This window comes from Grus americana, chromosome 6, assembly GCF_028858705.1.
Source record: "Grus americana isolate bGruAme1 chromosome 6, bGruAme1.mat, whole genome shotgun sequence".
Classification (NCBI taxonomy): Eukaryota; Metazoa; Chordata; class Aves; order Gruiformes; family Gruidae; genus Grus; species Grus americana.
The window spans coordinates 34760306-34813285 of record NC_072857.1 but is presented as its reverse complement, the minus strand read 5'-3'; the positions used below and the strand labels follow the sequence as shown (position 1 = coordinate 34813285).

Below are 52980 nucleotides of genomic sequence, written 5' to 3'. Positions count from 1 at the left end.
GGCATGAATACAGAGATGGCACATAAGACTAGACAAGCAAATTGAGCAACTCCAGAAATAAGGCCCGTGCGAACCAGGCCACATTTGCGACGAAGCCAAGTGAAAGCTACTGTTCCCATGATTCCAGTGACTGCCGAGGCACCCATCAGGAGGCTTAGCACAGATCCACTCAAACCCTGAGTGTATGCATAGCCTGTAGTAATACAATCAAAGCCCAGAACAGTCATGTACAGAAACGCAAGACCCATGCCTGCAAGAAACACTGGCTGGTTGTAGTACGCAACCCATCCATCACGAAATGTGATGAAAGGTTCAGCAATCCGGGCAGCACAGCTGACTTCCTTCTCCTGTTGGGGCTCAAAGCCAGTTACATCTTTCTCAACAATTAACTGCACTCCTTCAGCGGGTTTCGTGTCACTCTCTGTAAACAGAAATACAACTGTTAGATACACTCCTGCCTGGAAAGTCCAGAGTGTAAACTGCAAGACAATTGTCTGCAGCTAGTAAGTCCACTGCTACAGAGTGTATCAGTTAAACTCTGCAGTCAACCTTTCTCTGATTACTTAAATGTTTTAAAGTGTCCTTAAATCCCACCTGTATAGTAAGATCAAGTAAAGTTTATCCCTATCAATTTAAGCTCCTGCTTATTTAATGAAACTGTGGTAGGAGAAAGCATAGTCTGCTTCTTTTCAATGGACTTGTGACCGAATGCTCTGTTTCCATAAAGAAATTATTTGCTTAATGAGTACCAACGCTAGTTGGCATTTTAACATAGTTTTACATGTCTAAATGCACTAACCACAGGAAGTAGGGAATACTTAAACATCTGTCAATACCTCATGTCATGCTAGAACAACACAGGCAGAAATGCTTGCTGAAGCCTAACAAAGCCAAAAGCTTTCAAAACTTGACTTAAAAAAAAATCTCAGACCATGCTTTTCTACAATTCCATTTTCACTCTAATATAGGAGAAAGGCACTTCCACCGGTCACAAACAAAAATCCAAACCCCCCAGAGCAGTATTTAGATTAGTAATGTGGACAGAAACTATACAAATATTTGGATGCCTGAGCATTGTTTTTACATTGCAAAGTTTGAAACAAACTCCATATACAGCAAGTAAGACAAATGAGGTATTTCTGAAAGTTTTAAAAAGGCAAGTCTTCTACTGAAATCAGAATACTGCGATAGCAAAGACTAAGAGATATTTCCTACATATTGACATTTGCTAAATGCTTCATTCTTCAGGAGCATTCAAGAGGCAGTTGCAGAGCTATAAAGCCTTCTACGCTCTGTATCTTGCTCCCCTATCCTAGGCTGCCATCAGCCTAGTCCAATAGCTTACTGGACCAGTTATTACCACAATGGATTTGCTGGCTGGGAAGAAGATATGTCTCTTCAGCACTTTTAATAGCAACCTCCTATCTCACCATATACTGAGCAAAGAACAGATTGCTAGCTAGCTTTTAAAGTTAAACCAGGAATTCTTTATAATCTTTCTTTAAAAAAACCCACAATGTATTGTGGCTGGGAGGCAATAGCTTGAGCTTTCAGTAGTACTCGTGTACTGTTATCTTAAAAATGGGAAAATGCTTAAGTTTTGTATTCTCGTATCTGGCATTTCAAATATGTTATAACAAAAATGTCTGCTTCTGAAACAATTTTAATTTCTGATATTAAGACTATCTAAAGTAATGTTAGTATCAATTTTAAGGTTGCTTATAGTCATAGCCATCTACACTGCAAATCCCAATTGTTCAGCTTGCCCAAGGGAACAGAGTTGAAGGTCAAAGATTTTTCTCCACCAGTGAGTTCCACATGCTGCAGAAAACGAAGCAAGACTAGAAATACTACTACTTACTCTACAGCCTCCTTGAAAGCCTGTCAGTACTATGAGTAAGTAGAGATGAGTTAGCAAGAAAGTCCCACACAGCCTGTTTTGTTTGTAGACACTACAGAATAAAAGGCTTTGTCAGCTTATTAGCCATGGTATAGATGGATAAGAGCATTCCTCTCAATTAGCCCCAAATAACAGGGCAGACTTACTCTAAAGGATTAACTAAGAGAAGAGAATTAATTCTTTAGCTGCATTTTATGGGATTCCTCAAATAGCTACAAAGTGTTGTTACTTAGAGTCTCTAGTATCTACATCCAAAACCTGAAACCTTCAAGCTCTGAGTAGAAGGCTATATAGCCTCAAAGCAGTGTCTGCAAAAGACCAAAGTCAACACTTCAGTTTGACTGATATATCAATGAACATACTGTGGATTTGAACAGTTACTTTGGTGTTTTCAATACCTTTCTTTACATTCAGCTGTTTCAGTTCCGATTCTTCAACTTTTGCAGATTTGAAAGCCAGAGTAGGGGTTTTCTGATAAACCTTCCAGAGCAGCAGATATTCCACACACATCGACATCAGGTTCCAGCCAGAAATGAATCCACAGCCAATCATTGGGGAGCCAAATGTCATTATCTGACCAACTGCCATTGGGGCCAAGATATTGGTCAACTGATCAATTCTTCTTATTGTGGCATTCATATCTGTCAGAAATCATTTGATAATATCAAGTAATCGAAACACTTGCAATAAAACAGTCACTAACATAACTGAGGACTGCACATGCATACACATCAAGCTAAGAAGTCTTGCCCCAACTGTATATGGTTCCAGCAGGAGTTAAGAATGCTAACCAGAGGCACCTTTAGAGTGTTCTAATGTTTAAGTTATCCAGGATCAACAACTGTGTTCACAAGCCAAACCCCTACTCCTGCCAGTTTTGTCTGCACGAAGTCTTTTCAGGTTTAGCATGCTGGGTTTACAGCAGAAGCGTACTCCTGCAGTTAAAACTGTTAGTCATGAGATCAGATTACCCTTACATCCTAGAGACCTTATGCCTCCTAAGCCTATCTCTGTAACGTTCAAAGCCAGCGTGCGCAACTTCAGACATTAAGAGGAGTCTCATATGGTGGAATTTTTCCCTGTAAAGATAATTTTAGCAACCTCTGTCTCCCAATACTGGACGATGTATTTCTTAATCTCCTCCATTTACTTCTAATAACTGGTGACCACAGTACCCACCGTGATAGCAGCAGACCTTTGAAATGGCTTTAAATTTCCTTATCGAGTCACATTGCCTACAACTGCCATCAACCATTCTCAGAACTTACAGAGCAAAGTCCTCACTCCTTTCTGTTCCACACTTTGATGTCTATGGTCAAAACAAGCAGCCCATTCTTAGCATGAATGCATCTTCCATTTGCTGGTAGGGTATGTCTCACACTCCCCTATCTTGTTAGCTTTACTGTCATTACACCCTCCAGGCTCCTGTAATTTCCAATGAACAGTGCCATTGTTCCACCCCTAAAAGTTGCTAACTCAATGGTTTTGCACGTCAGGGCTTCAGGCTGCTTAGAAGCACATCTCAAACCCATTTAGAGTCCTAGGATGAAATCAGAGCTTTTGAAGGGCAAGTGAAACTGTATACCAGTATGAAGCTGCTTTTCTGAATCTGGAGAGAATCAGTTCTTGCCATTCAAATAAATGTTTAGGTTATTCTATTTAGAATTCAAAGTTAATTCAATGTTAACTTTTTGACTGATGGTTAACTAAGATGAATAAGTTAAATATTTGCATAATATTTGGCTTTAGAAATTCCAAGAACTCTGCTTTGTTTTTTGAGTTCGAGGAAGGCTAATGCTTCCACTCAAAAAAAGGTACAAAGTAAAAGTGAATGGAAAAATTAGTCAAGGATAATGAAGAAGGGGAAGCCAAGGCAATTTTTTATTTCCCTATTCCATTAACTTACTTAACTAAGGCTCCTCTGAGGAAAGGTAACAACGCAGAGATGGCCAACAGTATTTGCTGCAAAGTCAATGCTGGCATTTAATTTTTTAAGTTATGGAATTTCAACAGTCTCCAAGTTACATTATGATTACACACATAACAACCCTATTCAGCCTGGAAGAGATCCTTTAGATAGATCTGCTGAACTAACATGCTTAGTTCAATGGCGTTTTTTGTTTAAATTAAGTTGCATGACAATTTAGAGTAACCTCTTGCCTTATTTTTTCAGTACAGAATGTAACTGGTCATATAATTCTGCCTGAGATCATGAAGCAGTACAGAAGCAGAACTGCATCCATGCAGCAGCTCTCTGCAGGTGTGGTCTGTACCTTATCTCATGTGTAGTAAGTAGTACAAGGACTGGGGAGATGATCTGCTGAATAAGATCTGACACAAGAAGAAAGGCTAATGAGAACCATTAGAACTGTAAGGCTTTTACACATAAATGATATTTTTCTACTTGTGATTCACACACTTGAAAAAAGTTCACTTGTACTGCTGCTCTTACAAAAGGCATGACCTAGAAAGGCACTGCCAGGTCAAAATAAAAAAATTGTATACTGGGAAATGAAAGCAAGACACTTTTAATGTGTCTAAGAACTAGCCTCTCCTGGATGAGAGGGGGAAATAAGATTCCTTCATTGGAGATAAACATCAAGAATAAATCTGCAATATAGTAGTAGAATCCCTAAAAGGACTCTGGCCTGTAAACTGCACTTTATGGGCAATTTAGGCAGCTTCATACGAAATTAAAGTCCGTAAGCTGAAATGCTCTCTGGGCCTGGAGGTATCTAAACTCCACAAGTGTCTGACTTAAAACTTTAGTCCCAGAGTTACTTTAGTGAGCTATAAATGGCTTGGCAATATTAAGCTGCTCTGTGCTTTGTTTGCACTTCAGTATCACTTCCTCTATCTGGGAAGGCTTAAGTCCCCTTACAGGGCTGATTCAGAGCCCACATAGCCTGCCCAAGTTCATCGCAAAAAAGTGCTGCTTCCCACACTGTCTGTTACAATCAGAGCAGCAGCATAGCCAAAGATCTATCACACATCCTTTGGTGTGAAAGGCCTTGCAGCTAGGAGTAACCCCCAGCAAAGGAGAGAGGAGAGTTAGGTTCAATACATCCTTGGGGAGGATCCCAAACAATGTCTCACATCCAAGTAGCATCATGACCACCAAGCTGCAGCAGAATTTGAATGGGAACTCATTCTCTCTCCTAATAATGCCATGCCACTGTGCAAGAAAGGGGAAAAAAGAAGGAAAAATATTTACTAGGTGAAAACAAAGATTAAATCTGTAGTCTAATACCAAAGGTATCAGATGTCAAAGGAACGCACAGCTTTCGGTTCCAACTGAAGTGTTCACAGCTCTGCATTACACATCTAATGCGAGATAAGTGCAAGATTTCAAATATATCTGCACGCACAGCATTTCCTATTGGCAATTTCCTGATCCACCTACTTTACTGTTCTGGACTTCATTCTCATGTACCTCTTTCTTTGATCCCTATGCGAGGAGCCCAGTTACGCAACAGTTTTCTGTTTCATTCCAGGGACCTAAAAATAAAGTATTGCAACACTTGGCTTTAAGTACCTGGAAGTTAAATAGCTTTCCTATTAAACACTAGTTATTTGATTTAAGAGTGTGGTGTATGTTTATTTGTTCAGCAAGAATAAAGTTTTCCTGAAAAGGCTGCAGTAGGACTAAAAGGAGGACAAAACAAGTTTAGGGATGGCTAACTGAATTGTAATCACAGCAGTAATTTCTAATCTCAGTAAGTGTAGTCCAGAGCAGGGAAAAGGAAAATAAGGTTTGCCCTTTTTACCTGCTATTTTCTCATAATATCTGGAACTCAAAGATGTGCTGTTCTCTGTAAAACTCTAGTCTAAAAATCAAGCTTGGAGGGTAAGACATTTAAGGTATTAAAAAGGCAACATATTTCACCTGCCAGTTTGCTTCTGTCTTCCCCTGCAACCACAACGATCCAGTCCCTCTGAATTGTGATTGCTGTGGCAGTGCTGGCCAAATTGGCAATATTTGCTATTGTGATAACCAGGATATAGCACATCGTCTAGAGAAATGGGGGGGAAAAGTTACAAGGTGAGAAAATCGATGAAGAGACATCTCCACTCCTGCCCCATACAACCAGAAAAGACACTTTTACATTTGAATCCATATATTTTAGTGTTATTCTTCAGACAAGAAGACCAAGTCTACTTTACATTTCCTGACAGAAAACAATCACCTCTGTTGACCCAACTAGCTCAGAGTTTCATTTGCTAGTTTTGGCTCACAGGAATGTCTAAATAGACTAGAGAGAAAAATAAAAATCATCTCTCCCATGTTCCCCCAAGTTTCTTTGTAAATTAATTCCTTATTAACAAGTTCAAGCACTCACAAGAAGCCATCCATGGTATAAGGTCAAAAGCTGTGTCTTAAACAAGAAGACAATCATCAGGATAATACCACACAGGATGACAGATGCATTCTGTACAATCAAGGATGTCTGGGCCACTGTTTTAAATCAAAACAGAGAGCAACAGTTATGAATGTAAGAATGAGCTAACTATAATTTAAGGAAATTATAATTAAGGAACATGCACAGATTCTTCAAATATTTTTATTTTCCTATTCTCCACCCAAAATATAAGTGGTAAAACTATACTTCATATTATGTTTTGAAACTTCTATTGTCTTAGAGAAACAAATTAATATCTGATGTAACTTTGTAGCTCTTAACAATTCACAGCTCTTAATTTACAGCTCAAGTAAGTCTTTCCTCAATCAAAAACAAAACTGTACACATTTGAATTCTGACACTGTTTTGAAAGGGGTAAAAACAAGACTTAGCTTCAGTCTCTAAAATTCATCTTCAGCATACCATGGAAGCGATGCTATTTTGTCAACTCTTGGAAAGTAAAAAAGTATATGAAGAACTTGATGCCATGTTATTTATAAAACAGGCTAGAGCATGCATATTTAAAATATGTATAATGCAAATACAGTGCATGTTTACACTGAAATAGAAGATGTTTGAGTTCAGACAGAAGACAACAAGTAACGTGAGTGTATGTTAGCATTAGACTGAAGAACTTGGTCTGTAGTCCTTAGAGTTATGTGCTTTCTACCTTGGGCGTTTCTGTGCATCTCTACGCATTGTAGAGGTTTAGCCTGAGCAGTGGACATACCACGACGTAAAACTGTTTTACCCCTGTCTTTGACACTATCTTTGTATAATCATTACCACTCTGAAACACTGCTCTTCTTCAAAAAAAAAGAGAAGAGCAAGTCCCATTCTTATATTTGACTTGAGGAATTAACTCTAACAGCTTTATCTTTTACATTAATTTGATCCATGCTTAAGTAAATAACCTGCTCTAGGCATCTAACCTTTGAGCCTGGAGTTCTTGTCCACCCAGTCTCCAATAATGGCTCCCAGGAGAAGAACCGATCCTGCCACAACCAGTCCATAGACCGCAGTCAGGAGTAAGCTGTTTCCATACAGTTCAACCAGGAATACAGACACAGCAAAATGCCACATACGATCTCCCTTCAAGAGTAACAGAGAGTACATACACAACATGACTATTTGCATTTTGCAAGCACTCAAGTTGACTATTGTATTAATGCCCTGACAGAAGTCTATATTAAAATAAAGGTTTGTTACACATGTAGGGTGGGGGTTTTGTTTGTGATTTTGCTAGGTTGGGGGTTTTTTTTGGGGGGGTGGTGGTGGCGTGTGTTTTGGTTGGGGTTTTTTGTTTAGGTTTTTTTATTATTATTTTTGGCCTCAGCTTTTTTTGATGACTGTATCCTGTCAGCATTGATTTTATCCCAGTATCACTAAGATTATTTGTCCTAATCAAGTGCAACATTACAGCATATACCGCATCAAAAATCCCAGATATTTTCTGTTATGATGTTACAGGACAAAGTCTGTTACCAGCCACATCCAACAAGCCTCAGAAAGCTTACATAAATTCTCCAGCACAGATCAAATGTTAGCAACAGATTTATTACTGACACTATTTAAATAGCTTTGCAAGATAGCAGTTTGCTCTTAGATGATCAAAGCTTAAATGCTGCTTTAAAACATAAGAGCCAGTGACGCCAGTCATAATATAATTCAGGATAGATATGGGTAAATCAAGGAAGGTGTTGTCCTAAATGTTAACCGAAGTTTCTGAAGTCAGTGGACTTAAGCTCTTTTCAATCATGTTAAGCATTAGCATATTACTAAGAGGTAGAATATCAGAGCTCATTTAACCTATTGCAAACTCATTGCTAGTTCAATCGATTTAACTATTGCTAGTTCAACCTAGTGCTTAGTATACAAAACTTTCATGTTCTAACAGCATTTACCACACGTAAAAAAAAAAATAAGCCTAAAATGCTAAACAATGCTAAACTTCAAGTGAAGTCATTTTCATACTATTCAAAACATTTTTAGGTTGGTACCAAACAGACCTGTGGCTTACTAATGAATACGTTGAGATTTTTATGTTGTCTCATGATGGGAGTCACATCTCACTTTATTTTTAAACAAATTGCAAGAAAGGCACTACAGAAAATGCTTTATGGAATCAATGACAAAGCAGATGAACAGAAATAATTTGTAGTATTGTAGGACACACAGTTTGTTTAATAAGAGTCCGTAATGTTATTTGTTTTATAAACCAAACATGAAACTGTTTTCTTCTGCTGCCTTATCTTAAATAAGCAACTGCTGCGTGATACAGCAAACAGTTCACATTTCTAAGGACCTCGAATATTCTAAAGGGCTGAGGGAGGTGTAACACCACTTTTAAAAAGCAAAGTCTGCCAAATCTAACAACATATAACATGGCAATCAAGAGCTACATAAAATGCATGCTACTTGGTCAAAATAATTGCAAAGTTTGACTAAAGTCTTCAATGTAGCACAGACACACAAAAAGAATTTGCCTTTTAACGTTATGGAAGTTGTCTGAAGTAGGTTTCTTCAAACATTGCAATGTGTAAGCATTCATATTTGTTTCCTTAACCACAGGCAGAAAAATAATTACATCCCAATCATGTGGGAAAAAGTTTGCCTGTTCAAGGAAAAACTCTCAGTATTTTGTATGTTTTCTAAGTAAAACCAATGAAAAAGTGCAAATATAAGCATGATCAGCTTAGATGTGGCCTCTCATATATAAACCAATTTTTACTCTCCAGAGACACCTAAAGTCCTCTGTAAAATATGTTTGTCTACTTTTATTCCATGGTTAGTAAAGTATATGGAAAGTATTCCAGCAATGAAAACACAGGGATATAATTTCCCATGCCTTGCATTCACTTAAACTTAGTATGAACTGAGGTACCTCTTTACTGAATTTCACTTAAATGCATGCAGGTGGATTAACTAAGTTTTGATTAGTCTGGGTAACTTTATTAAGCTAGAAAAATAAGCCAAAAGAGTACTTTCACATTAAAATTTCATAACAGAAGTTTGTTGGGTTTTTTTCTTTATGCAGAGATGTTTCAGTTATTGAATTCTGACAAGATGAAAAAGGCACTTAAAAAAAAAAATATGAGAAAGTCAGTGGCAGCCACTACTGTCAGAAAAACCTGATCTCACTTGAAACTCACAGGAAGATCCCTTTGACTCCAGTGAGATCATCACTTTGCTATACAATTCGTTTAATGAGCCTGTGAACTCTGTTCAACCTCATCCAACACATGTACCCAGAGTATTTTGATCAGGCCAATCCACACAGATAATTTTGGGGGTAACTAAAGCTGTTCCGACCTGGAAGCATGAGTTTCTTTCAATAATTAAAAAGCATAAAGAGCAAGCAAAGAAAAATTAGTGTCACAGAAGAACAATATTAGCGAATTACAGAGGTTTGAAGCAGGTATGTAATTTCAAGCTAAAAACTACTTAAACAGTAAATATTGCCTTTGGAAATTAGCAGTCTTGGTTATATATACTTAATCTCACTTTAAAATGTCTCAAAATGTGTATATATTTCAACTTTTAAATAACTAACTACAGCTGTTTAGCCTCACCATCCCTTCAAAGATGATTCTTGCTCTTCTGTCTTTATAATTATCTCAGACTGCATGTATACAATCCCATCTCAGAACTGAGGCCAACAAGTTAAGCAGTAGCCAGGCTACTACCTACTGACAGGCATCCTGAGGCCTGAGTGGCACAGATAAGGCTAGGAAGTTACAACTGACCTCCTGGCAAGCGTTAGGCCTGGCACCAACAAGGTGAACTCAGTTTCCTTCTGTTCTTCACTACCAAGCGATAGACGGCAATGAATAAAGGCAATAGCATGAGGTCTGAGACTCCAGTTCAGCAGTGCAGTCCAGCCTATTAAGATCCTGAGGCCAAAAACACATTCAAATGCTTTACTGAACCAGAGCCTAAGACATAGTCTAGACTTTGTTCAAATCTGAATATCTGTGGAGATGTGACACATTTAATCATTTACAGCTTCTCTGTATTTGGGAATGGCTTAGTAACACAGAAACCAAATTAGTTCTCTCAGTAACAGCAAAACCACATTTTTATCAGGTTTTGTATTGTGGACATAGCCATTTTAGAACAAAGATAATCTATTACTTTGAGTTCTGAAGATTAAGGTGCTTGTTTATTGATCCTGTTCGCAAAAACATTCAGACTACAGGAACACTAAGGCTTAGGAAATACAAAAGGTGCAGTCCTGTGCCCAGCTCTGTCAAAATAAGCTGCGTTTCTGTTGTTTCAGCAGGTTTCGTTTGGGGTTTTTTGAGTCAAGATTTTCAGCACAAAAGAAAACACACTGGAACGAGGAGTACACTATTAATATTGCTAAACAGCTGAATCAACATCTTGCAGTCTAACATTTGTTACGGTGTGCGACATTGTTTTCAAACTCTGCTTTGTCACCTTTACTCATGCACTCAGACCAGTCCTGCCGAGCTTTGAAGCACTCCTCAGAGAGGAGTAAGCATGGTTGGCCAAATTGCCAGTTGGGCACTTTGTGGGCATTACTGTCAAAATATGTTGCAGGTGACAACCCTGGCCTCTGAAAAGCAGTGAGCCAAACAGAAACATGACCACCCAGCTCCTTCAATGATATTAATAATTGCTAAAATATTGCACTTGTTTAAGCAAGCATTTGATACCACTCCGAGCCTTCTTCCATTAGCAGAAACACCAGTATGACCTTTCAGGTTAGTGAAAGCAAGGAGCTGCCAGAGTTAGGCATGCAATATTGTAACTGTATATCAGCCATTTGTTCAATGCTATACAAAGCACACATTAAACCAGTCCAAATCCAGGATTAAAGACAAAACAGGGACTATCAGGGAGGAAACCTGCCACTTCTTTTTGAATCAAGCCATTGGATGGAGCCTTAAAATTGTATTATAACATACATATACTCTTAATTTTATTACATGGAATAGAACCACGTTATCTGTTTTGGGGCATATTTTAAGATTTATTTTTTTTAGTATCTTTCAAGTGAGTAAAAATTGGTGTAGTAAGTTTCTTTAGTAGAGAACAACAGCATTTCAGAAGGCAAACATTTTGACAGAGAGAGAGACACTCTTAACAGGTTTGCTAATGAGTAGCAGAACTGGGTCCATTGTAAACATTAAGTTTTCCCATTATTACGTGTAGTAAGTATACAAGACCTTCCAATACATGTCACAATGGACTTTAATTCTGCTACAGACCATGGTTCATTTTTTTCACTTAGAATTTACTCTATAAGGAGTTTCACTGGTTCTGTATTTACTTAAAAGCATAAAAAGGTACAGAACTAGGCTCTCAGGAAATTGAGCACTGCACTAATGAAGACTGAACCTACTGCAACATATCATGTAAAGATCATGAAGACTTTTAACAGCAAGGTGTTTTAACCAGACCTCTGTCTCTGTCGCGGTGTGTTATTTTCTGAAGATTTGTTGGAAAGTACCAATAGCATTCAGCTTTGTCATGGCTAGATTAATAAACTCCCACTTCTACAAGGCCAGTATTTTAACTTACCCACGTGGACAGCGCATGTCCGAGATAAAGAAGAAATTTTGCAGATGTAAAATAGGCAACCACAGATCCTAAACGAGAAATAACAAACAAATGCTAAAGTAGATTCGGGCACATCCACCACATTTCGGTACGCACCGGGTACTATTCGCTGCCGTGGAGGAACCCAACACCGTTCTCAGAGCGAAGCCGCCACCAGGACACGCCAGAGCCCACCGCCCGCGGGCAGCGGCAGCCTCGGTGGGGCCTCTCGCCTCTCGCCCCCCGCCCCGCTCACCCGCGCCCACTCCGCGCCCGGCAACCGAGCGAGAGGTAGCCCGGCCGCCACCGCCGCCACCGCGCACTGACCGCAACGCCGCCGCTCTCCCGCCGGCTCCGCTCCCCGCGCCATGCTGGCCCGCTCAGCCGCTGCCAGAGCCCAATGCTCAAAGGAGGCGAGGGGACGCGCGGCTTAGCTCCGTGTTGCCTTCCCCGACTTAGCTAGCACTGTAGCTGAAGTCGGAAAGCCTTAGCCTTATGCGCCGCGGGCGGCTGGGGACGTTCCGCCACGGAAGGGCCGAGCGCCGTGCGACGCCCGGCTACGTGTGCGGGGCCGCAGCTGCCGAACGCACCAAGGCTTCGGGCTGGCAGCTGCCCCACGCACCGCCCTTTGTAGGCGGCTGCGGGCACCGGCCCCGCCCGGCCCGCCCCGGGGGCGGCCCCCGGCCCGGCAGCGCCCGCGCCCGGGACAGCCGAGAGCAGTGCCCCGCGCGGCACTGGTGCTGCTCAGTCCCCGGGGACGTGGGGACGCGACGGGCCGGGCTGGGCTGTGCGGGGGCCTTTTCAGCAGCCTCGGCTCCCTGCAGTCAGGTGTTGGGACCCGCTTCAAAACCGTCAGAACGCGCTTTTCGTATTGTCGGCCGTGTGCGTCCTTCGTTTGGTCTGACTCTTTTTTTGTTGCCCTTTTATTTTATGACCTTTTAAAAACATGAAATTCTGGAATATTCAAATACATCTAGAACCTGGGTTTGTAACATAAAACACCAAATATCACAAGACTATGGCTGAAACACCTGCAAATGGCAGTGCTCCCAATTCATAGCTTTAAAAAAACCCAAACAAAACAAGGCACTAAAATTTAAGCTCTTTAACTGAAATAACCTTCTGTTCCAATGAAGATGGTACAGAAGTCACTCATTTGATGCTGGCTCAGGCTGTCTGCTTCAGATCAAGTATCCCAGATCCTACCGTAAATATATTTTTTTTGCACCCTATGAGACCTATTTTTGGTATTGACCACCAGCAAACCCTGCATTTTTATAGAACTTAAAAAACAGTTAAAATGTACAGCAGGCTATTTTTTTCAGGATGCTATGAAAATAATTAAGAAATATCTGTCCTTTTGCTTCAGAAAATATACTGATAGTTCTTGGTTGCCAGGGCTGGAATAATTTCTTCAATGTGTAATACTGCAAAGTTCCCTCCTATATGTGTAAAATTGCTTTTGGTTCAGGCTTCCCCCCCCAAGTATATAGGCCATTCCAGAAGCAAATGCCTGACGTAATAGACCAATAATCTGTTCTGGTTTTGCCACTCCTGTGATCTTATTCAAAGTATTTCTTGTATTAATTAGATGACTTTCTATGCATGAATCATGGTTTACCCTTTGCATAAAGGGAACTATACCTTGGGAAAAAGTAATACAGAAATAAAAATTCATGTAAACATAGGAAGCCTAAAATTACTATTTTAATGGGATTGGTTATCCTAGGTGAGTTAAGTGTTTCTTCTTATGGTATGTTCCTTAGAAAATGCACAAAATCTTTTCTCAGATTGACAACAAAAGTAGAGGAAATTTTCTTGATGGCTCGTTTTATAAAGTCTTATTGCCTAAACTGTAGTCATCTTTACTAACAGATAAAAGAGAATTATTTTTCCTAAAACTTAATGTTTTTAATATTATTAGTCCATATTAAATAACCTACAGTATATCAAATTCAACTGATAGTTTTAAGTCTATTAATTGTCCATGCTTGCACCTTTACTAGCAATTTCAGTGTATTCCACAAGTAGATGCAGTGAATTAACTCGGGTTTCTTCTGAAGTAAGGCTCTGATTAGTGTCTAAGTTACTCATACCTTAGGCAATAAGGTGACGCGCAATTTCTAGCAACCCTACCAGATGCTAGTAGTGGTCCATACAGGTCAACACATTTGACTTGCGTCTTGTCCAGCCCTGTCCCTGGTGGCACTTCTGGCCACTGTTACCATTTGGTAAACAGACTAGATGGATCTTGGGTCTGATCTAGTCTGTCATGTACCATACCTAATGCAGCAGCAGCAGAACTGGATCCTAGAGAGATTTTTCTCTCCATACAGTAACACTAGGAACACTTACCAGAAAAGCACTGCTGGTGAGATCTTTTTTTGTTACTGGAGAACAGCTTGGATGAATTATAGTTTAAATAACCATTTCTGATGGAATGCTTGCAGTACTTCTGTAGCTGAAGTCATCCTCATTATTTTTTGTGATCTTTAAGGCATGAGAAAAGGGCAAGAAAACATATCTACCATCCTTTGAAATTTAAAAAGTAGTTCCCGTAGCTCTCTAAGATTTCTCAGACAGAAGTATGTATAGTCTGTCCAGTATATACACAGTAAATTCAATGTGTCCATGAAATACTGAATTTATTGGATGTCAGTGAAAGATTGTATTGTATGCAATGTAGAGTTGATCTGCACACAATCAAGCCAGCCTGTCCAGAGTGCACAATGTACAACACAATTCGCACAGTGCAAATAAACCATGCAGTTGATATAGCGTAGGTCATGTATCTCCCAGACATACCAGTCGCTGCACATGTGATGTAAAGTCAACCTGTACCAACAGGTACAGTAGGTACCATCCAGAATGTGTTCTATCTGAAGGCAGTAACAGCACCTTTTCTAACAATTGGCCTGCCAAATGTCCAGAGGTCCTAGAACTATAGCTAAAATGCCAGAGCTGATTTATGAAGCATTTGTCTACTTCCAAAAGCAGTGGAGTCGGCAGGTAGGGGAAATCCATAGTAGTTTCCCTGAATTTGCCACCACTTTACTGCATGATCTTTCCCCAGATGCCTATTAAAATAAGTCCATGGTTGGGTTTCTTTCCCTGTCAAACAGGGAATAACAAAACATTCCTTACAAGACTGATGTTAAACCTAATACAGTAGCTTGAGCACTTTGATTTTTACATCTAAGATGCTGCTAAAAAAGTCCCAAATATTCTTATTAATACTCCAGTAAATCCAAATTTTATTAGATTGCTTTGTGAAGCCCTTGTGAGTATTTTTAGAGAGGCAGCTCTTGTTTCAGGTTGGCTGGCTTACCAGAGTCTTTTCACCACAATATTTACAGATTTCAGATGTATTTAGGGAGGTGTTTAATAGCTGGAAGCTGTAGGAGAGGAGTTACCAGTTTAACTTGGTACAGACCCGACTCAGCAGTCTTACAGCAGTAATTTACATAATGGCACAGCATACCAGCTGTGGATTTGAGCCCAGGTCTGACTAATTGTCACTGGCAGAGTGGGAGTGGAGACAAAAAAAAGGGGGATTTTGGACACAAGTGTTGACCAAAACAGTAAGACAACTTTGCTATGCAGATAACCCTGGGTTTACACCACTCCTTGGAATATACATGTTTCTTGGCAGCCCTACAGCCTCTTCTATCACAAGGCTAGCTCTAGCCTCCTACTTAATAACTTGATGCTGTTCTTACCTACATCTCTGCTTTTCCTATGGGAAGGCTTAAACATTTCTTTTATTGGTACTTTCCCAGATTAGATAGCACAATTTATCTTTGTTTTGTTTCTTTTTTCATGTGAGGAAAACCCTTTCAGAATATATATTTACTGCTATTGAAGCTGTGAAAGGCATTTTATTCTCAATAGAAATCTCCTAATTCTTTACAACCCATTGCTGGAGATGCACAGGAATCAACAAGACACATATTTATGTTCTAGTCTTCCTAGCCAAAGTTTTTCAGTGGATAACTCCTTATGCTGTACTAAAAATATATGACTAATGTCATCTCTCTAGTTACTATTTGAGTGAAGAAATGTAACTACTGGATTCATTTTTAGACTTTTAAAGTTTCAGATTAAAATATACAAATAATTTCATTTAAAAGAAACATTCTTCAGAATGTTTCTAATGAGACAGCTGTCTAGAACTGAAAAAAGTTATAGTATATTTAAATTGTCTGGCAACAAGGGCAACAATTCAACTACAAGATGTAAACAACTGAAAATGTTTTAATTATTGGTAAGCGCATAACTATGATGCCAACAATATTCAAAGATACACTTCCAGGAAAGACGTCTTGAAAAATAAGAGAGGATATATTTTGGCTTTAAACAACTGCCCACATCAGTGGCAGCTTCTTTAAGCACTATGCTTGTAATAGAGCTGCTGAATCTAGCGCAATAGCAATTTTACAAAATAATACCCACAAATGTCATCATGGTTTAATCAGAGAGGCATGAATAGTAGTGAGAAACCTCAGGTAAGCTCAGATCTTACACTCAGCTAAGAGGTTTCATGTAGTTTAATTATCATGATGTTACCATACTTCATTAAGACGCCCCTCTTGGGGAGCAAAGTGGTTCTTTACTCAGTTAACTTACACAAGGCCCAGCAAAACTGGAAAGAATATATATAATCTGCCATCTTTTGAAGGATGAAGCACAGAAGCCTTTGTTGAACTGACCCCTGCTATGACTTAGGCATGGAAAGCTGTTGCTCATAAGCCCACACATTCAACTGTCAGAACTACTGTCTCCGTATCAGCAAACTCCAAATTCAGAGTTTGCAATGCACTTGCACAGGGAAACGGGCAAAGACAGGGTGGGGAAAAAAGTCTCCCAGGTTTCTTAGGATTCCTGCTTCCTTTCAAAACAGATGCTTTTTACTGCAAAACTGTTTATTTCAATTACATGTAAGTAATCTGAATATCTATACATACTAATCCTCATTAAGTCAATGTCTACTCCATCCCACTTTCTCCAAGATTCATAGTGTTCTGCTTCTATTGGATTTGTTTCTGTCAGGTTTCAGAGTGACAGCTCCTGTCTCTCAGGGCTAGATGAGAGACTGCAGTCACTTCAACCTGAAACAGTCGTACCAGAGCTAGACTCCTGTGACGAACTCTTGTAGGAAGACCATCCAGAAGCTCTAGCAAATTGAGACTCCAGAGGTTTATTTGGAGAGGCTAGAATTATCTAGCTTATACAAAACTTCAGCTCAGGAGGCTGAACCAGCTCTGTGCTCACATGCTCAAACTAAACTGTTTGTAATTGAAAAGCGATGGCCTAAGTAGTGAGCAAAACAACTTGCTTAAAATCCTATAATATGTGTGACAACTTGTTTCAGTAAGACTCCTTTTGTCTCATCTTTGTCTGTCATAAGAAAACACTATACCCAAAACACAACTGCAGAAAGCATCTTGTACCAAATGAGAAAAAAGTAATTAAAAGAAAGGAAAAGATCACATCTACTAGGAACAAGTGGATGTTTTAACACCCAAATGTCAACAGCAGCATTTCTGCAAACTCCCTATAGCATACTTCACATTTGTGCTCAAGAGCTGGAATTATTGACTTGAATTGGAACACTGTGTGTTGAGGAAGAGACTGAAATGAGTCTGGAGGGTAAGATAACAGTCTATCTGCAATTTAAGCTCATTTTGTTCAGTTTTCTTCATTAGAACTTACTGCAGTTTGTCTCCTACAGGATGTCATTGTTCTGTTACTAAAAAATACAACAATGCTTAATAAACAGTATTTTGTTTCCTGTCTGTGTTTTAGTGTGCAATATGAAAACATTGAGATTTGTTATTTTCCCTACAGCCTTCTTCTACCTATGAATTTTGCCTTTATTTCTTAATTCAATGTTCAGGAGTTTTGACAGATACAATAAAATCAAATGTGAAAGCAAGTCAGACAGTATTTGCATCGCTTAAGAAAGAAACCCTGTTGTAAGTAGAAGGCACTCTTCTTGAACTCCTGTTGAATATTATTGTTGACTTCTTTAAAAGTCAGATTTTGACATCCCTGTTCACCTTTCTGCAACATTCTATTCTATGCCAAGAAAATACTTAAAAGCACATTTTTAACTTCAGGTACATGTTTAGATTCCACTGATTTAAATTAAATAATAATAAAAAAATAAATATGCTAGATTTAAGACAGTGTTGAAAGACTTTTTGGAATGGAAGTGAACTAGGGAATAAAAGCTTCTTTTGACCTGCTGTTAGTGTGACCTGAACAATCTGTAGTATCAGTGATCCCACAGCAGGAAAAGGGAAATCCCTTAGAAGAGCTTCAGTTGCACTATCAATTTCTGTTTCTGGCTGCCTCCCAGAACAGTCTCTATAAAAACATGGTTGTCTTTGGAGACCAATATTCACTTATGTTCAAGTTAACCACAACTTTAATGTAATTTTTTGGAAGGTCAAGCATAAAGTACAAGAAGTACTTAGAATTACATGAGGAAATAAGTATCTATCAGGAAATAAAATCATTACTTTGAACTGTTCTGCACTTATACAAATAACATTCACCTCAACAGCCATCAGTTTTGTAGGCCTTGATTTTGCAGGTGAATGAATATGGGTGGAGCCCTTTGCCCAAATACAGCACCCTGTCTGAACAGGGCTCTGCACCGGGGCATGAGACTTAGCCAAATAAATCTTTAGCAAAACCTGCACAGATGATTCTGGCATGCATTTATAGGTATGAGAAACATCTCGTACTACCATCTGAATGTACTTGATGTCAGACATTGATTAACTAAGTTGCCGTATCTTATTAAGAATTAATAAACCAGTCTTTTCCCCTTTTGAAATGTCATTAATATAATCCTTTGGTGTTAGCATTGTATTGATTATTCATAATAACCCATCTAGTAATTAGCCATTATTCTACAATTACTTAGCTTTCAATTCTCAAATTCTAGCATTAGCTTTCAAAGGGTAGTTTACTCTTTTAAGTACCTGATACCTTCTTGTCACTGATGGTATAGGACTTCACTAACAATAGCAAACATCAACAAACTATTGTTTCAGTCAGGTAAAGCTGTTCCTATAGAAAGCTTTGTCCATCTTCAAGCTTTTTTCTTAAAACATTTCACATTACTAAGAAATTGAAAAATTAAAAAGAAAACTTGAAAAATGTAAGTTTGTTCTAAAATTTCTTTCATAGTGGCTCTAACAAGAACATTCATATTAATATTATGTTCATTTTCTAATTTAACTGAAGGGAAAGTTAAAGTAATACCAAAGGAGGCACTCTCTCTGTTCCACTAATGACACCCAGGGCCTGAATCATATTACAGAGGTACTGCCAGGCTGACACACCGCCACTGCCACCACCACCCCCACCACCCCCCCCCCTACCCCCCCCCCACCCCCCCCCCATCCAAAATAGTATGTGGAATCTGTTGGCACCAGCATATTTCTGTAGCTGTGCTCAGTGAGAAGATACAAACCCCTCTGCCTCAGGATGTTTTTCAAAGAGATAGTCTTTGGCCACAATGGTGGTCTGAGCCCTCAGGTTCAGCTTTGTGCAAGCACTGCTCTATCAAGGCTGAAAACATAGCTTGCAGTATTTGCAGAACTTTTTTTTTTCCCCCCCCAGTATCTTAAGCACAAATCTAGTCATTAGCTTAAATCAAGCTAACAAGAAACACAAATATGACCGATAGCTTGCTGTTAATCTTCCTGTAATACTTCTCCACCCTGTTATTATGGCTAGCACTCCCAAATGGATGGAATGACCTGTTATCCTAACCCAGATAGCTGGCTAAAGTACGATTTTTCATGGAACAATTATATACAATGGCTCAAATTGTGATACATTTAAATAATTAGGGAAATCAAGTCTCAATATAAGCATCCATCAAAAATCTGAAAAACAAGTGTGGTCAGCATTTCAACAAAAAGTTCAGAAGCAAACACAAAGTCTTTTCTCTGGGATGGAGCAACTCCATTCAACAGTACAGGCCAGGGGACAGCTGTATGAAAAGCAGCTTTGAAGAAATGGATCAGGGAGGCCTGGTGAACAAGTTGAACGTGAAGCAGTATGTCCTTGTAGCAAAGGTGGCCAAACTGCATCCTGAGCTGTTTTAACAAGGGTGTAGTCGGCAGGCCCAGGGAATTGATCCTTTCCCCCATTTGTCACCTGTGAGGCTAGCATCTGGAGTACTATGACCAGTTTTGAATCCTCTGGACAACAATGACATTGAGATATTGGAGTGAGTTCAGCAAAAGGCCATCAAGATGGTCAGGAGCTGGAGCACACCACGTAAGAGGAGAGGCTGAGGAAGAAGAGCCTGCTCACACTAGAGAAGGCAAGGCTCAGGACACATCTTAATACTATCAGAGGGTAGAGAGAAGATGGAACCAGACACTTCTCAGAGGTGCACAGTAATAGGATGAGAGGCAACAGTCACAAGTTGGTATATGAGAAATTCCAATAGCTCCAAGGATTTTTTTTTTTTTTTTTAACCACAAAGGTAGTCAAATACTGAAATAGATTACCCAGAAAGGCTGAGGAATTCCCATGCTGGTGGGGTGCAAAACACAACTGGACAAGACCTTGAGTAACATCCTCTGGGACCTGCTTTGAACAGGGCATTGGACTAGATGACCTCCAGAGGTGCCTTCCAACCTAAATTATTCTATGATCATGGAAACTTTATCACCTTCAGCAATCAGTTTCTCAAACTGCAGGCTGTGGACCTCTCTTTTGGGGCAACTGTAAATAAATTCCATGACAGACCCACCAAGCAGAGTCAGTGTATGTGAAGAAATGGTCAAAAACTGATCCTGTTTGAAAAGGCAATGTTGATTTGAATTTGGGGAAGCACTGTGAATAACTAGATATTACAGAAGAACTGGTCATGAAAAATAAGTCTGTATTCAGTGTTCATGAGTCAATTCAATATAAATCAAGGTTAAATTAATACAATAAACACAATCAGATCTTTAAGATTTTACGCATCAGGAGATCAAACATTAATGTATTAAGGGAACTGATATGTAAAGTTAGCAACATCATGGAGGTCCTGATCATATGAAGCCTGGCATGTGAGTCAAACATGAGTTAGCAAAAATCTTTTCCTGCCATATTAGTGTCAGGACAAAGAGCAAATATTTTCAAACTATGAGAAGAAAAATATCTAACAAAATCTGTATATTACTGGTACCACAAAGAACAGCTGTATATTTGCTATATTCTTAAACTACACTGCATGGGTTCACACATGGAAGAAGTAAAACAATGGCAAGATCAATAAATTTTGAAGTGTCTCTTAATACAGTATATTGATATTTTTTCTGACCTCAGTTGGGGCTCAGGTTTCACTGCAAAAGAGATTGACTTAAGTTGCTTTTCAAGGTGAAATTTCAAGTAAGTAGTCTTTTAAATCTATGGGCTGCTCACTAATTATGTCTTCAGTCCTATAAAAACACATAATTGTCCATTACTATATTCAGTAGAAATTATTACATATTTATTATGCACGTGCTTCCAAGTGTTTTCAGGATGAGAATCCATGCCAAAGTCAATTAAGTATAGGGCTCCAAAGTGGTTGGGAAATTGTATAGGATAAACAGGCAGAGGATGTTTCTTAAGTGAAGGTGCAATTCTGGATGTCAGACATGGTCAGAAGCATTGTTGTGATGCATCTAACCTTGCGAACAAACAGAAGAGTTGTTATAACATATAATTATTAAAAAAACATTGACACAATTAAACCTCTAACTAATGTCTATTTACACAATATTCACATCCATCCTGTGGAGCACAGGTTTTTCATTTGTGAATTCCTTTCTTCTGTAGTCTTTTTGTTTTGACCACATTCTTATTGCTAGCAATCAATTTCATACCTCCTGTTGCAAAACAAGTATTTTGTTTATGCTGTTGTGCGTAACAAGTTTCAAAATGGTGATTAATTTAGCTAAAAAAACTGCATGGTGACTACATGCTATGTAGGGCCAAAATAAGCTGCCTAAACATAGGCATCTAGTTTGAGAGACCTATGTGTATCTGAAACACCCAAACAGCAAATACAACATAGGTCCTGTAAGAGACCTGTGTTCTTCTGGTGTAGTAACTCGGTGGCAGCCAGGATACCCTCTGTCATCTCAGATGATAACAGTTGTCTAAATTTAGAAAAACAGATCAAACTCTTCATCTCTAAAAACCTTACTGAGGCTGTTGGAGACACGCTAAATCTTTAGGACAGCATGTGTTTATTAATACGAGTTTTTGGTTTGTATGTTAACCTCAGAGTACTTTGCCAATATTTCTACGGTGAGACCCAGCAGCACTTCTACTCCAGGTATTGCAGCTCCCCTGTGGCAGGACTGAGGTTCAGAGAGATTGACAGCCACACTCAGTTTTCCCAAATTCATTTTCCACTGGAAAAGCCTACAGCCAACCAATCAAAACACTATCACTTAGTTGCAAGTTGGATGGTGTGAGTTTGGCCTACGTAACTTCCTCCAGGATGATTGCTCATAGCCATCAGAACCCTTGGAGGGAATCTTAATGGGGAATTTGTCCCCACTTTTTCAGAAGGCAGTATGAAAGGATAAAGTGAGGGCTCTACAATACACAGGCTTGTGCTGTTGTAGTGAATAGCAGGTGGTAGTAGTAACTGAAGGACCTACTCACTAGGAAGATGAGAATCATTCCAAATTGTCCGGGGGAACATGCTTGTCTTCACAATTATTATTCCTTAAATAATTAAATACATGGAAATTGGCTGTGGGAATCACTGTTTAGAATAAAATGGTTCAGTTCCTTAACATTTTGTATAGATGCCTAGACCTAGATATTTAAAGGAAGCCATCAAAAAAAGTATTCCATGAACTAATTCAAGACATGAGATTCATTCCTGTGATTCAGCTTTGTTAGATACAGCCATATAATTAATAAAATTATGTAATTATGCTCTGATATATCAAATTAATAAATGCAAGATACATTCAATTCAAGGTTTATTACTTTCTCTAAAATGCATAGGCCAAGGAGAGGACCTAAGAGAACAAGAAGGCTGGATGTTTACTGAAGTAGGAAAGGATGGAAGAGAGAAAATTCAAGTCTGTACCTGCCAACGTGGACACGATCTGATCTCTAGTGGGGCCTGCGGGAAGAAGGCAAATGGGAAGAAAGGAAGGGAAAAAGAGGCTTTGGCACACAGGAAGACAGGACTGAGAAAGAGCCTAAATCCAGCAACTGACCGCAGGCTGGGTGCTGGGCACTTCTGGATTCTGACCTTAAATTCATGGCTGACTCACCATGTGGCCGCAAACAAATGACTCCACCTTTATGTTTCAGTTTCTCATAAGCAGGGTGATATTTATCTACTGGTCTCACAGAATGTTGTAAAGATAATTAATAAATGTTTGGAAAGTACTTTGAAGATGAAAGGCCAAATTCACAGTAGTGGCTAGGAGGGCATCAAACTGACTTGCTCACTTCTTTTCAGCAAAACCAGTTTATACTTACAGAAAGCATGCAAAAAAAAAGCCAACATAGATTTGTTACTGCTGTCTACTCTCTCTATCTATTTTCACCTATGACTGCACTCTATTTAGCTAATGCTTGATTCAAGCAAATCATATGTGTACAACTATTTATCAGCTAATCATGTGCTCAACTGATTGTCAGATTGGATTCCAAGACTAAATGGTGTGCAGAGGGCTGTTGTATCTACAGAAAGATCTGATAAACACTTTTTTAAATACAAATAATAGCTGGTAGGTTATAAAAAAGTGACAAATACATTTAGCATTGCTCATCAGCTCTCTGAAGTTGGGACCATTTTTAAGGTCTATTTTTGTGCCTTAGCATCAAAGTACATTGTTGATGGGGTTGTTCATTAGAATTTTATATTATTAAAATATTTTAAAAATCAACACAAACTACAGGCTACATTTACTATAGGATACATTTGTCCCTGCTCATTGCAGGGGGCTTGGAATAGATGACCTTTAAAGGTCCCTTCCAACCCAAACCATTCTACAATTCCATGATTATTTCATCTAATGTCAAAAGCCTACTGCATCTTAGGCAGCTTTCTGTTTCTGTGGTCACAATCCAATCACAACAACTTGACCTAATTTGGTAATGTTGAATGACTGAAGAAAGCTTTTTCTCAGTTGAGAAAGTTCATTAGCCATTCCTAAAGTTTGTTTGTAAACTGTTCAAACAAATGATTTAATAAATATTTTTCAACTATATATTTAGTTTGTTGCCAATTAAGATTTGCTGTGTTTGGGTCAGGTACTGCCACTGACTTAAGTAAATTATCATGATATAATGCAGCAATAGAAAAGACAACTGCTATTCAGTGTGAATTAGTACATGAAATACCAGACATGTCATACTAATCAAGTGATTAGTCCACTTCTGCTTCTCCTGTACCTAATTGGTAAGCAATTTTTTCAATCTAAAGAGAACAAGAAAAACTGCTGAAAGACTAAGATATTATTAAATGCTGAGACAAAAATTTGCTTTTATTGCCTAATACATTTTTTAGTTTTGGGCAACCCAGTGAAAAATAACTTATCATCTCTGCAAGGTAAAGAGATAAGAAAAAATAAAACTAGGTTGTCCAGCCCATTTTCAAATGGGAACACAACCAAGCACACACACAGGTTTTGTAAAATAAACCAGCAATAATAATAGCAGCAACTGTAATAATTTAGTAAACAAAACAGCTAGTTTAAAAACAAACACAGGCTGTAACTCCAAACTATAGCACACAATTGCTAGTTTTCAAGAATACCACATATAACATCACTTTAGAAGTTGCAAAAAGTGACACTACAACTAAATATTCACATCTGAATATGAAAGAAAAGCAACGATATTTTTGTGGCTTGAGTGGCTTAACTGAAAATTGGATGGAACCACTGATAATTCACTGCTTGCTTTCTCCTTACTGATACCAAAATGAAATGATACAACCATTTGCTAATCAGTAATCGAATTCATCCTGTCTCTGGCTTTGTCACTGATGCAGGGTGCACCTATGCTGCAGTCTCTACTACCAATCTAGTTATGGCAGCCCTGAGTTGAGCAGAAGCTACACAGTCTGTCTAGGAAAAGTGGTATGTGGGCAGTTAGTTCATCTCAACCTTTAAGCTGCATACCTACTGGTACTGATACTGAACTAATACTGCACATGTTACTAACTCCAGGAAAAACACAGCAATAGCATGTCACATTTTCCTTTATGCTTTATCAGCAGCTTGATAGCTGTAGAGTGACAGTCTATTTTTGGTTCTATCACAGGTCTTTTGTGTATTCCTAAACAAGCACATATTTTGTCTTAGTTTCCTGTGCTATAAAAAGACATATTTTCTGAAGTCTTTTAAAGTTTGTGGATGAATAGTGTCCTGCACAGTAAATTCAGAGTGCTGTCATATACAGTCATGTCTAGTTTTATATCTTCCAATTTTCTTCTCTATAGAATGAGGATTATTTTGTGTTATAATTAACAGGTCACCAAGAGGTTAAATTCATGAATGTCGGTCAAGTATTCTGAAAACGGAGGCAGCATTCAAAGAATATTATCATTAGTTTCACCACATGCACGTTACATAAAGCTTAACTCTACAGAGAGGCCAGGGTGCAGGAGACAGGGAACAGTGATGTTATTGTGCCCAGAGCAATATTAGAACAATGACTATTATAAGCCAATGATACTCTATCAACTGAACAGAACAATGGTCAAGGCTTAGCACCCACTATTCTATTAGTTGTGACACTATAAATCAGAGATCATAAAAATGAGGTCAGTTCTCTGGGCTAATGATGTTTGACTATTTGTTGAGAATTGTTGGTATAGATAAGATGTGTAGTTCACCTTACAGATCTAGTGTACTAAAAAATAAGAAATTCACAAGGGCCAAAACTCAGCTGAGCTCCTCCCCCAGTGGTACCAGTCAGGTTCCTTTGTAGCGGGATTCCGAGCACTTTTAAAAATCCCAGTAGAAAGTGTGCAGTTTGCAGGATTCACACATCAATTTGTTCTTTGGGAGGAAAAGTCACACTGTTAACACCTAAAACATGTTTACACACTGTCCAGAGTACTCAGTGCTCCTCAGGGAATAAAGCAGTTGGACAAAGGTAAGTTTTGGGGCTACTGCTATATTTTCCCTTACCAACTTGGTTACTAGATATATATATATTATACCAGATGTTTGGGTGACTCAACCACCATTATATATATAAATATAGCTAAAAGCACTGGACTTGTCACATTGAAAACTATCAACCAGCTAATACCCAGTGTGTCCAACCTTCCAATAGTTCTCCCAAGGAAAGAAGATCCTAGTCAGTGAAGATGTGAAGTTCAGACAGACACCACTGTCCTTGGAGGTCTTCGGAGCCCTCTCACCACTGCATACTTTCCCAGTATGTTTGTCATGCGCTTTCTGGTATGAAACAGCTTTTTGGTGACCAATCTGCACCAGAATTGTGGGATAAAGTACAGTTATTACAGCAGTAACTGTGCAGCAGTACAAAGAGTGTAGCTGCAGGAGCACAGAATGCTTATCTATTGAAGAGAGGGAACAAGAAGGGAAGCAGAATTAGTAAAAGTAAAATCTGAAATGCAAGATTGATTCATTTATTTTAGGTGTTCGAAAAATCATGGGAACTAAAGAACAGCTGGAGTAAAAGGACAAAAGTAGCTTGTCTGGCAAGATCAAAAAGCTTATTCTGTCACAAACTGTGATAAAAGCATGAAAAGCAGGAAAACAGGTTAATTGATCACATACAGTACTATTATCAGCGTGAAAGAGGTAAGGAAATTAACTTCAGTAGTTGAGCACACAGAAGAAAATAGCAAAAGACTTCTGGAAAATATAAAGAATATGGTACACACTGTCCTTGTCCTTTCCACTGTCCAGTATAACTTCATGGAAGTTAAACAGAAATTCTGCTGCAGCCTTGGGGACAACTGATCAATACAATCTTTGTACTGGTGTTGGGGTACAGCTCAGTGGATATGGGAAAGGGGGGTTTAGGTAACATTCCACACAGATGCAGGTCATCTAACAGAAGATGTGAGTAGCCTCACTGGAAGGAAGGGCAATCAATTACAGGTAAACATCAGGCTAGACTGGCAGGTTTTTTGGGCCTTGAGAGACACTAGACACCTTCAAGTGTTTCTTGATCTCAGATTTGAATAATAGAACAATTCAGGTTGGAAAGGACCTCAGAAGGTCTCTTGTCTAATGTCCTGCTCCAAGCAAGGTCAGCTATGAGATCAGGTTACTCAAAACTTTATCCAGTCAGGTCTTATAAACCTCCAAGATTGGAGACTGCAAAACCACCCTGAACAACCTGTTGCACTGCTTCACTGTCCTCACCTGCATCTTCTTTTATCTCATCTGAGAAATTAATTAATGCTTCTAGTTGTCAGATATCTCCTGTATGTGTTCCTGCTTCATCCTCATTGATAATGGCACTCTGGAATTGCTTGTATTCTGCTAAGGAGGTATAACTACCAGAATTTTTTTTCCAGCGTTTATACAATATGAGCTGTGGCAATATGACAAGAATAAAATGTAAGGGAGATGATACTGCACTATAAACTTAAAATCCACACCTTTATTCAGTGGATTGTAAAGTATTAGCAGATGGCACTGCCATGTTATGAACAGTCTGACAGTGAATATATTTAAATTCTGTAGGCTAAAAGGCTCTAGCACAGTGATTTTAAGAGCTCCCACCTGACTTCACTACAAGCTGAAAACATTCTCACTGTCATCAAAACAAGGATTTCAGTCCCCAGGGATGGTTTATGAAAGAGAAGCAGCTGTGCAAGCATTCCTGCCAAAATAATCAACAAAACAGTAACTGGAGTAAGTGCCTGTGTATTTTGCACCCTGAAAACCACAGGGAGTCAAAGTGAGACAAACAGCTGTGGAAGAAGCAGTTCAGGAAATAGAAAAGGACAGCAAGATACTCCACAATACGATTTTTATTCATTCTGAGGTATGCATATGTGCCTTTGAGACAGGGGCCAGAATGTTCATCACCTCAGAATTAAAAATCAGCAACACCATTTGTATCCCAGACAAAGCAATGATAAATATTCTTCCCACACCTATGCTCAGAGGTGTGGCACTGGTCTTTCATCAAATCTCTATTTGCAGGAAAACAGCTTGCCAGATAAAACTACTACATAGTAAGAGCCTTTCACAATACGCACTAAACCTGGCTGGGTTACCCAAGAAATTTCCTCCAATTAATAATCCTTCCTGTTTGCAGATGGCTTTTCTGGATAAATCTGTAGAGGCTGCAGTGCGCTCAAGGGCAGAGTATTGGCACAATTACACTCCATCCTCAGACAAAATGAGAAATTTTCAGTCAGGATGTTGCAGCTGTTCCACCGCTGTGCACAGGAAATGGAGATTACTAAATACTAATGCAGAGCTGGGGATGATTTTTAAAAATTCTCAGAGGTAAAGTTCTATTTCACAATAAAACAGTAAGTAAATAAAACCATGAAGCAATGGCACGAAAGTCAAGCAGGAAGCCTGCTTAATAACTTTCAAATATGAAGGACTAAAAGTGCAGTCTAACATAAAATGACAGTAACACATGGAACAAATAAAAATATCCTCAGCCTATTCACCTCAGCTGCTGAGTTTACCAAAAATATTTAGCCTGCTATTGGATCATACAGAAGCTGCTCTGTAGGCAGTAAGAACTACTTGATCCAAGGATGCACTACACTGATGAGAAACTAACTAGTAAGAATTAAGTAATGAAATAGTGCTAAATCATTTCTATGCATCAGGTCAGTACAACTTGAAAACAACTGCCATCTATTCTGCTAATCAGAAATGGACATATAATAAACCCTTGCAAAAAGACCTATTTACTATCTACAGCTATAGTAGAAAAGTCTTACTTTTAATAAAGATGGACTAATTCAAAAAATCATTAAAAATTGTATTAAGGCCTAAGCTGAATTCCCATTTGTTGTATCTCAGTAAACTGTAGCAAATGCTTCAGTAGAAAAAACCCCAAAACATTCTAATGCTAAAATGCAAATGCAAAGAACTTCAGTGAATCCAGTTGTTTTTAATTAATCATGCTAATTAGCATAGTAAATATATCAAAATTGAAGATAAGCAAAAGCTAGCATTGCCAACTGCCTATCTTCCCATAAAAAGACAACACAGACTATACTGGTACTTGTGAAATTGTTTTATTACTTAACAGCTAGCAGTAGTTAGGTATAGCACAAGATACCGTGCCATTTTGTTGTTGTTGTTGTCTTCTTAAAAGCAAGATTTGATACCGGAACATAAGATTTATCGCATTCATCTAAGTGTCTGACATTCTGGCCTTGCTCTGACCAACAGCTAGTACTACAAAGCAGATTTCAGTAGATGTGCAATTCACTAGGGCAGAAGGACACTTAAGGGCTTAAACCACTTTCTTTCTGACACCTGCTGATACATTGAAGCATGAGATTTGGTTCTCCTTGTTCTGCTGTACTCTGACAAAAATATCAGTGCTCACAAAATTAGTCTATTAAAAATAGAAATCAGCATTTTAAACTAGGAATTTGTGGCATTACACATCATCCACCAACTGTGTGCAACATGAATATTTTTCAGCTCTAAATATATTACAAGCCTACCATCCATGAGTGCTTTTTCTGTAACAAACTTAAGAGGCAACAATCCCTACTATTTGGATGTCTCATTCAACCATTTTTCAGCTCTAATACAATTGTAAATAAATTGTCCCACACATCAACCATGTAGTACCAGTAAAGTGTTAGATCAGAAAGATAATTAATGCCAACACTGTTAGCAATCATCTACCAAGTATTTCCTCACTGTTGTTCTGTGTAGGGCCAGATATGTAGGCAGAATAGATGGTGCAACATGTCATTAGAAACTCTGCTGGGAAGGGGCTGAATACCTCAAACCTCCTCCTCCTCCCCCAAAATCACTTCCCTATCTACATGTTAGGACAGAAAATCTTTACCATCAATATCCTCAGCTTTGTCCTCAGCACCAGAATGTGAGACACACTCGACTTTACAATGGCTAGAAATTGAATTGTTCAGTAACTAGAGTCAAGTCTTCAGCTTTCTCCGTGAGCCATGTGTTCTACCTTGTAAAACAAAAATACCTTCAGTTTTGAAAATGTAAAAGCAGCTTGAATAAGGCTGGATATATTATCAATATATTGAGGTGTCTCTTGAGTACTGAATACATGTATCAAGATAATGCATACATTCTGTATGGTTTTGGAATGAGTAGTGCCTACAAGAAAACAGTAAACTACAGTGATCTTGGATGCATATTTAGGTCTGATTCATTACATGTGATGTAGAAACTACCCCCTTTGCTGTTCCACGCCTACTAGTGTTTTAATTGACCTGAGTTTAGATTTTAATGACTTCTGTAAACTTGAAAAAAATAATAGTTATCATGATGATTTAAAAATCCTTTGTAAAACAGGATCTGGCACTCTCCAAGTTCATCAAACCAAGAGAAGGTTTTTTTATCAGTAGACAATGCAGATTAAACATGGAGTTTAATGCATCTATTAAGGTATAAAACTACTTAAAATTCTTCCCATGCTCCTCAAGTGTTTTTTGGTGTGGGGTTTCAGTTCAAGTTACCTACAAGAGGAAGGCAGCAGAATTTGGCTTCGCAAACTGCTATTCATTTAAACAAAATGCAGATCACATGTCCAAGTTCTCATATAAGAAGATAATGACTTACAGTTAAAACTATCAAATATGAGTTTAAAAATTAAAAATAAATCCATGTTATGGTTACTGCTCAGAACAAGAAATGCTTTCTCCCCCCCAATATTATGTATGAACAAAGTTTTCCAATTTTTCAGTCATACAAATATGTTACTTTATTCTCCAAGGTATTAGCTGTTAACTCTTTTAATAAAAAAGGTAGAGTACTAAAGGAGGATGCATACAGTCTGCAGGAGTCTGTTCTAGTGCATGATTGAAAATAAGCATGGCAAAGTTTCCTGGCAACACTTTGTAAACAAGTGTAAGTTACATGCACAGCAACTGAATGCTAGAGCCTTCACTTATCAAAAAGTATTTTGAATGATTCTATGTACTGTTTGTTAAGGCACTGTTGCACTCATTTCAGTAGCAGACAATCCATGTAAGACTGCACTTAGTGGACTTATTTAACAGAGGATTAAATGTCAATTAAATGCTTCAGATAAGAACTAAATAAAATGCAAAACAAAGAGTAATAATAATCTTCCTCTTATTTTTATAAGATCATGGACTCCTAGTTAAAATAATTTTTAATCAGATATCTTAATGTAATTTCTGTAGTAGCTGTTTAACTAATAAAGTAAATCTGATAGTTGCAAAGCGCTGCCTACAAGGCCTCTTCAGCAGGTATTTGCCAAACCTGTCTGTTCTGCTTTATTTGTGCCGAACACAGTATAAATTCTTCAACAGTTGTGACAAACTTATCACTTAAATTCTGCTCACCAATAAGCCATGCACAGCCTGTGACACTACTGTTCAGGAGCTTGAGTGTAGGGGGGGATTCCCCACTGGGACAGACACCTCAAGAATCCTTGCAGTCTGTCAACATCTTAACCATACTCGTTATGCCTAAGGATTGCTTTAAATTTTGGATTGCCTTTTTAGTTTTGAACACTTAATAAGAGGATGCTGACCACAGTTACAGACAACAAAACATGAACTCTGAACACTTCCTCAAAAGGGAGTATCACAGTCCTGTGCATTCTACATAGCAATAAACCAAGGACTAAATTATAATCCTGACATTGACATGAACAGTGAAAATGAGACAGATCAATTTACCAGTCTCCTATTGTCCTGGTTTCAGCTGAGATAGAGTTAATCTTCTTTCTAGTGCTGTGTTTTGGATTTAGGATGAGAATAATGTTGATAACACACTGACATTTTTAGTTGTTGCTGGGTAGTTGTGGTGCCTACACTAAGTCAAGGTCTTCAGCCTGTGATGCCCAGCCAGGCACAGAAGCAGCTGGGAGAGCACAGCCAGGACAGCTGACCCTGACTGGCCAAAGGGATATTCCCTGCCAGAGAACATCATGCTCCATATGTAACTGGGGAAGCCAGCCTGGAGGTAGGATCACTGCTCAGAAACAGACTGGGCAATGGTTTATTTTCCTTTTACATGTGGTGAACATTTGCATTTGTGCATCACTTGTTTTATTACTGTTATTATTGTCTTCCTTTGTTATCCTATTAAACTGTCTTTATCTCAACCCTCATGATTTTTTTTTTCCCCCCGTTCTCCTCCCCATTTCCTTGGGGGGAGAGGAGTGAGCAAGCAGTTGCATGGTGCTCAGTTATCGGCTGGGACTAAACCACAACACCTATTTAACCTATGTTATGCACAAATTAAAATGGTCTCCAACAGCCATTTTGGGGATTAATTAATTACACTTACTACTTTCTGCATACCATAAACACACATTATTATTACAGTATAACTTTTGTGGATTGCTTCTGGAAGTGTAGCTTACTTTTCATTTTTACCATGCACTTGTACTAGAAAACTGTACTTCTCCTAGTCTGATACATTAAGAAGCAAAGAATCATTCATTTCTTGTAAGTCTTCCCAAATGCTTAGTGGTCCACCTGTAACAACTGAGAAACAAGTTCAAGAGATTGTTACACACTGTGCTTGCTTTCTCTACTCTGAGAAAGTACACACCCAACTCCTTGATCAGCAAACAGCAGGAGACAAATCCATCCCATCTTGTTAAAGGAAGCAGTAGATTTCAAGAAACAAAACAACTTCTGCCACATACATCACCTTTTTTAGTGTAATCAGCATGTGAAGCAAATTGTGTTTTCTTGTTTATAGTTCTTTACATGTTCTTTCCTGGGCTTCATTTATCAAATACAGAGACAGCCTATAGAGCTAGATGGACCTTTGATCTGACTCCATGCAGCCATGTGTGTTATCTTATATTCTAACCTACTTTCCCCCACACACACAGTGTGCCATGTATCAGAAGTAGCAGAATTTTCATTGTACCAATTTGGTCATGTAATTCAGATAAAAGTATACTGACATAGTTTTATGACTGAGATAACATTGACTATTTTTGGTGCATTACAAGGAAGACCCATATCCATATAACATACACAGTCCACATTAGAAAAATCTACCACATTCCTCAAGTACCTGTTTTCAGCTTCCATATCAAGGCCTGAAGATGATGTCAAGGAAGGAAGAAGATACAAAGAGTAAAAAACAGTTGCCAGTTTTCCCTTCTTTTGAGAGAACTTTTATCCTTTTGGACTGGAATAATTCTAGAAATTCATGTTCCTTCATTGCAATTCATCGTCACACCTCTTTTTTGTTCTGGTCTGGAGAGAATCAAATGTAGTCACATCTTGCTCATGTCACTTGCAATTCTACCAAGAAAGGGTAGCTCCATAGTTTAGTTCCATATGCTACTACTGCTAGGAAACTAAATTTTCCTCGTGTATGCCCATATAAACTGATACTGACATTACTGTCATCTTCAGCCTATTGAGACTGTAAGCACAATTTGGCAAGAGTTGTTTATTCTAAATTCAGTATTCTTATTTCTGACTTCCACTGCTAACCAAGGTCACTACTTCTGCTAAATATCCTCCAGTTAAAATACATGCCAGGAATTATGTAACAATGCCTCTCCCTCCCTTGTGGTTATCCTTCCTCCAAATGATGAGCTATCATATTCAATGGCACTGTGAATACTAGGAACTCAGTCAACATTACTGCATTTCAAGTAACTGTATTAGCTACAGATATACTATTGACATTCTAAGCCTACCAGCATTTACATTGCTGGTTCCTCAGCTTCTAGTGGTTCTGCCTTGGAAGAAAAGGAAACCTTTGAGGGCTATTACACTATCAAAAAGATGAAGTTCTTGCAGCTCACATAGTAGTGTAAAAGGGCTGTAACTATTAGAGTTCTTCTTCCTTAATTGTAACAGCTGTAATTACTCCCAAAATTGTGGTAAAAGTGGGAAAGAGTATAGGATCAATGATGGTGTTTCACAGGAGGATAGTTGGGGAGAACAGTTAAATCTCAGTGATGTTTAGACTCTAAATAAGATGACAATCATAGTAATGCATAGGACACAGCAACTTGCAACTACTGAATTTTGTCTGTCTTCAGGTTTTATGTGAACATGACAAATAGAAGATGCTTTTATCCTGTGATATTCCAAAATAAATGTTTCATGAGATGTATTCTGTGAGCTTTTCTAACAGAGCTCACCTAGCTGTGGAATCCTTAGTCTGCTGCCCCCTGAGAACTTGACCAGAATATTTTCCTTCCAGCTACTGAGATAACATGTCTAGGCTACCAAACAAGTATGATGGTTTAAAACAGTCAACATAAAAACTGTGATAAAATTAAAATAGATACAAATTTACCATTCAGCACAGTGAATTTTTTTGTACTGAGTAGTTTTCTGACTGACTTCATAAAGTAAAAATAGCCTAATTTAAAATACAGAAATAGTAATTTAAACATGGAAATAGTAATGCTCATAGGCAGAACATGTGAAGAAGAGCAGAACATCAAAGTTCTGTTCCTCACTCCACCAACTCACACAATTTTGGCTTAGATTTGCTCTCTGTATTTATCTCAGGTCAGGCTTTTGGAGTTCTATGGACCTTTAAAGCATTCAGAGCACTAAGTATCATATTCATCATAAAATGACGGTGAACAAGTATAACCCTCAAAACTGAAAACTGTAATAGGATTTCAGTTATTTGGGTCCCAGGCCATTTTGCCGTGTGTGCAGGCTGATGTGTACCAAAACTTCAAGTAGAGAAGAAAAAAGCTAGAGAGGAATAAGGACAATGGTTAAATGGGAAGCCCTCAGCATAGCCTAAGACAGAAAAATTAAGCATAAAAATAAGTGAAGCCCAACAAACTGTCTGATAACATGGCCTCTGACAAATTACAATTTGAAAACCACAGAGTTTCCTTTCAAATAACTCCCTTCTCCAAACCTGGAAAAACTAAATTTTCTCTCCTTGGTGTCCAAGTGGCAATATTCACTCACTAGCAAGCACTAAGTAGAAATGTCTCTAACAGTGACAACAAAGAGACAAAAAGCATGTAAGAGCAACACATTTAATAAATCAATATAGGTAAGATACTAATCCAACTGGGCATCTTGGAACATTCTTGCCTCAGAGTGCCTTGCAAAGGTATTAGGCATTTCCCTCTCTCTCCAGCCTACTCAGACATGTTCTGGTCTGCCCAAGCTCACACTTAGGCAGGCCCATTTTGTGTCTGTGGGAACATGCTTCATGGGACTGTAACCCATCTCAGCCAAAAGGACCAAGTCTGTGATTCTAGGAGACCCATATCAGAGTAACACAAGCACGCTGCTACTTCTGTACCTCCAGCTGATCCTGCTCAGACCTGCCTACTCCTTCAAAGCAATCTGATCTGTGTTTTATCTTCAGGACAATATCAGTTGTACATAGTATTAAAACACAGTACTTACTGTCATGCAGGCACTCCCAACAGGAAATAGAAGCAAACACACAATTATCCCTCTAGTCTTCTCCAGTCTTCCTAGCTCAGCTTGTGAAAAGCAGACTACTGGGCAGGCTAACTCTTCACTCAGAGTGTATTTGGTGCAGTTCTTTTCCCTTTCTCATTAGACAGAAGTGTTAGCACTGATACGATTTTGCACCAAGATGCCCCAATCCAGGGTAATGCAAATGCGGCATAGGTCCATCCGGTGTTCACAAGCACTTTTAAGCCACTCATACTCCTGCTCCTTAGTGACATCAACAGAAGGGCCTCCAGCTTCCAGACACCAGGCTCCCAGCTTCATACTGCAAACAAAATATTTGTTGCTGTAAGACAGAGCACTTGATTTTTAAGATCCCAGAACATTCACTGATCAAAATGTGTATCTGTAAATCTGATCCCATGTCCAAGCTAGACAGTTACTATAGTAAACCTGTGTGTTGATTATTCAAAGCATGTGAGAGACTGCCATGACAGGTTATGAACTCTCTATAACAAAAGAGAGTTCATAAACAAGAGACAAAACCAAATTTTTTACTTCTACCTTTCTAAGTCAAACTACCACTCACATGAACTTCTCAACTCTTTTTAGACTCTAGCAAAGTGCACAACAAGGTGTTCTGCACTAACAAAGGAAAGATTATGAGAATTAAAGGTCGAATTGTGTTCCCAGCTACAGCAACACAAGACCTGAAGAAAGGCCCTTGTATTCAATAGTTACTTCAGTTTTACACTGAAGAACTGAATGGACTTGGAAAAGTCTATTTTTAAATCCTCTTTTATTTAAATCATCAGATGAAGAACTATGCTGGGAGTATTTTACAAACAAGCTGCTTGGTCCAGCCCTTTTAGAAGCTTTAAAGAATGCAATCGGATTGTAAAAATTAATGGCATACTGATGCTATGCAAGTTGTCAGCTGTTTTCACATCAGCCTTAAAGTTTTTCATGTGAAAGTGATGAAATTCTGCTTTTAATTAGAAAATTAAGAATTTTATGCATCTGACCTGTGTAGAAGTTTGCACAAAGGAGTTTTCAGATTGCTTTAGCAGTGTATCAGAGGTAAATACTGAAAAAACTGACTGTACCTCAGGCTCCTAAAAGCACTCAGACTTCTTGTTTTGTTTGCAGTAATAGGACTTTTAAGCAGAATGATTAGAGGGTTTGCAAGGTTTCTTGTGTAACTGATAATCTAGATACTTAACCTAAGGAAACAAACCACAACTTTGCATAGATCCCAATCCCTGGTTGTGTAAACTCACCTAACTCCCTTCAAATCCTAATATCTCAGTCAAATTAGCAGAAAGATTACCATAAAGCAAACCCAATTAATTTCAGCAATTTGAATTTTCTTATACTGGTATGAGTAAGTTATTAAAATTTAGGTTCAACTGAGAAGTTAGAGATCAGTGTTACATCTCAGAATTTACTCTTACAGATTCTGAAGTTTAATGTCTGAATACAAAATAACCTGGGATCAGGATTTAAAATATTCAAAAAAGACAAAAACCATAAATGCAAATACCCTCTGACCATGCTCTCCCCCTTCTACAGACCTCATCTACCCATCTTATATCACAGGCTCCATTCTTTCTTTGACTATCTCTGGATTCACCAAACAGCCAGCACAGTTTCAGCTTGCTCTCTTGTGGCCAACATTAGAGCTACAGTCATCCTGGTATTTTTCAGTTCCACGGACATTCAGAAGTTTTTCTAAAGCATGACAAGTTTCCTCAGATTACAGTCACTTCCAGCTGATCCTAGCCAATGAGTCAACTCTGAAGCCACAATAAAGTTAGCATGGCTTAACATGTTACCAAGCATCAGCTTAGATACAGAACTGAGTACATGCAGATTTCTAACCAACAGCAAAGCATGGACACTTGGCACTGCTAAGCCCCAAAGCTATTACCAATGCTACCCTGGACCTCTCACATCCATAAAGCCATTGACATAAATGTACTGCCAACATCTTGAAAAAGAGGTCTTCAAGACTGATAGCAGTTTTCAGAAGGATGGCCTAACATTTTCAGCATGCTTTTAACAGTCTGTCAGAGCTTGAGCTTGGTTATTTGAGGATACGGTTTTGGTCATGTGTTTGCCAACACCTCATGGCAACTTCAAATATTTTCTGGCATTGCTAACGACTTCCTGTTTTATAGCTGTTTACATTGCTTGTTGGGTAATTTGTGTTATTTGGAATATTTTTAAAGATCCCAGCTGTTGAAAAGGTGAGGACTTTAAGACTCTGAAACATTGCTTAATACTTTATTAACATTGTGTCAGGCATTATTAATCACCCAAAATTAGTATTATGCCAGAAATAGCTCAGAGCACCTGAGCTGGCAGAAGCAGCAGCAGATTGACCAGAGGTATCATTGAACTACATTGCCCACTAGTTGTCAGCCTGAGTCACCTCACCACCTCTCAGAACAGTGCAAGCACATCGCAAACAACAGAACTACAGCAGCCCTGAGATAAAGTTGAAATAAGATGTCACAGCTCTGCATGGGGAGATAGAGGTGCTGACCTTTTCCTTTGTTGAGTTTTAAGCACAGCTGTTCTTATTGTGGGTAAATTCAGGAGTAATCACATCACAGGAATCCATTCATTTTATAAAGGACTTAACAAAAGCACACTCCGTATCAGTAGAAGAATCAGCAATTTCAGTAACACCAGAAGTTGAAAACATTCCACATTCACTATTATGCCTCAAGACCTTTATCATCACTCTTACGAATCAACCAACGAAACAGTCTCAGGAACAAAGTGATGAATTTTTGATTAATAAACATTAACTGTATTTATTACTGAACATGAAAGGGATCATCAGTATAGAAATTACAATTTGACTACTGGGTTACTCCATCATCAACCTTGTAACATATCAACAACAAATAAAGTACTCAAGCAGTAGAGGGTTGGGAGGTACTCAGATTAAACAAATTACTCCACAGAACAAGAGTCACAAACTACAAAGCACTCCAAGCAATAGCATCAAAACTGTTGCATGTGATCCAGGTATGCATGTTTCTTCTAGAATTTCAAGAACAAGCCCCAGAATCTCTTCAATCCATAGGCAACAGTTCCCCAGCAGCTTCAGTTAATCTGCTTTGGGACTGCCAAAATCACAGAAGCACTGGTACACTGCAGAGAAAGCCAGATCAGCTACCTAACTTGTCTCACCACATAATCCCACAAGCAGCCATGCTGATGCAATGGTAGAGGCAGAAGTGCGCGGTTAAAGGTGGAGAGAAGAGCAAGACTGGCCTTTTATGAAACATAAAGGCAAGAATGGCCTTTTATGAAACATATCCTCATGTTTCTCCTTCTGTTGAAGGCAAGTAAGAATCATAGAATGGTTTGGGTTGGAAGGGACCTTAAAGATCAATCTAGCTCCAACCCCCCTGCCACAGGCAGGGACACCCTCCACTAGACCAGGGTGCCCAAAGCCCCATCCAGCCTGGCCTTAAACACTTCCAGGGATGGGGCATCCACAGCTGCTCTGGGCAACCTGTGCCAGTGCCTCACCACCCTCACAGTAAAGAATTTCTTCCTAATATCTAATCTAAATCCCCCTCCTTCAGTTTAAAGGCATTATCCCTTGTCCTATCACTCCATGCCCTTGTAAACAGTCCCTCTCCAGCTTTCCTGTAGGCCCCTTCAGGTATTGGAAGGCTGCTGTAAGTTTTCTGTGGAGCCTTCTCTTTTCCAGGCTGAAGAACCCCAAGTCTCTCAGCCTGTCTTCACAGGAGAGGTGCTCCAGCCCTCTGATCATCTTCATGGCCCCCTCTAGACTCACTCCAACAGCTCAATGTCTTTCTTGTACTGGGGACCCCAGAGCTGGATGCAGTACTCCAGGTGGGATCTCACAAGAGCAGAGCAGAAGGGGAGAATCACCTCCCTGGACCTGCTGGTCACACTTTTGATGTAGCCCAAGATATGGTTGACTTTCTGGGCTGCAAGCACACATAAGCACAACATTTGCAAGTTACTGTGTTAAATGTTCTTATAGCCAAATTGCCTTTTTTCACACTTCTATAGGGGCCAAAATCCTTATTCTCCCTTTACCACTACCAAAATTCCAATCAACATCACAGACATTCCAACCAAACTCACGGATACCACCAAAACAAGGTGCAATCTTACTCACAAGCTCTAAGTATTATCAAAATATATATTATGTGCGCCATAAATCACAAAGCAGCAAAAGTCAACACTCCTACCTCACTTATTAAAGTAGCAAATATTTCAAATAATTCATGGAGAATTGCAAAATATTTGTAGTCCAGTCAGTAACATAAGGACTTGTAAGATTTTATGAATTTCTATCCCAACTGAGCTCTTGAGTCTTCAGAATAATTGCACAATATTTAAAAAGAGGGAAAGAGATAACACGAGACCAAAAAATAACTAATCTTCCTACATCAATCACCTTGACAAAGTTTTACCCAAACTTCCCACTGATATCCACTAATACTCATTAATAAATATATGATCTATTTTTCATGAAAATCAGCAGACTTCCAATTTCCTGAGATAAGTGGTTCATTCACCAATTAACTCAGTGATCAGAACATATCATTCCTTTCATAATTAAATCAAACTAGCTTTTTTGTTCTTCATTGGTGCTACTGGAAGACATTTTTAAAACCTTGTCACAGTAACTGGCTCTTATACCATTGGTCAGCCTAAATTTATTTATGACAGCAAATCATGATAATATTATTTGTTCTTGTGCTATGATCATCCTGCCACTTAAAACAACTTCTTCCATGACATGTTTAAAGACAGGAAGACAGAGGTCATTACTGCAATACATCTACAGTAGAACAGAAGAAACAAAGAAATAAAGACCATCCTACTAAAGAGGAAAACATACTTTTATTATATGTAATTATTATATAGTTCATATCTCCTCCAAAATACCTTTATTATACCTTATTATTATTATACCTTTCACACCTCCTCTGGAATATCTCCTCTTTAAGCAGTTTGCTTAAGTCTGTTTTAGAGCAAGCTGCCTGACTGTGGCCCAGGGTCACCACCACACCAAATAGTTCCAACGCAAAGCACTTCCTTCTCTTCCCCCCCCCCCCCCCCCCCCTCCCAGGCCCAGCTTCCAGCCCTCATTCCAAGCAGCTTTTTCACTTTGGCCTTGCCAATGCCCTTGCGGGCAAGGTGAGAGCTCACCGCGAGCGTCCGACCCCCGGGCAGTCCCAGGGCCCCTGCGGCCGGCAGGCCGGTACTGGGAGGAGCGAACCTTTTTATCCGTTACCGCCAACGGCTGCCGCAGCAGGTGCGAGGGCGACGGCCCCGCCCCACCCGCTCGCGCCTAGCGGCTCGCGCGTGCTCAGTTACGCCTGCTGATTAGCGCTGCGCGTGGTCCTGCCGCACACGTGCGTGCGTGCGCGCACGCCCCCGCCGGGCTACGTGCGCATGCGCTGTGGTGGTTCCCTGCGCCCGGTAGAGGTAGTGCGCGTGGGGCCGCTGCCGTTGCCGTTGCTGGCGCTGCGGCCGCCGGTGGGTTTGTGCGTGTAGTCCCGGGGGGATGTCGGGCCGCCCGCCGCGGCAGGAGGAGGGGGAGAGCGCGAAGCTGCGCCACAAGGAGGAGCTGAGCCGGAGGGTGAGCTGAGGTGGCCTGCTGCCGGGAGGGAGGAAGGAGAGGGCCGCGGTGCGGCTAACGGCGGCGCCTGAGGCCCCGTTCCCCGCGCGTATCCTTGCGGTGCTCTCGGTTTCGTGGGGCGGGCTGAGGCACGTCCAGGGCCGTGCTGCTAGGCGTGGGGGGGGCGGCGGCCCCGCGAAGCCTGTAACGTCGGGTGTGATCGGCGTGGAGCAGAGGGCGAGTCCTGTCATGTCTGGGGCTCCTGTGGTACGGGGCGTTCGTCGTAGGGCTCGGAGGAGAGCGGCTGTCGTGTAGCGAGCGCTTGTCGGTGTTGCTGTTAGCTTTCTTGTCAAATTGTTTTTCTGGTTCTTAATGCTCCAAGTTGAGCTTGAAATGTCAGGTGAGTCGCAGTGACGTTTTTCTCTGTAGTATCAACTTAGGCTGTATCTGTTCAAGAAGTCCTAAGGGATTTCAGTCACAGAGGCAGGCGCTAATAAATCTGCTCTGTTTTTCGTGGTGCCAGTAGCTTTGTTTAGTATGAAGTCTGTCAAGTCCTATGGAACTGCTTTCTCTCAAAAAATGACTTCCTTTCCTTATGGCCATAGTATATGAAGGTACTGGTATTCTCGATTGCCTGGGAAGCTATAAAGCTTAGGACATAACAACATTGCAGGTCGTAATTTCTGTTATACTTAAGTGGCTGGTTTAGTCCGTAGCAAAAGATGACACTGCTGTTTTGTCTCTGGGAATTGTAAATATAAGATATGGATGTAGCTGCTGGAAAAGCTGTCTTTTCTATATGCCACGTTCAGTTTGGCTAACCAAGCTCCATGGCAGCTTTCTACCATTGCACCCATTCCAGGAGACACAAAGGAAGAACAAAACCATATTGTTTGTTTCTAACAAAAAGCGTTATGTGTCTGATGACAAGATTTTGTTCTATTTGTTGGCTTTTATGACAGTCCTCTTGATTGCTTTTTAGCATTGACAGCTGTCATTGTAAAAGCAAATGGGAATACCTGCCACCTCTGTTGAACAGAGCGGTAAATCCCACTAAGGAACTTGGTGCAAAACTCCAGAGCCGTAGAAAGGCTTCCATGGCTCTTAATACAGTTTTAGGGTTTTCGGGTTTTATTGGTTTAATTTTGAATCTGGAGAATACCTGTGATTATAAGGTGTATTGTAGATATTATGCTAAATTTTGTTTTCTAAAGTTATTTGATGTTTTATTAGTTGTTTGCATATTTTCTTTTCTTCTGGGGAAAAAATGTGATCTCTGATTATAAATAGCTGGAGGTACTCTGACTTCCCAGTAGTGATTGCTTTCAGGGGTAGGAGAAACATCAATCCATGTGTCACACATTTCTAGAGTGGATATTTAGTATTTCGTTTTATATCTACTTCTACTTTGTCTTCAATGGTTCATTCACAGAACAGCAACTATATATGCATGTAGCTGTCTTAAAATATCAGTAAGCACGTTTACCACCAGGATTATAAAACAGTCATTTATTTTTAATAATTAAATTGAAATGCATCTTTTGCCTTTCAGATTAAAGAGCAGAAGGTTGTAGTTGATGAGCTTTCTAATTTGAAGAAGAACCGTGTAAGTATTTACAAATTTGCTTGTGACTGTTTCATTTTAGCATCAGAGAAAGAAGCATAGAGACAAGAGGGGAAAAAAAATTGGAGCATGCTGTCTTTAATTTGTTTAAGTACAGATTTTAGTACAGATGTGTGGCCTGCTGTTATTAGAATAATTTGTCTCCCAAATGATTTGAGTATGTACACTTGCACAGTTTAACACAGTACTTTGTTGGGGGGGGGTTGCCTTTTTATGTTTTATCTGAGTTATTTCATTAAGGTGTTTGAGTTGATCAGAAGACTGCATGAGATATTCTTACTTTTCATGTGTATGTGTTTTAAAATAGAATGTGACCTCTCATGTAGGAGGAAAAGAGAAATGCAGAATAGTCATGGGTTGATCATGAAAAGTTTTTGGTGATACGGCATCAGAATATTGGTGTTATCAGGGCAGAAGTTATCCTCCTGGCATAAAAGTGAAGGGGTATCTTGGTGAACCTGCATCAGCTTCTGCTGCAGTGTGGTTGCCACAGTTTGTTGCTTTGATTTAATGCAGCACTGCTTTTGTTTTACAGAAAGTTTATAGGCAGCAACCTAATAGCAACATATTCTTCCTTGTAGACCGAACAGAAACGTTATCTCAATGCAAAAGTAAGTTTGCAGTGTAAAAGTTGATCAAATAGTTAACTATTTAAAAGCTGTATTTGTAGCTGTTAATGATGTCAAAGGTATATTAAAATGAAAAACTGCCAACTATATATCAAATGGAAAGTAGACTTCAGACACAGGCTTGTCATTCTGGGTTGGATAAATGTGAAAGTGTTTCTACTGAATAGAATCATTTAGGTTGGAAAAGACCTTTAAGATCATCAAATCCAACCATTAACCTAGCACTGCCAAGCCTACCACTAAACCATGTCCCTAAGCACCACATCTACCCATCTTTTAAATACCTCCAGGGATGGGGACTCAACCACTTCCCTGGGCAGCCTGTTCCAGTGCTTGACAACCCTTTTGGTGAAGAAATTTTTCCTAATATCCAATCTAAACCTCCCCTGGCACAACTTGAGGCCATTTCCTCTTGTCCTATCGCTTGTTACTTGGGAGAAGAGAGCAGCACCCACCTGGCTACAGCCTTCTTTCAGGCAGTAGTAGAGAGCGATAAGGTCTTCCCTCAGCCTCCTTTTCTTCTGGCTAAACAACCTCAGTTCCCTCAGCCACTCCTCATAAGACTTGTGCTCTGGATCCTTCACCAGCTTTTTTGCTCTTCTCTGGACACGCTCCAGCACCTCAGTGTCTTTCTTGTAGTGAGGGGCCCAAAACTGAACACAGTACTGGAGGTGCGGCTTCACCAGTGCTGAGTATAGGGGGACAATCACTCCTCTAGTCCTGCTGGCCACACTATTTCTGATACAAGCCAGGATGCTCTTGGTGGTCTTGGCCACCTGGGCACACTGCTGGCTCATATTCAACCAGCTGTTGACCAACACCCCCAGGTTCTTTTCTGCTGGGCAGCTTTCCAGCCACTCTTCCCAAAGCCTGTAGCATTGTCTGGGGTTGTTGTGACCCAAGTGCAGGACCCGGCACTGAGCCTTGTTGACCCTCATGTGGTTGGCCATGGTCCATTGATCCAGCCTGTCCAGATCCCTCTGTAGAGCCTTCCTACCCTCCAGCAGATCAACACTCCTGCCCAACTTGGTGTCATCTGCAAACTTACTGAGGGTGTACTTGATCCCCTTGTCCAGATCATTAATAAAGATGCTAAAGAGAACTGGCCCCAGTACTGAGCCGTGGGGAGCACCACTTGGACTGGCTGATTTAACTCCATTCCCCACAACTCTTTGGGCCCAGCCCAATATATATGGATGTGACAAAAGAGCAAGTGCTGAAGATGTAGGAAGAGCAAGAATGTTTGCCCCATAGAGGAGTTGCTATTCTCAGTACCCTTTGAGAAGCTGTATAGCGCTTTGTCCCTTAAAAAAAAAATTTTAAAAAAGTGTAAAAGTTGCATGGGATGAGTACAACGAAAATAATGACACATTAAACTGGAGGCTAAGCTAGAAATCTTTAGGTAGTAGAAAGAATGGATCTGTGGGATTATGAAGATAGGAGAATGGATGATAAAGCAAGCTGATGATTGAACAAACATTAGAAATGTATAAATTTAGAAGTATAGCTTTATTTTATGGAATGAACAATTGCTACTTTAATTTTCTTCCTTTGATTTAATAGTGTTGACGTTTTAATTGACTGTTCACTTTTCTTATTACTACAAATGTGTAAATCATATTGATTGTATAGGCAATAGTTGTTCATTCCTCTCATTCTTATCCTTGTAGCGTGGCTTTTTTTGGAAGAAAAAAAAATCATAATCTTTGTATAATTAAAGAGGAGTCAGCTACAGTGAGCTACGTTCGTGTTACATCAATACTATAGCAATTCTGTTACGTAGCGTTTCATGTTTATCTCTTTAATTGAACAAGTGGCTGGAGTTACTCATTTCTTGGATATACTATTAAACTTGTCTACTCATAAACTTACCAGTTTATGAAACTGATTATTTGTGTATTTTTCTCTTACATAGATACATTAGATGAATTAAAGAAGGCACATCAGGAGATGGAAAATTCAGAAAAGACTAAAATCAAGAAATAGTCCATCTGAATTCAAAGTCACAATGTGTGGTATTTGTTGCATTGTTACCTTGTGTAGCCAGCATGCTATTTGTGATTTCTTTAACGAAGACATACTCTGCTGTCTTAGAAGAAGAGGACCAGACAGTAGCCAACAGTTGATAAAAACTGACTCTGATCTCTCTTACAAATGTCTGTTTTCTGGCCACGTACTTCACTTGAGGGGACCGATGACTCCTCAGCCTCTGGAAGATGCGAATAACAATATTTTTCTTTGGAACGGAGAAATTTTCAATGGAGTGCATGTAGGAGATCTAGAGAATGACACTGAAGTAATGTTTCATCATCTTGCACTGTGCAATAGTGAAGTGGACATTTTGTCACTCTTTTCATCACTTCGGGGTCCATGGTCTTTTATTTATTATCAAGCATCTAGACACAGTTTATGGTTTGGTAGAGATTATTTTGGTCGTCGTAGTTTGCTTTGGCAATTCACTAATGAGGTTGAGAGTGCTTTCTGTCTTACATCTGTAAGTGTTTATTCTGAATCAGGTAACCAATGGCAAGAAGTCCCAGCATCTGGAATTTTCAAAATTGATCTCAAAGCTTGTGCAACAACTAAGTCTTTGTCTTTAATATTGTTTCCGTGGAAGTACAGCTGCACAGAGAAAGCAGTTGAAGAAATATTCAATAATGTTCTGGACCAAGTTTCAAAAGACTTACCAAACCACATACCTCTCATGATGAATGAATCAAAATTATGTCTCAGAGCACCAGTTATCCCCTTAAATAAAACAATTTCTGAAGCTTCTGGTCAATGTTCAGGCACTAATATTAGCAATGTTATCCATATGGTTTCTGTAGAAACCCTTCAAGGATTTCTTGCAGAGGAACACAAGAAAAAAATAGTCCATCAATTTATTGATGTTTTAAATGAAGCGGTGAAGAGACGGGTTTTATCTGTCTGTAGAGATGAAGATCAGAAAACAAGAGAAATTCCAAGCATGTCTAATAAGAAAGCACACGTTGCGGTGCTCTTTTCTGGTGGCATTGATTCCATGGTTATTGCAGCCCTTGCTGATAAGCACGTGCCTTTGGAGGAACCAATTGATCTTCTCAATGTAGCTTTCATGATAAAAGAAGAAGCTAAGCAAAAGAGTACCACTAAAAAACATAGCAACCAGCAAGTACCGTTTGATTTGCTTTGTCCTCAGGAAAGTTATAAAGATCTTGATCCTAAAACCGGTGCTCATTTATCTTGCTTTGATGTTCCAGACAGAATCACTGGTAGAGCAGGACTGAAAGAATTAGAAGCCATTAACCCTTCAAGAACCTGGAACTTTGTGGAAATTAATGTTGTACTAGAGGAATTGAAAAAAATGAGACAACAATGCATTAATCACTTAATTTATCCACTGGATACAGTCTTGGATGACAGCATTGGCTGTGCAATTTGGTTTGCTTCCAGAGGAGAGGGTTTTATTAGTAACCGAGGAGAACTGAAACCATATAAAAGTCCTGCAAAGGTACCGATTGTTTTCTGCCTTATGCTTGACCTGTGAAGGTAAAAACAGTTCTGTTTCAGAAATCAACAGGCATATTTAGTATTCATAAGGCTCCTGAAATTCAGTGGCAGAACATAGAATAGTTCTGTACTGATAATCTTTGTGTAATTCTGGAGTTAAAAACTGCATTCAGTTCTTTTGTCATGTAATGTGTATGGCTTTTCAGTAAGCTTGAGTAAGCAACAGTGTGACTAGGAAAAAAATAACAATCATTTTCAGTGTTTCAACTCCAGTAGTGGGTAACTGCTATTCAATCCAAACTGAATAGGTTAACAAATTTAGAGATAAACATTAATGAAGTATTAAGTAATATTGTTTTGTGCCAGCATCCCAGCTGTTGTAAAATTACTGGCTTCTTATTTAGGCATGCTATTAATGTGACAAAATAGCAAATAATAATGGCAGAAAAGATGACCACTTGGAATTTTTTGTAATTAGAGTCTGATTGAATGGCAGAACTACAAAAAGTAGTTCTTTTCTTTTTGTAACTTATTTTCATGTATGTAGTATTAAGCAAAATCTTTTTAGTAACTAGATGATTTTCTTGGGAATTTGATTCTTATTTCTCATTTCCTGATGGTTTGTGTAGGGAAGAATAAACTGTTTAATTTCAGGAGTTTGCGGTCCACTACTGCCTTTGCTTTTTGAGGCTTTTATTACTTTTCTACTAATAGCTAGCTCTCAAAACCACAAAAAACTCAGCAAAAAAAATCCCAACAAACGTGATAGTTTGCTTAAAAACTACTGCTCTAGAACACAGTTGATTTAGTTGACTGATCTACTTGAGGAGGTGCATCTCAGATTGCAAAACACACAAATTCATCTTAGGTCCAGAATATGTTGAAATGGGTCATGAGTTATTGTCATTCTCCCATCAGTTACTTACTACTGTGCACAGGTCAAAAATTGGTTGACCTCTAGTTGGTGTCAGATAAGTAAAACACACTTGAGTGTTTATGTTAAGAGACTTCCACTTTTATGGTGAATTGCTGTTGAAGGCGCAGTAATGGACCAGATGTAGTAGTGTTTTTCTCTTGATAACGTTTTATGTGCTCATTGAGTAGACTGAACAATATGACACATTTATTTTGTGTAATACAGTTATTAACTCAGTAGCTGGTAAATTAATAATAATCTGAGTGTGCATGCAGATGACTAGAACCTATGACATACTGCATAATGCGTGGCAACAACTGTTTTGATAAAGGCTAGCACTTAAATGCTGTTTATTGTAATAGAAACTAACAAAAACATTCTTGAGAGATAATGGTGTATTTGTGAGGCACACAACATTACTTTGGTGGTTTTTCCTTGCATTGGTAGAAATATTTGTGTCTACTTTTAGGTCTGATTGTGAACCTACTTCAAGTTTCCTATGACTTTATTGGGAACTGTTTCAAGCTTTGCAAATGTGTAAGGCACGTGCCATCATGATAGGTATTATATTTAGAAGATGTGTATTAAAGTTGCTCTCCTTAAGATGTAATTAAACATTTAAGATCTGTTACATACTGTTAGCTTGCATTGATATTAAGAAAGATTTCTTTTATTCTGTTTTCTTAGGTTGTGCTTACAGGAATTGGAGCAGATGAACAGCTTGCTGGGTATTCTCGACATCGTGTTTGCTTCAAAAAACATGGCTTGGAGGGTCTGAATGAAGAACTTGAAATGGAGTTAGATCGCATTTCTTCTAGAAATCTTGGTAGAGATGACAGGATTATTGGTGATCACGGAAAAGAAGCCAGGTATTGTTTTAACATGAAGCAAAACTGGTTTTGCCAGTTAGATTCTGCTTTTAACACTCCAAAAGAAAGCTTAATTGAAACCTCTATGCATTTTATTGTGTCTCAGCTCAGTTGCAGTTTTCATTAACGTGTACTGTGGTGTTCTTTAGAAGTACTGTGGAAGAGTTACTTAAAATTTAGCAACCTGAACACTGCATTTCCATCTGGAAGTTTTGAGCAGCAGCAACGGATGTTGAAATAGGTGAAATCAAGTTGGTTTTATCATTTTAAGTGGAGCAGTCTTCCACACAACTTCCAAGTGTTTTGATGTGGTCGTTTGGGGGACGACTTTGCAGAATGACAACATAACATAGAAGCCACGTATTCCTGTCCATGCAATAAAAGCATGATAATATCCTCTGCATTTCCTGGCTGTTAAGTCAGCATAGTTAAAGAATCATTTTCTTTGTGTTTACTTGCTCCATGCTAACACCAACTTGCAAAAAATTCCTTAGTTATTGTCTAGTAGCAGAGGCCACTCGGTGCATGAAAGGTCTTTTCACGTGATCTTTGTTCCAGTGTTTTTCCAAATCTGTTCGTAGTTGTACATTTTCAGTTTAGCAAAAAACAGTTGCAGTGGTGGATGGGCAATGCTGTTAATCATGCTTGTGATTAGATGTGAATGCCTGGAATTCAGAATGTTGTCAGAATTTGTTGTGTGAATATTTTTGTTTCAAAGATACAGTGTAGCTTCACACAGTATTTTTAAATATTTAAAGTTATCTTGAGAAGTGTTATTTTAAAAATTGTCTTGCTCTTCCATTGTATTTTCTGGCTTTCTTCATAGTCTTTGTTTTGTATAAACCAAACATTTTTGATGCTTGTTCTTACTCTTTGTTTGAATTTTGAAAACTTCCAGGCTTCTGAGTTTAAACATCTTCTATTATGCTTTCTTTCTCCAAGACAGTGTAACTGCTTTGGAGACTTGCCTCTGCACTGTGACACTAACATTTAAGGTACATCTAGAGTTAGGAATTGACACAGACTCTGAAGGCTTTGCACGTGGTAAAGGGAAAAACCAAGACTATTTATATGAAGTTTTTAAAGGATCTTCCCCCATGTATATCTTTCCTTTAGGTTTCCTTTTCTTGACGAAGATGTTGTTTCATTCCTCAATTCTCTGCCCATCTCAGAAAAAGCTGACTTGACTTTACCTCGAGGAATTGGTGAGAAATTGATTCTGCGTCTTGCAGCCAAGGAGTTGGGCCTTACAGCCTCGACCATCTTGCCAAAAAGGGCTGTACAGTTTGGATCTCGGATTGCAAAACTAGAAAGCAACCGTGAAAAAGCATCTGATACATGCAGCAGACTTAAGTTATTTTCAGTAGATTAATTATAAAGCTACATCTTGAGATGTTGCATTTATCCTGTATGAAAATTGAGTAAATCTTTGGAGTTTTCTTAGCATGTTTGGTCTGGTTCTTTTACACACATGAACATTATTATTATTGATCCTTAAAGTAAAGATGTAGATGTGTACTTGTACTAGAGACTCACTATGAATGCATCCTCACCAGGGAAGGGAATAGTGGGCTCTGAGGAAGAGAGGATAGCCAGAGATTGGCTTTCCCACTCTTCCTAACAAATGTGTCACAAAAAGCGTATTGAATCTGTCCAGTATGTCACGTATATTGAATTCAGTACAGCAGATTTTCCTCTGTTGTCAAACAGGGATGGTCTTGCAGCTGTGCTTTAGGAGAGGTTCAGGCTATGAGGTTACGGTTTTAGAAGGGAGATCACGGTGAGGAGCTGGCCTGGGTTGCCAGAGCCAAAAAGAGCTGAGGATCTTGGGCCTGTCGCCTCTTGGAGATCTGTCCTCCTCGTCCTTTCTTTACCTGAGAAACAGACACCCCACACACTCCCTTGGTGTTCTGGGGCCATCCTGTGCAGCCTCCCAGTCCTTGGCCGGTTCTGCAGGGCTGGCTTGGTTGGTGTTCCCCAGCCTGGGGCTCCTTCTGCTCCCAGAGAAACTGGGAAGCTCCCTTCAGGCTGTTCTTTGCCCCTCGTTGGCTCCCCTAGCTTGCTTTCTCTCCTTTTAACTTTAGTTCTGCTACTTTTACTTCTGAAGATGCAAACCATTCATTGTGTACTTCAAGGAAGATCTTTTTTAAACAAAACAAAAAAGGTATGTCAAAAAAAAAAAGGCACTGTGGGTGAGTATTTGGATGCAATCATGGGGTTGAAATAGAATGAATGGACTTCCTCTAAAGAGAAGCTTGAGTTCGTTTGTTTTTCTAATTGTGTATGGAAGGATTGCAAAGTTAATGTAAGAAAGACTGTATATGTGCTCTCCGGTGTTTTTGGTATGGTTGGAGCTTAGTACTCAACATGCTACCTTCCAGTTCTAGCTTTTATGTTTGTCCAATTAAGTAGAGAAAGGAAAAATCATACCAGGAAAAAAAAAATCTATTTTCATACAAAGCATAATATATCTATTCCTACAAAGTATCTCTAAGGGTGTAAGTAGGTTTTCAAAGTAATTTGTCAAGTCTGTAAAGAAATATTTATTACAAAAACTTAAGTTTCAGACTGCTTCAAAGCACTGGCAGATTTCTTACTGGTGCTCTGAGAAAAATTGACTCCATAGTACCTTACCCTGGGATATTTGCAAAAGTTCTTGCGTCGTGCTCCAAAGCAAGTGGAGACTGGACCAAGAGGAACATTAGGCTGACGAAATGTGACTATTCTTCATTATTTGTTATCTCTGTAGTAGTGTTGCAGTATTCCTAGAAGTTATGTGTCACCTAGAAAAAAAAGTTGTGCTTTTTATACCTAGGCAAATAGTTTCTTTTCCAAGCTAAGTGGCCTCTGATAGAGAAACATGAGAAATAATTTTGGAAGGCTTCTAAATAGTTTAGGATAGTAGAAAGAAACAATATAATTTCATGCTGGCAAACTTTTCCATTTATCCAGTTATTCATAAGAAATTAATTTATTGTTATTATTTATGGTACATATTATTATTTATAGAGGTTTTTGACCAAATGTTTGGTTTGGGGCGCGGGGGGAGAAGACATTTTAAAATACTTGCTGTATTGAAATCACATTCTATAATATTTTAGAAAAACCTACAGGAATGTTACTGTCTTTTAATCTTGTCCTTAAGAGCTTTATTGTTTTCTTGCAAATACTAGTATAGTTCTTGATTAAGTATAACTGTCTCTCTTTTTTTGTTAACCTCTCTAAGTATTGTATTTTAGAAACTGAAGAATATTCTTGAAGAATACTCAGGCCTGATAAAAGCATTCCCTAGAGCTGATGATGATCAGGCAACCTACTTGTCAAACTTAGTAGCACAGAAAAACACTAATGCCTTGTTTGTGAAGTCTGACAAAAGTAAGCAGCCAGAATTACTTACTACCACGTCCTTTAGTTGGTTGGCTTCTGAAGATGACATAGTGCTCAGTAGAGATTTGCAGTCAACTGCTGGGCCAGCTAAAAAATTTATGTATCCAGGCAGCAACTTTGCTAGCACTGATGGATTCAGATATGCCCTTGTATTATTAAGTGCATCAGATTTTGAGAGAATTGGCTGTTGAATTTTGCTGTTTAAACCTTCCATTGGTTCAGATGCAATTTAATATCACAGCACTTCTTGTCAGCTTCCTCCAGCCTACATTGGTACAAAATTGGGACAGATTTCATTCAGTGCTGATTACATGGCAGAAGTTTGGGGCATATATACCCAAAGATAAATGTGTTGGGGTCTTTGAGCTCTGGTGCTCTGAAATGAACTTGATACTGATGGGAAAACCCAAACAGAGGGAAATATTGTTTGAATTTTTGTTCAGGAGGTGAGTACAAAAACATCCCTATTAAAAAAAAACCAACAACCTACTATTGTATGTAGTTTATACATGGCATTCTAACAGGCTGGGATTATTACTCGAAAAAATACAGATCATTGGATCTCATGCAAAATCATATGCTGACAGGAAATAGTGTAAAGTAATGCATTCCCAAAAGAGCTCAACTTCCACTGTGGTATTTAAGTGATTGGTCAGATTTTCAAAAATCCTCAGTACTCTGAAGCATTCTTTAAGAATAACAACAGCTCCAGACTTCTGAATTCCTCAAAATACATCTCTAATTACACGTGCATATATTTTTCCTAACGTTTTACATAGTTTTATTATTTGCCACGTCTGTATAATTAAGATTTAAAATTAGTTGCTTGTTATATAATATATAAGGTGGTGTTAGAGACAAAAGAATCTAACTAACATATAACTAATAATTCCCCATGTATTAATAAAAACTGTCAGGTTATATATGCAACAGCAAAGTGCATCTGACATACATTTTTAAAACTGAAGAATAATGCTTACATTTAAGTGGTACAAACATATTTTTATGGCAG

General features: G+C 39.0%; 3 protein-coding genes across 3 annotated transcripts in view; 2 read left to right on the top strand and 1 right to left on the bottom strand.

The window, feature by feature from the left end:
* The window catches only part of SLC40A1 (solute carrier family 40 member 1), a 16276-nt gene extending 3792 nt beyond the window's left edge, over positions 1-12484 (bottom strand). The window contains exons 1-7 of the mRNA XM_054829786.1: positions 12193-12484; positions 11848-11915; positions 7233-7392; positions 6241-6356; positions 5787-5913; positions 2299-2541; positions 1-421 (exon numbers count right to left, since the gene is read on the bottom strand). The exon at positions 1-421 is cut by the window's left edge and continues 245 nt beyond it. Coding sequence (XP_054685761.1) covers positions 1-421; positions 2299-2541; positions 5787-5913; positions 6241-6356; positions 7233-7392; positions 11848-11915; positions 12193-12235 — 1178 coding nt within the window. The 5' untranslated portion in view covers positions 12236-12484. The remainder of the gene's footprint in view (positions 422-2298; positions 2542-5786; positions 5914-6240; positions 6357-7232; positions 7393-11847; positions 11916-12192) is intronic.
* A 28406-nt stretch (positions 12485-40890) lies between these two features.
* Positions 40891-45361, top strand: ASDURF (ASNSD1 upstream open reading frame). The gene is made up of 4 exons (XM_054830456.1): positions 40891-41075; positions 42607-42660; positions 43214-43289; positions 45223-45361. The coding sequence occupies exons 1-4, from the start codon at positions 41001-41003 to the stop codon at positions 45291-45293; spliced, it is 276 nt and encodes a 91-aa protein (XP_054686431.1). The 5' UTR covers positions 40891-41000; the 3' UTR covers positions 45294-45361.
* ASNSD1 (asparagine synthetase domain containing 1) lies at positions 45316-50027 on the top strand. The gene is made up of 3 exons (XM_054830455.1): positions 45316-46797; positions 48400-48581; positions 49698-50027. The coding sequence occupies exons 1-3, from the start codon at positions 45316-45318 to the stop codon at positions 49951-49953; spliced, it is 1920 nt and encodes a 639-aa protein (XP_054686430.1). The 3' UTR covers positions 49954-50027.
* Positions 50028-52980: the final 2953 nt, after the last annotated feature.

Coding starts and splice junctions, on each gene's coding strand:
- ASNSD1 (XM_054830455.1), top strand. CDS start 45,316: ATGTGTGGTATTTGTTGCATTGTTACCTTGTGTAGCCAGCATGCTATT. Junction 46,798..48,399: donor CATATAAAAGTCCTGCAAAG/GTACCGATTGTT, acceptor CTGTTTTCTTAG/GTTGTGCTTACAGGAATTGG. Junction 48,582..49,697: donor GATCACGGAAAAGAAGCCAG/GTATTGTTTTAA, acceptor TCTTTCCTTTAG/GTTTCCTTTTCTTGACGAAG.
- ASDURF (XM_054830456.1), top strand. CDS start 41,001: ATGTCGGGCCGCCCGCCGCGGCAGGAGGAGGGGGAGAGCGCGAAGCTG. Junction 41,076..42,606: donor AGGAGGAGCTGAGCCGGAGG/GTGAGCTGAGGT, acceptor TTTGCCTTTCAG/ATTAAAGAGCAGAAGGTTGT. Junction 42,661..43,213: donor CTAATTTGAAGAAGAACCGT/GTAAGTATTTAC, acceptor TTTGTTTTACAG/AAAGTTTATAGGCAGCAACC.